General features: G+C 46.7%; 3 protein-coding genes and 1 long non-coding RNA gene across 4 annotated transcripts; 3 read left to right on the forward strand and 1 right to left on the reverse strand.

The window, feature by feature from the left end:
- Window positions 1–5472: 5472 nt before the first annotated feature.
- LOC141041751 (uncharacterized) lies at window positions 5473–9197 on the reverse strand. The gene is made up of 2 exons (XR_012203209.1): window positions 8855–9197; window positions 5473–5772 (listed from the first exon to the last, which is right to left on the reverse strand). It is a non-coding gene; the product is annotated as an uncharacterized lncRNA (long non-coding RNA).
- Window positions 9198–33239: 24042 nt separating this feature from the next.
- LOC141042076 (expansin-B18-like) lies at window positions 33240–37111 on the forward strand. The gene is made up of 4 exons (XM_073509603.1): window positions 33240–33451; window positions 33648–33760; window positions 33867–34057; window positions 34315–37111. Exons 1-4 carry the CDS (start codon window positions 33292–33294, stop codon window positions 34637–34639), a joined length of 789 nt encoding a protein of 262 aa, XP_073365704.1. The 5' UTR covers window positions 33240–33291; the 3' UTR covers window positions 34640–37111.
- Window positions 37112–37622: 511 nt separating this feature from the next.
- LOC109750064 (expansin-B5) lies at window positions 37623–39662 on the forward strand. The gene is made up of 4 exons (XM_020309018.4): window positions 37623–37882; window positions 38312–38424; window positions 38511–38701; window positions 38822–39662. The coding sequence occupies exons 1-4, from the start codon at window positions 37702–37704 to the stop codon at window positions 39180–39182; spliced, it is 846 nt and encodes a 281-aa protein (XP_020164607.3). The 5' UTR covers window positions 37623–37701; the 3' UTR covers window positions 39183–39662.
- A 6195-nt stretch (window positions 39663–45857) lies between these two features.
- LOC109750047 (expansin-B5-like) lies at window positions 45858–47281 on the forward strand. Its single transcript, XM_073509604.1, has 4 exons — window positions 45858–46073; window positions 46159–46271; window positions 46355–46545; window positions 46672–47281. The coding sequence occupies exons 1-4, from the start codon at window positions 45938–45940 to the stop codon at window positions 47015–47017; spliced, it is 786 nt and encodes a 261-aa protein (XP_073365705.1). The 5' UTR covers window positions 45858–45937; the 3' UTR covers window positions 47018–47281.
- Window positions 47282–71937: the final 24656 nt, after the last annotated feature.

Genomic DNA, 71937 nt, shown 5'->3' on the forward strand with positions numbered 1-71937 from the left:
ATTTTTGTGTTAAAATATTATATATACAGACAATCTTTATCTTTACATAATAATAAAGAGAATTGGGCTTTTGTCGTCCGTCATTAAAACTGCCCCTGAGGTTGTAAAGAATTACCCACCATGCCATTGGTAAGTGAAAAAAACGGTTCGGTTTGCCCCCTTCTAAAATCCGCGATAGGCTCGTTATTAAAATTAAGCCCCTGTAGTAAATAACTTGTGTGTGGCTGGCGTAGTGGTGTGAGCTTCACCTCTCGACCTGGGAGACCCAGGTTCGATTCCCGTTTCTCTCTTTTATTCTTTTTCTCTCCTATTAATGTTGGTAGGCGTAGGATATTACTACTCGCCCCAGCGTCACTTAGCAGATGGGCTGCGCAATGTACCAGTTACTCTATTTTCATTCTTTCTATTTTTGGACATATTCAAATATTTCAAAAAAACTCATAACTTTCAAACCCTAACTCCAAATCTAACATGTTATATATAGAAATCCCTTAAAAAGATGTGTAGATTTCAAATATGGTATTATATATTAATCACTTTCAATGTCAAAAAAACTCATAACTTTCAAACCCTAACTTCAAATCTAACATGTTATATATAGAAATCCCTTAAAAAGATGTGTAGATTTCAAATATGGTATTATATTAATCACTTTCAAATCCTAACTCCAAATCTAACATGTTATATATGGAAATCCCTTTAAAAAAGATGTGTAGATTTGAAATATGCTATTATATTAATCATCATTCCTAAAATTCCATTTATGATGCAACCTTTATTAATATCTTCTTTATATGGGGTATTTTGAAAATCCCGTCTTAACGTTGATATTTCTGTTGTCTAATAAATTGGAAACATGTTGAGTACATTTCACAAATAATACAACCTTATGAACTTTGCGCGACACCACTTATCATGTTGTTTCTCGTGTGGCATTGTGAAAGATTTGAAGGGATTCGCCGATGCTGTCAGGTGTGTGTATGAGGGATGATTTTTTTCCGTTTCAACGCATGGGGAATAATGCCTTTTCGTGGAATTTGAAGCATGCATGGTTAAAAAAGAAATTCTGAATCATACACCTGATTTCATGAAAATTATTGTGACCTCTTCAAATAAAAAATTCATTTTAGTGTGGTATGTGCAAATCCGTTTATTACGTTTCCTTCTATATGAAAGATAATTGAGTTGTACTTTAAACTTTATAGGTCTCCGTGCATGTATGTTTAGAAGAAATTTGGTAACGAAAATCAGTAATGGGCATCTGGTAACTTACCAATTAAATCTTAATTTCTTATATATGTACATACATGTACGATCCTCATGATTTAGGCTCTCAATGATAAATCAAATAATGAAGGTAATGACTCCTTATACTGCAAATTAACTAGGAAGGTATTTAGATATTTAAATTAATCAATTCTTTCATGATTGAAGAGTAGCATCTCATACATGCATTTTAAGACCATTGGTAAAATATATATTACATGGCTGATGCAACAGAATGTTGTCTTGGGTCATTGGGCCAGGGAAGTGTGTTCTAATTCTCCCGGTGCAACGCACGGGCATATTTGCTAGTGATTAGTAAATAATAAAAATAAAAATAAAACATGTGTATTATACATAAAATATTTAGTACAACGTAAGTAATATAAACATGTGTCTTGTATATAAAATTTTTAGTAAAAAATAAGTAATAAAATTATGTATGAATATTTGTGCGTGAAAAATACTATACATACAAACGATGATTAGTAAACAAAAACATTTAAATATAAACCTGTGTATTATATAAAAAATATTTTGTTAATACGGACACTGAAAATATTTATTAGATAAATATGTTTATTGAATCAAAAAATACACTTGTGGTTTATATTAAATTATATAGAATGATGAATACAAACATGTACTAAATATATATGAATATTCAGTTGTGTATAACTCATGACTTATATCCAAAATAATTATGTAATATAAATATTAGCAATTATTCACATTAAGAGTTTAAATTTTAAATTATACAAACATTGTACTACAAATGTGTGTACAATTATTGAAACGTTTGTATAATTAAAATAATAGTTTTGAATTTTTGGAAAACAAATATGTAGTACGCACATTTATAAAACACATATATTTATATAATACTCAGGTTTATAAAATATTTTACCAAATATTTTTATGTAATACACATGTTTATAATTAAAAGTTTTTATTTACTAACCTTCGTCTGCATGTATAATATTTTTAACACACAAATATTTGACCATAATATTATATACTCCCTCGGTCTCAAAATAAGTATCTTAGCCTTGGTATAACTTTGCACTAAAGTTAGTACAAAGTTGAGACACTTATTTCAGGATGGAGGGAGTATATAATACACAGGTTTATATTGAAATGTTTTTATTACTAATCATCATTTGTATGTATAATACTCCCTCTATAAACTAATATAAGAGCGTTTAGATCATTATTTTAGTGATCTAAACACTCTTATATTAGTTTACGGAGGGAGTATATTTTTGGAGAGAGTATGCATAATTTTTTAACACACAAATATATGGACATAACTTTATTACTTATGTTTTACATTTCTTTTAATCTACTTATGTTTTACAAAGATCTTAAAAACAAATAGAGCCTGCCAAATGAGCTGCAGTATCGACATCCATCTAAGTTCCACATGGGTCCTCGTTTAATATGTATAGGTAAGTTGTTCGTATTAAGCATCCTACCCTGAATGGTTGAGGTGGCTGGAGCGTCTGAGGTTAAAGTGGGTGGTATTGGGTTTGAGGATTTTTTTGCATATATAAGCAGTACTGCTGTATGGTTTTTCTGTAAATAAAAATGCGAGGTAGCTTTGTGCAAAAATTCATAGCGGTGGTTGACTGTTTCCGCAAATAAAAATTTATGAGGGTGTTTTGTGTAAAATGCATCACACCAGTGCCTTCGCTCACTGATAAGTGGGGCCACGCTGTCTGGTTTTTCTGTGAATAAAAATGCGAGGTAGCTTTGTGCAAAAAATCGTAGTGGTGGTTGACTGTTTCCGCAAATAAAAAGTTTGTGAGGATGTTTTGTGTAAAAATACATCACACCAATGCCTTCACTCTCTGATAAGTGGGGCCATACACATGGATACACCCGCATATGTATAGTGTGACCGTATCTGCACGCTTAAGCAAGTAAGATGACCATAAAATTGTATTTTCAAAGTTCTGGCACCAAACTGAACATGCAGCGCAAGTTCTATGACTCCCGGTGATATAATATCACTAGGAGTCTCCCGGTGATATAATATCACTAGGAGTCATAGAACTTGCGCTCGATATTCGTTTGATTCTAAAACTTGTAAAATACGGAATTATGATCAATTAACTTGTCTCAGCGTGCAAATATGGTGCTTTATACGTATCTTGGCGTATGGCCTGCTCACGTGGGTGTCAGTGTGGCATAGGCCCACCTGTTAGTGGCTGCAAGCAAAAAAAAATTGGCAAATAACTCCACGACCTTTAATTTGTCTACGTACAGAATTCCTCAAATAAAATGGAAAAAGTGCAGCAAGGGGAATTCGGTCCTACGATCAACTGCTAAGAGCATTTACAGCCGTGATGGCCAAATCCGGCCTCTCAAACGCCCGTGGACGCGCCCGAGCTTGTCCACAAGCATTGACCGGGTACGCCTCATATTTGCCACTCTGCGTCCGCGTAGCTCATATCCGGCGCCTTATATCTATACTACACATGCAACGTTGATCTACTCTATGTGATCAAACGACGGACAACTAAAATCGGCTGCAAAGGAACACAAGATTGGCTGCAAACGGACATTAAAAACTTCGCCACATCCAAAAGATCATAGTTTGTCTCCGGACAAGTTCTTAAACTTCTACAACTAGAAACGATATAAACATTGAGGACGGGGAGGGGGGCGCAATCGCCACTTCCTCGCCGGGTCTTTGCCCTTCCCGTCGCCGGCGCAGTTGTAGGTGTATGTTGTGGGAATTGCACAATGTATTGCTCTTGGTGCATAGGCACGTATATATGATGTATAAAGGTGGGCCACGGACCTCGACTATACAAGGAACTAGGAGGCGGGCCCAATACCAATATGCACATAACACATATACTCAACACCCCCCCCCCCCCCCCCCCGCAGTCAAAGCGGCACCGCGGCTGACGCAAAGACTGGACCGGAACTCCTCAAATGACGCCGTAGGCAAGCCCTTGGTCATGATATCTGCAAATTGTTGGGAAGCAGGGACGTGTAAAACACGAATATGGCCAAGGGCCACCTGTTCCCGAACAAAGTGAATATCCAACTCAATATGCTTGGTCCGTCGATGATGCACCGGGTTAGCGGAGAGGTAGACCGCCGAGACGTTATCGCAGTAGACCACCGTGGCACGGTCAACAGGGCAAGAAAGCTCCTGAAGCAGCTGGCGAAGCCACGAACACTCGGCGACGGCGTTGGCCACCGCGCGATACTCAGCCTCACCACTTGAACGAGAGACCGTAGGCTGCCGCTTGGAGGACCACGAGATAAGTGAGGGTTCAAGGTAGACACAATAGCCCAAGGTGGAGCGACGAGTGTCAGGGCAGCCTGCCCAGTCTGCATCGGAGTAGGCGGTGAGGGCGGTGTCGGCGGAGGCATGAAGCGTGACGCCAAGATCCATAGTGCCACAGACATAGCGGACAATCCGCTTGACCACAGCCCAATGAGCGTCTCGAGGAGCATGCATATGAAGACACACCTGCTGCACGGCATAGTGGATCTCCGGCCGAGTCAAAGTGAGGTACTGAAGAGCACCAACGATAGACCGGTAGAAAGCAGCATCCGAAGCAGGAGAACCATCCATAGCAGAAAGCTTGGCCTTCGTATCAACAGGCGTAGCGACGGGCTTGTAGTTAAGCATGCCGGCGTGCTCCAGGAGCTCAGTAGCGTACTTCCGCTGATGAAGGAAGAAGCCATCGGGACGGCGCACCACCTCGACACCGAGGAAGTAGTGCAAAGGACTCAAGTCCTTGATGGCGAACTCAGTGCGAAGACGAGCCGTGAGCTGACTGAGGAGACCAGCCGTACATGCCGTCAGGATGATTTCGTCGACATAGAGCAGCAAGTAGGCCGTGTCGGAGCCCTGATGATAGACGAAGAGCGAGGCGTCCTAGCGGGTAGAGCGGAACCCAAGCTGGTGGAGAAACGCCGTGATGCGCTGGTACCAAGCGCGCGGAGCCTACTTGACTCCATACAAGGACCGCGAAAGCAGGCACACGTGGTCGGGAAGCGCCGGTCAACAAACCCGGTGGGCTGCTGGCAGAAGACCTGCTCCTCGAGGTGACCATGGAGGAAGGCGTTAGAGACGTCCAGCTGGTGCACCGGTGTGACGCCCTCGATTCAATCGTACACTAATCATACACGCAAATGTGTACGATCAAGATCAAGGACTCACGGAAAGATATCACAACACGACTCTAGACACAAATAAAATAATACAAGCCTTATATTACAAGCCAGGGGCCTCGAGGGCTCGAATACATCAGCTCGAAAACACAAGAGTCAGCGGAAGCAACAATATCTGAGTATAGACATAAGTTAGACAAGTTTGCCTTAAGAAGGCTAGCACAAAAGCAACATCGATCGAAAAGGCAAGGCCTCCTGCCTGGGAGCCTCCTAACTACTCCTGGTCGTCAGCGGCCTCCACGTAGTAGTAGGCACCCACAGTGTAGTAGCAGTCGTCGTCGAAGGTGGCGTCTGGATCCTGGGCTCCACCATCTGGTTGCGACATCCGAGAAGAATGGAAAAGGGAAAAAAGGGGAAGCAAAGCAACCGTGAGTACTCATCCAAAGTACTCGCAAGCAAGGTTCTACACTACATATGCATCGGTGTCAATGAAATGGGTTGTATATGTGGATTGAACTGCAGAATGCTAGAAGAGGAGGGAAAAGCCTAGCCTATCGAAGACTAGCATCTTCAAGCAGCTCCAAGCATCTTACAGCATCAGAAGAGATAAGAGTAGCATAAAGTACGGTAGTAGTAGTGTTATCAACCTCGGCCAGAGATCCTTTCTCGACTCCCTGCGAGAAAGCAATCCCAGAGCCATACTATCCAGTTATCACCTCAAGTATCCAGTTCTAGTTGTATCGATCGGGATACAACTCCAAGTGTCCGTTACCGTAGGACAGGCTATCGATAGATGTTTTCTTCCCTGCAGGGGTGCACCAACTTACCCACCACGCTCGATTAACTCCGGCCGGACACACTTTCCTGGGTCATGCCCGGCCTCGCCAAACAATACGCCGCAACCCGACCTAGGCTTAATAGAGAGGTCAGCACGCCGGACTAAACCTATGCCCCCAGGGGTCATGGGCCATCGCCCCGGGAATTCCTGCATGTTGTGAATGCGGCCGGTGAGCAGACCTAGCTACCTCCTTCAAAAAGGCAAGTGCTTACCAGTCCAACCCGGCGCGTGCCGCTCAGTCGTTGACGTCTATTAAGCTTCGGCTGATGCATACGACGCAGAACGCCCATATTATGCCCACGTGATGGTTAGTGCTATCAGGCCAGAGGCCCCTCGGATCAAATATCCAAATCGTAGTGGATTAGGAATGCGCGGTAACAAGCAGAGACTCACAAAACATGTGACCCCGTCACCCCGTCTCGAGGACTTGCGGCAAGGGCTAAGAATGCCCGGCCACGCCTCGTAATTATCTCGCAGGCACCCTCCAGGTCAACCCGACTCCTCTTCACTCGCAAATATGCTCGCGCGGGTACCCCTCAGGGCTGACCCGTCTTTAGTAACAGGGTTCAGTGTAAAGTCATAGTAACCATAGTAACCGTGTGTCTAACCCCAAGGGGAAAACCTGAGGAATCACCCTTGACGGATTCCACTCAATGTAATCATCAAGGTGAACGTAAGAGGATCCACCCTCGAGGTTCACACTTGAGGGGTTGCAAGACAGAGTCGAATCAGAAGTGGTTAAGGCGGAATCACCCTCGATGACCACGACCGAATAGCTACACTACAGGGTTAACATCAGAAGTGCTGATGAGGTCTCACCCTCGGCACTCGATAGTAACCCAGTAGTGTCGAGCAACTAAGGGGAAAGTGATGTGCGGTGCCTGGTCTTCGATCCCGTTGATCGGTTCTTCGATGATGAAGCAGGGGCAACAAGGACAAGGTGGGGGTCACTGATGGATCACTAACCAACCTATACTAAGCAGTTTAGGATAACCAGGTAGGTAACAATAAGCAGGTTACAAAAGCAGGCTATGCATCAGAATGGGAGCAAATAATTACAGTAGCAAAATCTAATGCAAGCATGAGAGAAAGGAAATGGGCGATATCGGGATGATCAAAGGGGGGGGGGGCTAGCCTAGAAGCTCTGCTGAAAAGGAAGAAGTGTCGTTGTCAACGTAGTCGATCACAGGGGCGACATCGGTCTCGGGGTCTACCGAAGAGAAGAGGGGGAAGAAACAATAAATATAAAGCAAACATAGCATCACAAAGCATAACATGGCAATATGCTGTGTCAGGTGTGACCTAACGTATGGCTACACGATAAAGGTGAAGGGGGAATTCAACCGGGAATGTATTCCCGGTTCCGGACCTGTGTCAGACAGATGACCGGAGGGGGAATGTTCCATGATCATATAGTTAGAGGCAGCTGACAGGTAAACGGACCGAGAATTCGGATTCGTCTCGTCGTTCTGAGCAACTTTCATGTAGAAAACATTTTCATCCGAGTTACGGTTTATTATCTACGAATTTTCAAAGATTAAAGCATTTCTAGAAATTATTTAAATTAACAGAAATGGAAAAAGACGTCAGCATGACATCAGCAGGCCAACAGACCCGCTGACTGGTCAAACTGACCAGTGGGTCCCACCTGTCATAGACAGAGGGGCTAGTAGAGTTTTATTTTAACTAAACAGAGTTAATTAACTACTGGACCCCACCTGTCAGTGACTCATTTAACTAAATAATTAATTTTAATTATAAAAACGTTTTAGTTAAACTAATTATGCGGTGGGGACTGCACATCAGTGGCACTGGCTGCCCAGTCAGCATGTTGACTGGGTCAACCCAGTCAACGGGGCCCCCAGGGCCCACGAGGCAGAGACCAGGGGAGTGGCCCTGACCAGCCACATCGGCAGGGCGCTGGAGAAGGCTCCGGCGACCTCTCCCACGGCGGCACGACGCCGGAGACGGCCGGGATTCGCCTACAGGGGGCCAACACGGGCGCGGGCGGCCGCGTTCGAACGAAGAGAGCCCGCCGCGTCGCGTTGTGAGGCCGGCCGGAGCTGGATCTGCCGGAAACGGCACCGGCGACGAGTGGAGGTGGTGGTGGCGTTCGGGACCTCGTCGGGATCGCGCGACGGGGCACGGGGAGGGGCGCGGCAAGGTCCATCCGAACGGTCGTTCGATGCTGCGCCGTTAGGTGGCGATGGTAGCTCTGGGGGCGCGCTGTAGCGGCGGGGGCAGCGGCGGTCGGCACCGCGGGCGAGCAGCAGCAGGCAACGCGGCGGCGCTAGCAGCGGCGGCGAGTTGCCGCGCAGAAGCAGGCAGCAGAGCAGCGGCACCCGGGAACAGCAGGGGACGGCTGTGGCGGGAGCGCGGGACCAGGCGGCTGCGGGAAGGCGGTGCATGCGGGCGGCGCAGCGGCAGGAGGAGGCGCGCGGGGGCTCGCTGGACTCCTTGGAGCTCCACGAGCTCGGTAGCGAGCCGGACTCGAGCTGCGATAGCAGTGGCTATGGCGGCGAGCATGACTACGGCGGCGGGTATGGTTTTGACGAAAACGACGGCTACGAGCAAGGAGAGGAGCAGGGAAAAGAGGGGATCGACGCGGGTTCTCACCGAGGAGCTCCAGAAAGGTTCGGTGAGGGCTTAGTAGCAGCAGAATGGCGACGCTCGTTGCAGAAGCGCCGGCGATCGAAGCAAAGGGGGCGGCTCGATTCTCCCTTTGCAGCGGCTCCCAGCTCGCGTTCGTGGACGGAGACGAAGTGGACGACGACGACGCAGAAGATGGGCACGATGGCGAGGCGAACGGGGCTCGGTGGCCGCGAGGCACGGCGGCGACCGCGTCGGCCTCCTCTCCAGAACGAAGGAGAGGGAGAGGGAGAGGCGGATCTGGGGGAGGAGAGGCGCAAGTGGGGGTGGGGAGAGAGGATCGAGGCGACGGGGAGGGAGGGGATCCTTATCCCCTCGTCGGCGACCACTCGCGCGGGTCGGTCGAACAGAAGAAAGGGGAAGACGACACGGGAGGGCGAGTGGGCCGGCTAGGGTGGGCCGATGGCCAGCTGGGCCGTTTGGCCCAGTGGGGCAGGGGCTTTATCTCTCTTCTCCTTTTTCTCCTTCTTTGCTTTCTGTTTTTTATTTAATAACAGAGATGGGTAGGCAAATATTGGGCATGCTATTTACTTAGGAAAAATATGGGAATTGCCCCTTTTATTCCCTAGTGATCTTAGACAGTGCCACAAATATTTTGGAGACCAGAAGAATTCATTTGGTATTTTTCATAAATAGGATAGCATTTAAAAATGTTGAGTTGGTGCTGTTAAAATTGCTAATGCTCATCTTTGCACAAAAGTGATGTTGTGTTCCTTAACAAATAATTGTTATGAAATTTTTGACAAATGATGAACATTTTTCCAGGAACTTTTGAGCAACTTCAAACTTCACTTGAATTTGATGGAATTTCAAATGGGATATTTGAACAAAGGTGATTAAGCACTGTTTGGAAAAATGATTAGCTTAATCACAGAGGGTTACTGCAGCATGACACTGGGGGTGTTACAACCGCCCAAGCACGGGAGACCGCAAGGTGGAGAACCGTGTGTATCGTGTCGGGCTTGACGACCGGAGCGAAGGTGTCGGTGAAGTCAATGCCAGCACGCTGTCGGAAGCCACTAACGACCCAGCGCGCTTTGTAGCGATCAAGGGTACCATCAGGATGGAGCTTGTGTTTAAAGACCCACTTCCCGGTAATCACGTTGGCGCGCCGGGGACGGGGAACAAGCTGCCACGTGTGGTTGCGCAACAGGGCGTCAAACTCCTCTTGCATTGCAGCCATCCAGAGCGGGTCACGAAGAGCGGCTCGAACGGAGGACGGCAACGGCAATGGCTCAGAGGTGGACGTCGCATGGACGTAGCCATCCGAGGCATAGCGCGAGCTCGGGCGAAAAACACCCGCACAGGCGCAGGTGACCGGACCGGACACAGGCGCCAAGGGGGTCGTGGGCGCCAACGTCGGGGGGCGCTGGGGGAGCCACAGTGGCCGCGGGCGCCGAGGGGGCCGCTGGTGCCAACGTCGGGGGCGCCAGCGCCGCGGCTGTAGGAGGCGCCGCATGCGGGGGCACGCCTCAAAGCCAGGGGCGGGGCAAGAGAGGCGCGCGAGCGCCCTGGGAGAGGCGTCGAGGAGCCCGCATCACCGGTGGCGGGAGGAGCAGCCGGGGTTACCTGGTGAAACAGAAACACATGCTCATCAAAGTAAATGTGCCGAGAAGTGAACACACGGTGGGAGACGGGATCATAGCACCGATATCCCTTGGGGTTAGAGGGGTAGCAAGCGACATATCGAGGTGCAAGCTTGTGAGAAGCAGTGTCGGCAGTGCTAGGATAGCAAAGGCACCCAAAAATACGCAAGTCGTCATAAGACGGGGGCGTACCAAAGAGAAGATGGTGAGGTGCGTAGTTCCACCGTGGGTGGCAGGGTCTAATGTTAAGAAGAAGTCATGCAGTGGTGAGTGCATCTGGCCAGAAACGAGGCGGCACGTTGGCATGAAATAGGAGCGTGCGAACGTAGTCATTTAGAGTGCGAAGGATGCGTTAGGCATGACCGTTCTGCTGCGAAGTGTACGGGCATGTGAGGCGGAAAACTGTAACGTGATGCGACAAAAAGGTGCGGAAAGCAAGGTTGTCAAACTCTTTTCCATTGTACGTCTGAAGTGCAAGAATGGGACGCCCAAACTGCGTGCAGACATAGGAGTAAAAAGCCGTCAAGGTAGAGAGTGCATCCGACTTTCTGCGCAAAGGAAAAGTCCACACATAATGAGAATAATCATCAAGAATGACCAGATAATATAAATAGCCCGAGTTACTGGGAACCGGAGAAGTCCACACATCGCTATGAATCAACTGAAAAGGAAAAGAAGCAATGGTGGTGGAATTATTAAATGGCAGACGAACATGTTTGCCGACTCGGCAGGCATGACAAGTGTGATCCTCAAACTTATTTCAACTAAAACTGAAACTCCTAAGAATATGACGAGGTGTGACGGGGTTGAGATGACCCAAGCGAGCGTGCCAGAGATCGACTCCAGCGGAGAGAGCAACCGGTGCGGTGGTGGTGGATGAAGGCAAGTGCACCGGATAGAGCTGGTCGGGTTGTCACATCGGTGAAGTACCATCCTGGCTCGAGTGTCTTTGACACAAAAACCAAGCTCGTCAAATTCAACGGTAACAGGATCTTCACGAGTGAAACAACGAACAGAAATGAGATTCTTAATAAGATGAGGTGACACAAGTATGTTAGACAAAGATAATGGAGTAGAACTAGAAGGAAAAGAAGTGTGCCCAATGTGTGTGATAGGAAGTGTGGAACCGCCGCCGACAATGATGCGGCGGTCGGTGGAGACAGGAGTGAAGGAGGCAAGGTTACCATGATGACCAAACATGTGAGCCGTAGCACCGGTGTCCATGTACCAATCACCACCTCCAGTGTAGTTATTCGGCGTAGGAGCGGCATGCAATGCGGGGAGGAGCACCGGGTCCCAGGGCGCCGGCAGCAGGGCCGGCGAGGGGGACGGAGACGCCATGGGGAGGCCGTAGCCGCCGCTCGGTTGCGGCGGTGGGTACTCTCCATACGGTATGGGTAGTAGCCCCGACTGCGATTGCGGTGCCGGGTAGGCCGGGTGGCCCGCCGGAGAAACCTGCTGGCCCGCTGACAGATGTTGCAAGTGCAGGGCGCCGTCAGGCTGCTGCGAGTGCTGGCCTGCTGACGACCCCCACCAGTACCCGGTAGACCCGTACACGGGCGGAGCACCGTATGTAGGATTCCCGTACATGGGAGCGGGCGCATCAAACGCCCTGCGCAATAGCAAGGGGTCGACAGGCAGAGGCGGCGTCGGCGGCGGGGCGACGGCGGACTGGCCGGAGAGCGCTGGCGGTGACGGGGTCGCGCCATAGGACGCCGGCGGCGGCAGAGCCGCGCAGGCGGGCCTGTAGCGGGACTGGCCGGAGAGCGCCAGCGGCGGCGGCGGAGCAGCGCCAAAGGACGCCGTCAGCGGGACAGCAGAGGCGGCGGCGGATGGGCCGGTGGACGCCATCGGGTGGCTCGGACGATCTGGCGAGCGGGCGCGGGTGATGCGGCTGTGAGTGATACGTCCATTTTGCATCATGCTTTTATATCGATATTTATTGCATTATGGGCTGTTACTACACGTTATGTCACAATACTTATGCCTATTCTATCTTATTTTACAAGGTTTACATAAGGAGGGAGAATGCCGGCAGCTGGAATTCTGGGCTGGAAAAGGAGCAAATATTAGAGACCTATTCTGCACAACTCCAAAATTCCTGAAACTCCACGAAAGTTATTTTTGGAAATAATAAAAAATATTGAGCGGAAGAAGTACACCAGAGGGGGACCCACCTGGCCACGAGGGTGGGGGCACGCCCTACCCCCCAGGGGGCGCCCCCTGCCTCGTGGGCCCCCTGTTGGCTCTCCGGTGGCCATCTTCTGCTATATGAAGTCTTTCATCAAGGAAAAAATCATAAGCAACCTTTCGGGACGAGACTCCGCCGCCACGAGGCGGAGCCTTGGCGGAACCAATCTAGGGCTCCGGCAGAGCTGTTCTGCCGGGGACACTTCCCCTCCGGGAGGGGGAAATCATCGCCATCGTCATCACCAACGCTCCTCTCATCGGGAGAGGGCAATCTCCATCAACATCTTCACCAACACCATCTCCTCTCAAAACCCTAGTTCATCTCTTGTATCCAATTCTTGTCTCCAAGTCCGGGATTGGTACTAGTAGGTTGCTAGTAGTGTTGATTACTCCTTGTAGTTGATGCTAGTTGGTTTGTTTGGTGGAAGATCATATGTTCAAATCCTATATGCATATTAATACCCCTCTGATTATGAACATGAATATGCTTTGTGAGTAGTTACGTTTGTTCCTGAGGACATGGGAGAAGTCTCGCTATTAGTAGTCATGTGAATTTGGTATTCGTTCGATATTTTGATGAGATGTATGTTGTCTAACCTCTAGTGGTGTTATGTGAACATCGACTACATAACACTTCACCATTATTTGGGCCTAGAGGAAGGCACTGGGAAGTAATAAGTAGATGATGGGTTGCTAGAGTGACAGAAGCTTAAACCCTAGTTTATGCGTTGCTTCGTAAGGGGCTGATTTGGATCCATATGTTTCATGCTATGGTTAGGTTTACCTTAATAATTTTGTTGTAGTTGCGGGTTCTTGCAATAGAGGTTAATCATAAGTGGGATGCTTATTCAAGTAAGAACAGCACCCAAGCACCGGTCCACCAACATATCAAATTATCAAAGTACCGAACGTGAATCATATGAACGTGATGAAAACTAGCTTGACGATAATTCCCATGTGTCCTCGGGAGCGCTTTTCTCCATATAAGAGTTTGTCCAGGCTTGTCCTTTGCTATAAAAAGGATTGGGCCACCTTGCTGCACTTTATTTACTTCTGTTACTTGTTGCTCGTTACAAATTATCCTATCACAAAACTATCTGTTACCACTTATTTCAGTACTTGCAGAGAATACCTTGCTGAAAACCGCTTATCATTTCCTTCTGCTCCTCGTTGGGTTCGACACTCTTACCTATCGAAAGGACTACGATAGATCCCCTATACTTGTGGGTCATCAGCGAGCGGCTCGGCGATGCGGCTGGTATGTGCGGGCGAGCGATGCAGCGGAGAACGAAGCGGCAGGCGGGCGGCGTGGTCAACAACTAGTGGTGGATAACAGTAGCACTAGCAGCCGCTCAAATCTTGAAGCGCGGCTACGGCGACCACCAAAGCAACCAGGTTTGGCGGGCTCTAAAGCGTGGCCACTACCAAAGGCCGCTCAAAGCTTGCAGTAGCGTCAAGGGCAGGATGGATGGAGCAGGTCCTCATGGCCTCTTCAAGCGGCGTGCTGGCGAGCAGCGGCTCGGATCGGGATGCACGGATCGGGCGGGAGGCAGCAGCAGCTCGGCTTGGGACGGGGCGGCTGCAGTTGGCGGCTGGCGCGATGGGATCGCGGGCGGCAGCGTGTGGAGAAGTGAAGCAGCGGCGGCGGATCGCGATAGGAGGGCGCGGGCGGCGGCGGCGCGGATAGACGCACGGTGGCGGCGGCGGAGCGGAAGCGAGGAACGAAACCTAAAAAACTGATACCATGTAGAAGTGCATGCTCTAGCCAATGCAACCAAAAGACCGATCTGATGGAAGAGACTAGGCAGCACATTATATGTCAACACTCCCCCTCACCTGTGGCTCCCTCAGGCCTAAACGTGGACCGAAAGTGGGCTGCAATTTAATTGCGCCAGCCGGGTCGTGAACTCAAGACCTCTTGGCTCTGATACCATGTATGTTGTGGGAATTGCACAATGTATTGCTCTTCGTGCATAGGCACGTATATATGATGTACAAAGGTGGGCCACGGACCTCAACTATACAAGGAACTAGGAGGCAGGCCCAATACACAATATGCACATAACACATACTCAACAGTAGGCATCCGCGGCTAGTGGAGGGTCTTGGTCATGTGACGAGGTGGTGCACGTGTCGCCGTCGTTGGAGTTGGAGTCGAAGATGACGATGAGCCCCTTCATCCGATGGGCTGCCCTGTCCTGCTCCCGCTTCAACCTGGCGACCCGAGCCTTCTGCACCACTTTGCAAGCATGTGTGCCTCTTTGTTACAATCACGCTTCTCATGGATCACTTCTAAAGAGGAGAACATAGTCAACTTCGTCTTGATCTCGTCAATCATGATTTTTCTCAGACCTAAATAAGTCTCCTGATGTGCTTCACAGTGGTTGGACAATCCGTAGATACTTGTATCTGTTGAACATTGAGGTTGAGTGCTAGAGACAATGCTTCATTGCATGCAACCACTTCAAGCGTCTCTGGTTCATTTAAATCGTCCACCACGATAGCAATGACTGATCTTCTCTCACCACTCCTAGCTGGAGCCACATCTACATTGATCTTGACCCATTTTGCTGTGATGGATCCCATTTGTGTCAATGTGCACTACGAGCTCCATGATGAACTTTCTCCCTCTTCTTGGGAATTAGAGCCAATTCTGCAAGGTAATTGTTGATGAAACACAATGTAGATAGTGGAGATTGGAACTCCTGCTCATGTATAGCTCTCTTCCTCACCCACCAGACCGCCCATAATGCAACAAGAGCTTTCAAAAAATCTTCTTTCCTTGTCGTAGTTTGTAGCTTCGACAGCCATAAGTGTTCATCATCAACATTGATAGCAATCATATGTTCAACAAGTTCCTCGTCAAGCAGAGCCCGCACGTACTTTTCCATCCGACAATTTATAAGAGCATGATTTTAGTGTTCCTCGGCCCGGTTACAGGTCGTGCAAATATTGAAATATTTGAGACCGTGATATGCCGCTGAAAACGGACCTCTTCTGCGGGAATTGAATTCTGTGCTAGTCTCCATGCAAAAAATTTAAGTCCAGCAGGTATCTTTGCCCCCCATAGTCCGCGTCATTTATTTGTGTTCGCCTTCCCATCAAAACAACAACCTCTCCCATCTAGCTGGTCCTCTCGTCTTCGTTTTGTCTCCACTAACATCCAATAGGTCGACCGAAACGTGAAAGATCCAAACCTTTCATACTACCAAGCCTAGCAATCCTCCGAGGAGATTGGCGCTGAAGGGATATTCATTATTGCACACGCGTCAATATGCTGAAGGTGCTGGAAACAAACTCACTGTTCCGTCTTCTCTCTACCCCTTTAATAAGGTCCGCCACCATCTTAGGCGGCTTTGTATATTGAGGATGAACAACACGTAGAATGAAATCTTTCGAGATCCAATTGTGGTTTCAAATACTTGTGGTGTTTATGTTCCCAATTCTTCTAACAAGGCCTTGTTTGAGGACCGCTCTACCTTCTGTAATCGCACGCCAAATCTTAGACGGGTGGGCGCCTAGCTCCGAATCCAGAAAATCACAAGCGGGATAGTACAGAACTTTTAATAACCGAGCACTTAGCGAGTCAATTTCCTGCACCAATCCCCATGCTTGTTTTGCAAGCATTGCCAAGTTGAAAATCTGTGTGTCTCAAAAAACCATGACCCCATATATTTTGGCATCGTCAAAACATCCCATGATACCCAAGCTACTTTGTTCTCACCACTTCTGCTCCCCCACAAGAACTTCCTAAGCATAGTGTTGGTACTGTAGCAAAGTCCTCTAGGGAGTAGGAAACAAGACATAAAAAAAGTTGGAATCGCCTGAGCTACTGCTTTGATCAATACCTCCGTCCCAGCTGCTGCTAAACATTTGTCTATCCACCCTTCCAACTTCCCCCAAATGAGATCTTTTATACTCCAAAAAAGTTGGAGTATATTTGAAGTCACCATTAGTTGATCTACCCACCTCTATGTGCAACCCAAGATATTTCTCTGAGAACAATTATTTGTGACCTCTAGGATTTCCTTAACCATTGCCCTAGTTTCTCCGGACAACCCTTCCCCCAAAAATATGTTTTATTTTATGTGTTATCTAGAATAGCATCTACCAGTATTCTCATCTCCGGTTGGTTGAGTAACCGTTGGGCCTAGGAATAAAAGGCCCATTGGCCTGTTCCGGGTTGGCCATCCCATATGACTCCACATCATGAGAAAATCACTAGTTAAGAGGTATCCCTTGCAAAAGTTACTCTCAAACTCCACTCACGACAACAAGTTTGTCAAAACTTATCAACATGGTGTTGATAGGTTTTGATGAACTTTATTTTTTGATGAAACTTTATTCTTTTGCACATGAAACTTGTGTTCCTTATTGAAGTAAACGTGTGCTCTCCTCCGTAATAAACGTGCACTCCTAATGATAGTGTAGTTGTACTTTCCACGTCTAGCGCATTTGTATTCCACATGTAATGTACTTTTTACTCCCCTATGTAGTGCCCTGTGTGCTTCATGGCAGAGCATAGCTGTTCTCCCCTACTTAGAACATTTAGTGCCTTTGTTGTCCTTGCATAATGCATATGTGCTTCCTGATGGGAACACAATGATGCTTCACCGTGGGGCTACAACGCACGCTACAAACACGTACCATTTAAAAAAACAGAAAAAATCGGGAAAACAAAACAAACGGGGAAACCCAAAAAAACTAAGAGAGTGAAAAACCCAGGCAAAATTGAAATAAAGAGGTTTAAACGAAACACCTGATAAGCTGAAGCTCTGCCAGTAAAGAGTCGATCATTCCTCAAAAGAAAAAAAAAGATATCCCTAAATAATTAAAAGGAAAAAGAAGAATGAAAAGAAACGAAACACAACCGTGTACCGGGCAGCCAGGAGGAAGATATACAAAGCAGAGTCGGTGATACAACTTCACATTACGTGCCGTTCCGTGTAACCGGGATAAATCTCCTAGTTTTTTTACCTGATCACAATACTCAGCGCACTTATTACGACCACCACGACCCGTGCAAGCTAGTAACTCCACATGACCCACGAAACGTCGCGCGCGAGCCAGAATACGTACTCAATTAAACGGAAAAAGAAGAATGAAAAGAAACAAAACACAACCGTGTACCGGGCCGCCAGGAGGAAAGCCGGTGATACAACATCACGTTACGTGCCGTTCCGTCTCACCGGGATAAATCTCCTAGTTTTTTTACCTGATCACAGTACTCAAGAGCCTGCGCACTTATTACGACCACCACGACCCGTGCAAGCTAGTAACTCCATAGGACCCACGAAGCGTCGTGCGCGAGGTACAGTAGAATGAAAAGAAACGAAAGACAACCGTGTACCGGGCCGCCAGGAGGAAGATATACAAAGCAGAGCCGGTGATAGAACATCACATTACGTGCCGTTCCGTGTTACCGGGATAAATCTCCTAGTTTTTTGACCTGATCACAGTACTCAACAGCCCGCACACTTATTATGACCACCACGACTCGTGCAAGCTAGTAACTCCATACGACCTACGAAACGTCGCGCGTGAGCAACAATACGTACTCAATTAAAAGGAAAAAAGAAGAATGAAAAAAAACGAAACACAACCGTGCACCGGGCCGCCAGAAGGAAGATATACAAAGTAGAGCCGGTGATACAACATCAAGTTACGTGCCGTTCCGTGTCACCGGGATAAATCTCCTAGTTTTTTTTTTTACCTGATCACAGTACTCTACTCAACGGCCTGCGCACTTATTATGACCACCACGACCCGTGGAAGCTAACTCCACACGATCCACGAAACGTCGCGCGCGAGCCACAGTACGTGCTAGTAGCGCAGCGCGCATGTGGCCGGCCTAACGTGAGACTCTGGGGCGCGCGGAGACGGAATGGCGTCTACGGGGAGGGGATCGGGGCGGCAGAGCTGCCCGGAATCACGCCTTCTGCCGCTCGCCGCATGCAGGGGGACTGCCGGACTGCGGGGGCGGCGGCGGCTGGGAGCGGGTCCGCAGGAGGCTTCCGTCCGATCGGGACAACGGACGGAGGAGCGATGATCGTGGGGAGTTGACGGGAACAGGATTCGGCGGCGGCTGATGGATACGCGCGCGTGGATTTTGGGTAAGGCGGCAGGTTTGTTTGTTGACCTGGGAGGCACGAGGGTGAGCCGTCCCGGGATTACCAAGAGCTAGCTTGCCACGTACCTTACGTGCCCAACCGAAATAACGGTCTCGCTCATGTGTAGTACTCATGAGTATATTTTGCCTTGTGCTCACGAAACGTCACGCACAAGGGCTTCACTTTAGGTGGGCCACCTTGAAGGTCACAAAGCTGCATATCATTAATAAAGCCGCGTCGAGTTCGGGTGAAGAGGTGATCCGTCATTCTTTTCTTCAATGGCTGTTGTGATGGTGCCGGAGGCAGGTGATGGGCGTTGGTGTCAAGCTTAAAGATGTTCTGTTATCTTTTCAGTTTTGTCATGTCGGTCTTTATGTGACTTGTACGTTGATCTTTATGATATGAATGAGGCACGTACTACCATGAAAAAAAAGAGTATTGGAAGAACTTTGAACCACGTCGGAGTACATGCTAAAAAAAACTGGCTCCATCTGATGATTATTTCACTGGTTGTATGTACATCTAATACATAATGCAGAAATAAAAAGTCTGATTAAGTTTAGTAAGGCTTGCAAGTGCCAATGTGACATGGTCCCGATCGATCGACCTAAGGTTGAAGGGTTGGGCTAGAAATCAGTCGACTGATTTTTTTGAATTGGGTCAGTCGATCATTTCGAATGCCAGATCCACATCCAACGGCTCCCAACCTTTCTTCTACCTATGTCTTTTCCTCTTCTCCAGTCCGCCGCCCGGGCCGCCGGCCGAACCGCCTGCGACCACCACCCGCGGCCGGCAGCGCTCCCGTGCAGCCTCGCCGCCCTGCCCTCCCCGTAACCGCCCCCCACAGCAGGTCTAGCCGCCGCCCCCGGCCATCCCTCTATGGTCGCCGGTGTTTAGTTTTTTTCTCCGGTGAAGTGCACCACCGCCCCCACCCTGAACCCTAAGATAGATACTGGGATAGCCCTTCCTTCTCCTTCCTTACCTCCTGATGAGGACATAGACCTGGGGTAGCGCAATAGGCCTGACCTATACCTCCTACCTAAGGTCCTTGTCCTAGAAGCAAAGAGGTTCAAGAGTAAATAGAGGGGACCCAACAAAGGTGTCGAGTGTAATCCACTCGACCTACCATTCACTCGGAGACCCCCCTTTGTTTCTGTCACTCGACCATTAAACCACTCGACGTGCAGAAGACCTAAAGCCACTCCGCACAGCAACGGTCGGGCATTTACTCTTAGACTTAATAGTCATTTATATTACTTTACTACAGACGTTACCTGTAACGCTCCTGCTTTATGAACATTGAATTCCTTGTAACATGGGCTGGTCGGGGTCCTGGCGCACTCTATATAAGCCACCCCCCTCCACTGGCACAAGGGTTCGCACCCCTTGTAACACACACGCATATAATCCAGTCGACCGCCTCCGGGCTCCGAGACGTAGGGCTGTTACTTCCTCCGAGAAGGGCCTGAACTCGTAAAACTCGTGCGTACAGCTTCTCCATAGCTAGGACCTTGCCTTTACATCCCTACCCCCCATTCTACTGTCAGACTTAGAACCACGACAGTTGGCGCCCACCGTGGGGCCGGTGTTTTAGCGACTTGTTGGAGAAGTTGCAATTTTTCCGATCCCCATCAGCATGGTTTCAGGCGGAGGATTGACCGAGGGCCGCGAGATCCGTCTCGACGCGCTCGTGTTCGTCGCAGACGACTCCGCTTGGCTCCAAGAGGCTCCACTCGACGTCGAGGCGCTCCCCGTCCGCGGGGCAACGCAATTTCGCGCGTGCGTCCGCGGCGTCCTCCTGCGGCAGTCGTCGACCCAGTATCGGTCGGCTCCTGTGGCGTCTTCACTTCCTGCAGCCCGCCGGCACAAGCGTTCCGGTCGGTCGAGGCTCCAGCGGCGGGTGAGGCACGCGGTGGCTCGCCAGTCGGCCACCCCTCAAGTCGCGGCAATCGAGCCCGACGAAACTCTCTACGGCCAGTTCGACTGGCTCCGTTGAGACCGCATCCGAGTGCGACAGCAGTGACCCTGCGGCGGAAGTCCTGATGGTCAACGGACCACGCGGTCCTCTTGGCTTCCCCTGCGTCGACGGTGGTGATGGCGGAGGCGATCCGTCGCGTGCCCACGAGGAGTACCGCCCCGAGCCCCTCTCTTCGCAGCAGAGGGAAGAGCTTCGCCACCGTAACATGGATGCACTTCACACTCCTATCGTTGGAGAAACCCCCGAGGCCCGGGCCTTGGAGGAGGTGCGCCTGACCAACTTGGCTGAGTGCACTCGACTGGAGAATCTCCAGCACACACTCGACGAGCGTGCTCGGCAGCGAGTTCCTGAATCCAGTCGACGTCAACTCTTTCCGCCTCCAACCCTAGTATATCGAACTCCGATCCAGAATCTCACAGCTGCTGCCCGAATAGCAGAGTCGATTCAGCCTTCCTAGTCGGAGGCTGGTAGGGGTTTGATGCAGATCCGGGCTTTGCTCCGGGCGGCGGGGGAGCAGAACACAGCTGTGTCACAGTCTCAGAATAGGATTCATAGTAGGTCTGTGATGGCAGATACAGTTCAGTCAGCTCACAGCCCGAGATCGCCTCCAAGGCGTGAGGGACGTGGAGATCGACAGGATCAGTACAGGAACCGTGAGCAGTACGATCGTCGTCGAGTACCCACGCCTCCCCCAAGGAGTGGGTCATACGCGCCTCGGCAACACGATGACAGACGCCCTCACAGTGGTGGGCGAAGGATTCCAGTTGACCCCCGGGAGCCGGGCTTTGACGCGAGATCCATTCTCGTTCAAGGTCTGGTTGACAGGAACAGAGCACACAGAGATGGCCACGATAGAGATTACCCGACCGGCAGCAGGGTGCATGTTTCAGGTCCCGAGTGTTTCAGCAGAGCCATCAGAGCAGCTGTGATTCCTCCCAACTTCAGGTTAGCGACTGGAGTCAGCAAGTTCACTAGTGAATCCAAGCCTGACACTTGGCTTGAGGACTACCGAGTGGCTGTGCAGATTGGTGGTGGTAATGATGAAGTGGCCATGAAGCACCTTCCTCTGATGTTAGAGGGCTCTGCCAGAGCGTTGTTGAATCAGCTAGCACCTGGCAGTATTTATAGCTAGGAAGAGCTTGCCCGAGTATTTGTCAGAACATTTGAAGGTACATGCAAACGGCCAGCAGGGCTGACAGAGCTACAGTCTTGTGTGCAGAAGTCGAATGAAACTTTGAGAGATTATATACAGAGATGGATCACGTTGCACCACACGGTGGAAAATGTGTCTGATCACCAAGCAATTTGTGCCTTCAAGAAAGGCGTCAAGTATCGGGAATTGAATCTGAAGTTCGGTCGGACCGGAGATATGTCTCTGAGTCGGATGATTGAAATTGCCACCAAGTATGCTAATGGTGAAGAGGTGGATCGGCTCCGGAGTGGCAAGCACAAAACAGTCGCCCACGAAACCGGGGGAGGGAACTCCAGTCGGAAGCAGAAGCGCAAAGCCGAGCCAGCTGCTCCCGGAGAAGCCTTAGCCGTGACTCAAGGAAAGTTCAAGGGGAAGCCCAAAGGGCCATGGAACCCCAAGAAGGTAAAAGATCAAGATGGAAATGATGTGTTAGATTTACCGTGCCACATTCACATCAAAAAAGATGAGGAGGGTAATCTCATTTACCCGAAGCATACCACTCGACAATGTCGTCTCCTAATCCAGCAATTCCGAGAGAAACAACCCAAAGAGAAAGAGAAAGAATCAGACAAGGTTGAGGATAAGGAAGAGGACGATGATGGTTACCCCCACGTCAATTCAACTCTGATGATTTTTGCTGATGTTGAGAGCAAAAGTCGACTGAAAGTCATCAACAGAGAAGTGAACATGGTCGCCCCAGCGACGCCCAGTTATTTGAAGTGGTCTCAGACTGCCATTACATTCGACCAGTCTGATCACCCAACACACATAGCCACCCCTGGGAGGCAAGCGTTGGTGGTCGACCCAGTCGTCGAAGGCACTCGGTTGACTAAGATTCTGATGGATGGTGGCAGCGGCCTGAATATACTGTATGCAGAGACCTTGAAAGGAATGGGCATTCCGATGTCCAGACTCAGTGAAAGCCATATGAGTTTCCATGGAGTTATTCCTGGCAAGAAGGCTGAATCACTCGGCCATATCGCCCTTGATGTGGTTTTCGGTGATTCCAAGAATTACCGCAAAGAAAAGTTGACGTTTGAAGTCGTCGATTTCCAGAGTGCTTATCATGCTATCCTGGGCAGGCCGGCTTATGCACGTTTTATGGCTCGACCATGCTACGTGTACCTCAAATTGAAGATGCCTGGTCCCAAAGGAGTGATCACTATCACTGGCAATCGGAAGAAGGCAGAAGAGTGCTTCCAGAAGGGCTCAAAGATCGCCGATGCACAAATGGCAGTAGTGGAATTGCAAGAGTATCAAAAGAACGCAGATCCGAGTGATTTGTTGCGAGCAAAGAAGCCTGCCACGGATTCAGCATTTCAGTCGGCTGGTGAAATGAAGCCGATTCATATTCACCCGACCGATCCCAATGCTGCTCCGACTCACATTTCAACAATGCTCAACTCCAAATAGGAAGAAGCGCTCATCCAGTTCCTCCATGAGAATTGGGACATCTTTGCATGGAAACCTTCCGACATGCCGGGTGTTCCCAGGGGGCTGGCTGAGCACCGTTTGCAAGTCGACCCAAAAGTGAAACCAGTCAAAGAACATCGTCGACGGTCCACCGTACAGAAGAGAAAAGCGATCGGTGAAGAAGTAGCTCGGCTCCTAGCAGCTGAGTTTATCCGAGAGATTTACCACTCCGAGTGGCTAGCCAATGTTGTCATGGTCCCCAAGAAGGAAGACTCACTTCGCATGTGCATTGACTTCAAGCATATCAATCGGGCCTGCCCGAAAGATCACTTTCCTCTACCCCGCATCGATCAAATAGTCGACTCGACTGCAGGGTGTGAGCGCTTGTCCTTTTTGGACGCTTATTCCGGGTGTCATCAGATCCGACTGTATGGACCCGATGAGATAAAAACAGCTTTCATCACTCCATTTGTGCTTCTATTATGTCACCATGCCATTCGGCCTGAAGAATGCTGGAGCTACATTCATGAGGATGATTCAGAAGTGTTTACTCACTCAAATCAGTCGGAATGTGGAAGCATACATGGATGACATTGTGGTCAAGTCACGTAAAGGTTCCGACCTGCTGGTTGACCTTGCTGAAACTTTTGCCAACCTCGGAAGGTATGATATCAAGCTTAATCCATCAAAGTGCACATTCGGAGTTCCGGGCGGAAAATTACTCGGTTTTCTCGTTTCCGAATGAGGGATCGACGCTAACCCAGAGAAAGTTGGTGCCATTCTCCGAATGAAACGCCCTGTGCGTGTGCACGATGTTCAGAAGCTTACAGGTTGTTTGGCCACCTTAAGTCGATTCATTTCTCGCCTCGGTGAAAAGGCATTGCCTCTTTACCGACTGATGAAGAAGTCTGATAAGTTCGAGTGGACTCCTGAAGCTGATGCAGCATTTGCAGAGCTCAAAGCCCTACTTTCCACCCAGCCGGTGCTTGCTTCCCCAATCAGCAAAGAGCCTTTACTGCTTTACATTGCAGCCACTGGACAAGTCGTCAGTACAGTACTTACAGTCGAGCGGGAAGAAGAAGGAAAAGCCTATAAAGTTCAGCGCCTAGTATATTATGTTTCTGAAGTTTTGACTCCATCAAAGCAAAGATATCCACATTATCAGAAGCTTGTTTATGGGATTTATATGACCACGAAGAAGGTTGCACATTATTTCTCTGACCACTCCATTACAGTCGTCAGCGACGCTCCATTATCAGAGATTCTGAACAACAGAGATGCAACTGGTCGAGTGGCAAAGTGGGTGATTGAACTTCTTCCCTTGGATATCAAGTTTGAGGCAAAGAAAGCTATCAAGTCCCAAGCAATAGCAGATTTCCTCGCCGAGTGGATCGAACAGCAACTGCCGACTCAAGTCCACTCGGAGCACTGGACCATGTTCTTTGATGTTTCCAAGATGCTGAATGGTTCCGGTGCTGGGGTGGTACTGGTATCCCCCCGAGGAGACAAGCTCAGATATGTTCTCCAGGTTCACTTTAATTCCTCCAATAACGAAGCGGAATATGAACCACTCTTATATGGGTTACGTATGGCCATCTCACTCGGCGTCCGTCGCCTCATGGCCTACGGCGACTCAGATTTGGTAGTCAATCAAGTGATGAAGGAGTGGGACGTCAGAAGCCTAGCTATGACTGGTTACTGTAATGCGGTGAGGAAGTTGGAAAAGAAGTTTGAGGGGTTAGAGCTCCATCATATACCCCGACTGAAAAATCAAGCAGCCGATGATTTGGCAAAGATAGGTTCCAAGAGGGAAGCCATTCCCAGCAACGTGTTTTTGGAACACATTCATACACCTTCAGTTCAAGAAGATCCTTTCACTGAAGAGCCCCCGCAGCCTAAGAGCGCCACAGATCCGACTGAAGTCGAAGTCCCAGCCGTGGTCGACCTGATCATGGAGGTTTTGGTCATCACTCCCGACTGGACAGTGCCATACATTGCGTATATCCTTAGGAAAGAACTCCCAGAGGATGAAGAAGAGGCTCGACAGATCGTCCGTCGATCCAAAGCCTTTACTGTGATAAAAGGACAAATGTTTAGGGAAAGTGTAACTGGAGTCAGCCAGAAATGCATCACACCAGAAGAAGGTCGAGTGTTCCTCAACGACATCCACTCGGGGACCTGTGGTCATCATGCATCCTCTCGGACCATTGTGGCCAAAGCATACCGAGCCGGATTTTATTGGCCACGAGCAAATGAAATGGCGAAATATATAGTCGACAAATGTGAAGGCTGCCAGTTTTACTCCAATATGTCCCATAAGCCTGCGTCAGCCCTGAAGACTATTCCACTCGTCTGGCCCTTTGCCGTTTGGCGGTTGGATATGGTTGGACCCCTGAGGACTGGTAGGAGCGGCTTCACTCATGTGCTTGTAGCAGTCGACAAGTTTACCAAGTGGATTGAAGCCAAGCCTATCAAGAATCTTGAAGCCAGTACTGCCGTCAGCTTCATCAGAGAATTGACATTCAGATATGGAGTTCCGCACAGCATCATCACTGACAACGGGTCGAACTTCGATTCTGATGAGTTCAGAGCCTTCTGTGCTTCCCAAGGCACGCGAGTCGACTATGCTTCAGTCGCCCACCCCCAGTCGAATGGACAAGCATAAAGAGCAAATGGCTTGATTCTCAAAGGACTGAAACCCCGACTGATGCGTGATCTCAAACATGCAGCAGGCGCCTGGGTCGATGAACTTCCATCAGTTCTTTGGGGATTGAGGACAACTCCCAATCGGTCGACTGGCCGAACTCCATTCTTCTTGGTTTATGGAGCTGAAGCTGTTCTACCGAGTGACTTGCTTCACAATGCACCCCGAGTCGAGCTCTTCTCTGAAGATGAAGCAGAATAGGCCCGGCAGGATGCAGTCGATCTCCTAGAGGAGGAAAGAGAGATGGCCTTAATCCGGTCGACCATTTATCAGCAAGACTTGCGTCGATTCCACGCCAGAAACGTGAGGGGGCGAGCCTTTCAAGAGGGAGACTTGGTTCTTTGAGTGGATCAACAGAAACCACACAAGCTCGCCCCTGCTTGGGAAGGTCCCTTCATTGTCACCAGAGTTCTCCACAATGGAGCATACCATGTTTACAATGTCGAGCATCAGAAAGACGAGCCACGGGCTTGGAACGCGGAGCTGCTCCGCCCCTTTTATACTTAAGTACTCATTCGGATGAGATGTAATAAGAAGTACCTTTGTAGTTTGTTTATCAAAGACAAGAGCTTTACAGTCTTCCTAAATGGTTGTTGTTACTTTTGTTTACTCTGAAATCCCCCAGTGGGTGACTTTGCCACGAATCCGTTTCGCCTAAGTTTGAAAAATCCTACCGAGTGGTGAGCAAGCCTCTCACTCGGGGACTTAGCCACGAATCCGTTTCGCCTAAGTTTGTAAAATCCTACCGAGTGGAGAGCAACCCTCCCACTCGGGGGCTTAGCTGCAGTCCAGTACTCGCCTAAGTTTGAAAAATCCCACCGAGTGATGAGCAAGCCTCTCACTCGGGGGGCTTAGCTGCAGTCCAGTACTCGCCTAAGTTTGAAAAATCCCACCGAGTGATGAGCAAGCCTCTCACTCGGGGGCTTAGCTGCAGTCCAGTACTCGCCTAAGTTTGAAAAATCCCACCGAGTCATGAGCAAGCCTCTCACTCGGGGGCTTAGCTGCAGTCCAGTACTCGCCTAAGTTTGAAAAATCCCACCGAGTGATGAGCAAGCCTCTCACTCGGGGGCTTAGCTGCAGTCCAGAACTCGCCTAAGTTTGAAAAATCCTACCGAGTGGTGAGCAACCCTCCCACTCGGGGGCTTAGCTGAAGTCCAGTACTCGCCTAAGTTTGAAAAATCCCACCGAGTGATGAGCAAGCTTCTCACTCGGGGGCTTAGCTGCAGTCCAGTACTCGCCTAAGTTTGAAAAATCCCACCGGTGATGAGCAAGCCTCTCACTCAGGGGGCTTAGCTGCAGTCCAGAACTCACCTAAGTTTGAAAAATCCTACCGAGTGGTGAGCAACCCTCCCACTCGGGGGCTTAGCTGCAGTCCAGTACTCGCCTAAGTTTGAAAAATCCTACCGAGTAGTGAGCAACCCTCCCACTCGGGGGCTTGGTTGCAGTCTAGTACTCGCCTAAGTTCGAAGTCCATCCCTATCCGCATGGACGACGAGGTGCAGGTCGACTGCAACCTTCTCCTTCGGAGCTGCGCCACAAGTACAATGTGCGCTCCATCCCTATCTGCAAGGACGACGAGGTGCAGGTCGACTGCAACCTTCTCCTTCGGAGCTGCGCCACAAGTACAACGTGTGCTCCTACCCTATCCGCAAGGACGACGAGGTACAGGTCGACTGTAACCTTCTCCTTTGGAGCTGCGCCACAAGTACAACGTACGCTCCATCCTCGTCCGCAAGGACGATGAGGTACAGGTCGACTGGGATCTCCTCCTCAGAGTTGCATCTCAAGTACAAAGATTATTCCGAGTAAAGAGCCAAATCCACTCGAAGGCAAACACAAGCATATTCAGAGATAAACCAAGTTCAGATAAGTCCTAAAGTTCCGGACGACGGATCAAAAGTATTCGAGCACCAAGCCCGAAGAAGTTTAACGATTACACAATCACTCGGCATTCCGAGGCAAATAAAAGTGGAGCATAATGTTTTTCGGTCACGCGTCAGGAGAAGGACTGGCTGGGCCGCAGAAACTATCAAGGTCTATGCTGTCTGCAATGCGAGTGGCAGCGTCAAGAAAAGTGTCCATGAAGGATTGGAAGGTGTGCCTCTTTGTGTTAGCAACCTTGAGCTCCGCCAGCATGTCTTCTTTGACGTCTTTGCAGTGCACTCGGACCAAGGACAACGCGACATCAGCGCCACAGCGAGCAGATGACTTCTTCCACTCTTGCACTCGGTCAGGTATTTGATTCAGTCGAGCCATCAGAGACTCGAGATCTTGAGACAGTTCCGCCTAAGGCCAGAGTTCAGCATCAACCCGAGTCATCGCTGCCTTCAGGCGAGCAAGATAAGCAACCGCGCTGTCCATGCGAGATTCCAACCGCAGCACATTCATCGCAACATCATCCTTGACTGGACAATTTATGGGATCGAGACCCGTCTCGACCCGCCCAGTTTCCGCTTCAAAGTCTTGGCAAAGCTCTGCATAGTCGAGTAAACGATGAGTCGACGATATAATCAAGCTGGACAGTCGACCGTAATAAGTCAGTCAATCATCAGTACCTTCAAGTTTTAGGACCAGCTTTGCAGCAAGCTGGCGCAGATAAGACTCCAACTCACCCTTCTTGGCCTTGGGACTCCCAAGCTCGTCAGTCAGCTTGTCCTTGTCTTTCTTCAGTCGCTCGACCTCCCGATTGGCGTCAGAGACAGCAGCCTTCAGTTTGGAGTTCTCCTCTTCTAACTTACCGACTGAAGCAAGCTTCTTGTCAACAAGCGCCGTTTTCTCTCGCGCTTCCTTCTGTGCAGCAGCAAGATCCAGATCCTTCTTCTCCAAAGCCTGCTTCATTTTCTCTAAAGAAATAACATTCTTCAGACGGGCTTGGAGTTGACGGTTTTCACTACATACATCTGCTCGAGTGGAGTCACTCGGTTCAAAAAATGGAAAGGAGAAGGGCCGGCAGTGAGAAAGACAGTTGTCGATTGGTTACCTCCCATGGCAGCTACTTCATCACGAGTAGTATTGAGATTCTTCTGGGCCAATTCCATATCAAGGTTGAGGCTGATTTGCTGCTTGTTCATTGCAGAAAGCTGAGCCCCAAGATCACAAGATTTCTGCAGTTTAAGCCATATCAATTGACCAGGATAAAAAGACATCACAGAGATAGCTACTCTAAGACTACCACCGAATCAAACATTCAACGGCAGTCTCGGGGACTACACCCAGTGGGTGCACTTGGCGTGCCCCACTGGTTTGAATAAACACTCGACATGGTCTGCCCAGTGCGAGAGTAAAAAACAGTTATCAGACCATAGTCGACTGCCCGCAGTCAACCACGGTCTCGGGGACTACACCCAGTGGGTGCACTTCGCGTGCCCCCACTAGTTCTGGTGTCATTCGACTTGGCCAGTCCAGACCGAGTGACAAAATTCAGATTCTCATACCACAGTCGACTGCCCGCAGTCAACTATGGTCTCGGGGACTACACCCAGTGGGTGCACTAAGAGTGCCCCCACTAGTTCAAAAATTCAATCCAAGATGACTCAAATTGACTCGTGCAACTTCAAAATAGTCACACCCCAGTGGGTGATCGGACGAGAAATATGATCAATCGGAAATCAACTAACCTGGACATTGGTCTGTAGAGCAGCTCCGGCGTTGAAGGCCACCTGACTGGCCTCATGCACCACTTTCATCTGCCCCATCACAAGGTTCAACTGAAGGAGAGCTTCCTTGGCGGCAGACGGTGGGTCGTCCGGGGTTTGATACGCAGTAAAAAGCGATGATGGCAGAGCAGTTGGAGCAACGTCTAGGTCTGATGTGTGGGGTTGTATTGGTACACCAGAAGTCTGAGCAGCTGATCCTGATGGGCAATCAGTCGACAGCGGGATAGCGAAAGTGACGTTGGTACGTGCCAGATCTGACGATCGCTCGACGGCCGTCCCAGGCATATTAGTCGACTGAGGAACCTGGCCCTCAGGCGCTTTCCCGCTCAGTTCCTTGTCCCTCCTCCTCCTTCCCCTCAGCGGCACTTCTTCTTCATCGCCCGGGAGCACAACAACGTCCCGTGGCGCTGCAACAAACAGAGAAAGTCAACGAGATAGCTGACAAACAATCCAGTCGTCCAAATAAACTCGAGTCGGGCAAACTTACTGGCTTTGGAGGTAGTTGCGTCGTTGGTTTCCTCGTTGTCTGGGGTCTTGTCGATATCCATATCAGTCGCAGCCGAGGCCGGGCTGCAAAGGTTCGTCATCCACTCGGTCAGTACAAGAGAATCGGTCAGAACAAGAAAATACGGAGAGAACATTTACCCAGAAGCAACAGGAACATCCATCTTGATCCTAGGCAAGGTCTTCCGAGCCTTCGAAGGATTGATCTTGGGCTGCTTGGTGACCTTCTCAGCCAATTCTGGAGTCGAAGACCGAGCGCGCTTTTGAGATGGAGCGCTCGTGGCCACAGCCTTGCCGCGCCTGCCCGCGGGATCATGGCGCTGCTTGGATCGACGTTCAGAACGAGGTGGTGAGTCGGCTACCACCTCGTCGTCCGACTCATCGCTCTCATCTTCATCATCGTCGGCTGGTGACTCCCACTCGCCGCTCTCCTCCGCGCTGTCCTCGCCTTCATGGTACTGCTCCAGAGCTTGTTCGCCATTGGGCATTGAGTACATCTCTGTATAAATCTACAAAACAAGTAGCCGAGTGGAAATCAGTCGGATCAACAAACAGTCAGAAAACACATCCAAATTCAATCAGTTGTAATGGCCAAACCTTGTCTGGCTGGTTGCTGTCGCTGAAAGGTTTGACTCTCCTGGCGCCACTGGGGTTGTCCTTGTTCCCGGTGATGCCGCTCAGCCACTCGGCCACCGTTTTGGCCGTCACCTCCTCCGGATGAACCCGAGCGGTATCACCAGCCCCGGAGTACATCCACATGGAGTGGTCACGAGCTTGGAGTGGTTGAATGCGCCGACTAAGAAACACCTTGATTGATCAGTCGAACTACCCTCTCGACCAACATGCCCGTCTCCGCCTTCTCCGCGGCGGTCACTTTCAACGAAGATGGAGTCTGAACACGATCAAAAGAGAAAGGGGGAAGTCCAGTCGAGTGGCCTCGGGTAGCGATATCCTGGCAATAGAACCAGGTCGACTGCCAGCCCCTGACCGACTCAGGGAGAGTCATCGGAGGGAAGGAACTCCTCTTCCTCTTCTGAATACCCAGACCCCCACACATCTGGATAACATGGGTTTTCTCGTCGTTCGAGTTTGCTTTCTTCACTGATTGGGAGCGGATAGTGAAAATGTGCTTGAAAAGACCCCAGTGCGGTCGACACCCCAGGAAATTCTCGCACATGGACACGAATGCGGCAAGATATGTGATGGTGTTGGGAGTAAAATGATGGAGTTGAGCCCCGAAGAAATTCAAGAAACCTCGAAAGAAGGGGTGTGGAGGAAGCGAGAAGCCGCGGTCGACATGGGTGGCGAGCAGAACACACTCACCCGGTCGCGGCTGTGGCTCCGTTTCCCCCTCCGGCAGCCGCGCAGACTCGTGGATGATCAGCCCTAGCTCGGGCATATCGTCCAGGTCTTCCTGCTGAAGTGAGGATCGGATCCAATCTCCCTGGATCCAACCCGACGGCAGCCCCCAGCGCGATGAAGATCCCCGATTCGTCTTCTTGCTTTTCGCCGCCCCCGTCGCCTTCTTCGCGCGTTCCAGCGCCGCCGTTCTCTCCTTCCCCATGGCGGCGGAGCGGCGGCGTCGAGGGTGGAGAAGCCGAACGAGGTAAAGGAGCAAGAGGAAGAAGAGGGAGAATGGGCACGCACAGTGCAGACGCCTCGGCCTCGCCGCTTTTAAGGGCCTACTTCCGAGTGGCTGACGCGTGGGTCCGGGCGATCCTGTCAAATCCCTTAACAGTCGCACACGGGATACGTGGCGAAAAAGATGGCGCGGAAATCGAAACGCCCTGCTTATCCACTCCGCTTACCACGGCGCGCTCCGCCTCGCGCGCTTCCACCAAAATTTCGAATCCCGCAAAATCCAGGATTCTCTACAACCGATCACGCCAAAGATTCCATGTCAAACATAACACTCGACGGATGACGTTATAAAACCAGTCGGTCATTTCTGAATCGATCAAGGCGACTGAAGCGAAGCCAAAGTTCCAACAATTGGCATCCATTTGGAGATGAAAGCAAGAGCCAGAGCAAAGTCAACTTCAACCTTCTTTTCACTCGGACCTCAATCCATTCGGGGGCTAATGATGAGGACATAGACCTGGGGTAGGGCAATAGGCTTGACCTATACCTCCTACCTAAGGTCCTTGTCCTAGAAGCAAAGAGGTTCAAGAGTAAATAGAGGGGACCCAACAAAGGTGTCGAGTGTAATCCACTCGACCTACCATTCACTCGGAGACCCCCCTTTGTTTCTGTCACTCGACCACTAAACCACTCGACGTGCAGAAGACCTAAAGCCACTCCGCGCAGCAACGGTCGGGCATTTACTCTTAGACTTAATAGTCATTTATATTACTTTACTACAGACATTACCTGTAACGCTCCTGCTTTATGAACATTGAACTCCTTGTAACGTGGGCTGGCCGGGGTCCTGGCGCACTCTATATAAGCCACCCCCCTCCACTGGCACAAGGGTTCGCACCCCTTGTAACACACACGCATATAATCCAGTCGACCGCCTCCGGGCTCCGTGACGTAGGGCTGTTACTTCCTCCGAGAAGGGCCTGAACTCGTAAAACTCGTGCGTACAGCTTCTCCATAGTTAGGACCTTGCCTTTACATCCCTACCCCCCATTCTACTGTCAGACTTAGAACCACGACACCTCCGGCTCACACCGGCCAACTCTCTGAAAATTGATTGACCCTATTTCAAAATCATTCGACTGGCATTTAGCTAAACTGAAGGTTGAACAAGTGAACTACACACAAAGGACCCGCTCTATCTACTAAGTACTATTGCTAGCTAGGTTGCTAGGTACGTGCCAGTTAAGTAAACATGTAGCTAATCACATTTCAAATGGACATAACATGTTGACTTTAGCCATGTGCCACAATCCGACGGAGCCACCGAGATCCGTTTGCATGCATGCATGTGGATGCTCACGGAGCCGCAGGCCACCGCTTTGCTGCCTATAAATAGAGCGCATCCATACACCTAACATAACACACACCATTCCTCATCTACTTGCCTCCTCCAATCCTTGCAAAGCCCACGACTCGTAGCAACTTTAGCCATGGCTTCCAAGCTCCAGCTCCTGCCCTCCTTCATTGCCATTGTGGTTCTCGCAGCGGTTATCCACCCTTGCGCGTCCGTTGAGTTTCACCGCAAGCTCGCCAGTTGGTCTAATGCCGGCGCGACATGGTATGGCGCCGCTAATGGGGCTGGGAGTGATGGTACGTATGTATACTTTGCAACCCGACGGGGGTTGTAATTCACTTTATTGATCACCATATATACTTTTAAAACTGATGTAGCAATGAGTTCAGCTAGAATCTTTGATGAAAGAAAAGGAAAGTCAAGCTAGAATCGATCATAGCTCATGTTTTAGCACCATATATATGTTTCATGCTAATTTGCATGCCTATACAGGTGGTGCGTGCGGGTACAAGGGTGCCGTCGACCAGTCACCGTTTTCATCCATGATCGCCGCCGGCGGCCCTTCCCTCTACGCCTCTGGCTTGGGCTGTGGATCTTGCTACCAGGTGCATGATCAGTGTCCCCTATGAATGAAACAGACTAAAAACTGTATAAGGTCTCGCATGCATGTGTGGTTTGTGACCTTTTGTCGTACGTAACGTATTAATCTAGGTGAAATGCACTGGTAACGCCGCGTGCTCCAGCAGCCCGGTGACGGTCGTCATCACGGACCAGTGCCCCGGCGGCCCTTGCTTGGAAGAGCCGCACTTCGACCTGAGCGGGACGGCGTTCGGTGCCATGGCGAAGCCCGGCCAGGCCGACCAGCTGCGCGCTGCGGGCGTCCTCCAAATCCAGTTCACCCGGTACGCCCGCATCAGTGCACACTTTAACACTGCCCCGCTTGAAACGGCCAGGGTGCTACACGCCACATGCACCTCACGCACCGTTGGAACACACCTAATGATTGTTACCTTTGTCGCCATGGATAGACCACGGGCCGGCACATGTACTGTTTTCCATAGACGCGATCGATGCAACGATCGAGATGTCTCATGTCTACGTTCTTGATTCACCGTGTTACTAACTGGTTTTTTCCCCTACTCCCGCATGTGATATACAGCGTGCAGTGCAACTGGGCCGGAGTGAAGCTAACCTTCGTCGTGGACGCCGGCTCGAACCCGAACTACTTCGCCGTGCTCATCCAGTACCAAAACGGCGACGGCGACCTCTCGGCTGTCGACCTCATGCAGAGCGGTGCTGCGGCGGCATGGGCGCCGATGCAGCACTCGTGGGGTGCTGTCTGGAAGCTCGACGCCGGGTCGGCCCTGCAGGCGCCGCTCTCCCTCCGCCTCACGTCCAGCTCCGGCAAGAAGCTCGTCGCCAGCAACGTCATCCCCCTTGGGTGGAAGGCCGGCTCTGCGTACCAGTCGACAGTCAATTACTAATTCTCGTACGAGTTTTCTATGTACTATTGTATGTCAGTATTTGCGTGTCGGTTGCACTGCATGCACGGGATGGTGCAACATGCATGGAACCTATGTAGTATGTGTGTGTGCGTGTGGTAGTTCGATGTGTAGCGCGCAGCGCTACTACCAAGAACTGAAATAATGGCGAGACGGGCGTTGAGGAGGAGGCGCTGCATGGGTATAGATCTCCCCTGTTGGCCGTTTTATGTGGACGTGTAAAACATGTATGACAGCTCGGTGCACTCCATCAGTGCCTAATACGACGTGCAATATATATGTTAATGCATGCGATGTGCTGCGTACCAGTGTATGTTTAATCTTGTTTATCCATGAATGTTCCTAATCAATATACAGCTCTAGAGTTCGGAATTTTTTATTTTATTTTCTAGAACTATTTATTTTTCTTAACTAGACATGGAAACTATTGAAAATGCCTGCAATGGTACAAGGCGACAAAAGGGTGCAACAATCAAGTCACATCAGTTTGTATGATCAGTTGGATCAGGATGGGCCGTTTTCTCAGGCTCAAATTAAAAAAATATTGATTAAAACATGTTTTTTAAGTTAATAATGTATTTAAAAAATTCAATGTGTATAAATAAATGTTTCACATGTATATAAAAATTTACAACGCGTGTTGAGAAAATTAGACAAGTACTGGAAAAAGGAAAGAAGAAGAAATAATAAAAGAAAAAGAAAATCCGAAGAAGACAATGAAAACCATAACTAAAACACACAAAATGGAAGGAAAAGAAAAAACAATGAAAAATAAAGAAACCCGATGAAAGTCGTAATGAAAAACACAGAAAAAGAAATAACAACAAGAATATTGAAAACCGGACCAGTCTAGCTAGTTTTTTTAGGGGTCAAACCAAGCTTTATTCATCATAGTCCAGATGGTGTGGGATACAAAATGGACCGTGGGGCTCGACAAACCATTCATGTCGACACTAATCTAAAGAGTGTGAAAACTTGGCTAACCTATTGGCATCACCATTAGTGGCTCTGCCTTCAAACTTAAGCTAGTAGATAGCAAAGAAGAAAAAGAAACCAACTTACAACTCGCTCGCTACTCACGAAGTGAAGAAACAGGGAAGCCCAGCAATGGCGCGATGGAAAAAACCCTTGAGGCCGAACTACCGCAAGACTCGCAAAAGGCGAGAAGTAGCTCCGGCGACGAGAAGGTACTCCATCTCGTAGTAGGCAAGTCGCTTTCTATTGTTTTTGGTTTTCTTTTCTATTCAATACATGTCTATTTTTTTCTTACATGTTGGACATTTTTGTATACATATGGAAAAATTAGTTGATAGACCTTGGACATTTTTGAAATACATGATAAACATTATGCCAAATACATAGTATGAACTGTTTTTTAAAGGGCCGAAACATTTTTTTTAAACTACTCGTACATTTTTTGCATTGTATAAACATTTTCCAAATATTTTATGAACATAGTTCTGAAAATGTGAATATTTTTGAAAGTGTGAACATTTTGTTTAAACAACGCGAGCCTATATTTGAATGGTACGAAACATTTTTTTGAATTGTGAGAACATTTTTTTACATTTAATAAGTGATTTAAATAGAAAAATCTTTTTATTTAAAATCTGTAAACATTGGTTAAATGCCGTGAACATTTTTTAATGCTTACAATTTTTTTCTAAAAGTTGCGCAAACATTTAACACAACATGAACGTATGCGACATGAATGTTTTTCTAATTTAGACATATATTTTTCTTCATTTCAGAAATGTAAATAAAAGTAATTAAACAATCAAAAAAGAAAAAAAGAAACTAGAGGGGGGCTTCCGTATCGCACGAAGTGAGACAAAGCGTTGCCCGCAAGAACCCTATTTTGTCGCTTACTGCATCAAAATGGTGACGGAACGCCTATAGCGATAACTGTTGGAGCGGCATATACAGCACGCGTGGAGCACTATTCTGATTGTCGATTTTCTTCTGTTTTTTATCCTCAGGTTTTCCAATCGTTTTTCCTCTGAAAAAACCAGGTGTTGAACCTAAAAGAATGTTCAGGAATTTTAGAAAATGTTCTAAAATTGAAAAGGTGCGAATTTCCAACCCCCTTTTTTATTTTCTTTTATTTTCGTTTAATTTTGAATTTGTACTCATTTTAAGTTTTGTAATTTTTGGTGCAATTGCACTTTTCTTATACAATTGCATACTTTAATACACTTTTACTTTATTGATGGGACATAAAAATGACTCCAACTTCATAAAACTCGAGGGCCTCTTTGATTCGCATGATTCTAAATATGCGGGAATAGAAAAAAACATAGGATTTGAATGTCATGCTCATGTCAATCCTACAGGATTTTGGTTTGTTTGATTGCATCATAGGAAAAATGAAGAATTCTTCAAAGAGGTTTGAGCGATGCTGGAAATCCTATGGGAAGTAGTGAAAAGAAATCTTTTGGAAAAAATCCTATAGGATTCAATTATATGAATCAAACAACCAACATAGAAAAAAAATCTTAGGATTCTAATCCTTCAAAATTCCCATGAAAATCCTTTGAATCAAAGGAACCCTGAGGGTTTGCCCTCCACACGCATGGAAAGTGTTGGAAGTGCCTGGCATGGGCCGAATGGTGCGACAATTAGGTTACCTATTGACTCAAGACGGGCCATTTGAGTGTTTGACCCACGTGCACATATATGGACGCAATCACGCAACTAACCCGGCCGGATGAGTCCTCTTTACCCAAAATCTCCGGAGTTGACAGAGCCTTCAGCGCCATGGCTCCGTCATCACAGGATCGGCCGCTCCGTCTCAGTTGACCGCCGTGCAAGTATGTGTGCGCACCTCTCCCTAAACCTCAGTAGTCGCCGCCACGTTCGCCTCCATAATTCGTGTGTGCACGACTAAACGTATTCGCTCCCACGTTTATAACACCTAAACCTCCTATATATACCACCCCGAATCGCACTAGCCCTGCAAGCAACACCGAGTTCTTCGTAGTACTACTCAACAAACCTAGCTAGCCCATTGCCTTTCTGTCTCCTGACTGATAGCTAGATCATCAATGGCTAGTCCTGGCACATTGCTGTTGGCGACGGTGCTCGTCATCCTATCAATTTTCGTAAGCCCCATCTCCGGCTACTGGAAGCCGAGCCGCACCCGCACCAGGCGCCCTAGCAGCCGCCGGTCCTGGTCCTCGGGCGGCGCGACGTGGTACGGGAGTCCTTACGGCGCCGGCAGCGACGGTAAGTCTCACGTACATGTTCAGAGGGTGATTGAATACGTTTTAGTGTCATGACTAAAGTAGTGGGGCTAAAACTTGCTAGCCTTCCCCATGCTTGGATCCAAATACTAAAAAGACTAAAACAAGTTAATGAGCATTTATTATCCTCCAAACCCTCCAATCCAGAACTCGCCTGTGTTAAAGGAGAAGAATTAAATGAGGAGAGAGGACTAATCCACATTTTAGTAGGGGTACCTCTGACTAAAAAAAATTAGTCTCAAGACTAGTTTTAGCCCCTCTTTAGTCAGGGGTGCTTGAAACTTTAGCCTCTTAAAGACACTATTTTTAATCAGACTAAAATAAGTCCCTTGGATTCAAGCACCCTCTCAGACTGCAGAGTATACACACTTGTCAGAGTGAGACTTACTCTTTTTCCGTGGGCGAATTGCAGGTGGCGCGTGCGGTTACCAAAGCGCCGTCGGCCAGCACCCGTTCTCGTCGATGATCGCCGCCGGCGGACCGTCCTTCTTCAAGAGCGGCAAAGGCTGCGGTGCATGTTATCAGGTACGTAGATCGGTCGGCATATATGATCACATTTAGGATTTAGCACTTTCATGTGAATCAGCGTGCAAAGTGGATGTACGTTACAGGTCAAGTGCACCGGTAACAAGGCCTGCTCCGGTCGCCCGGTGACCGTCGTCATCGCCGACAACTGCCCCGACGGCATATGCGCCTCGGAGGATCATTTCGACATGAGCGGCACCGCCTTCGGCGCCATGGCCAACCGAGGGATGGCCGACCGCCTCCGCTCCGCCGGGCAGCTCAAGATCCATTACGCGAGGTGAAAAATGCATTCGATCTCGATCTGATAATCGCAGTCAGCTTCACGTCGACCCACATGTGTGTTAATACTGCTTACTGAAGGCGTACGTGCGTAACACTGGTTAACTAATTTCCTCAGGGTGCCCTGCAAGTACAACGGCATGAACATTGTCTTCAAGGTGGACGCGGGCTCCAACCCGTTCTACCTCTCCGTGCTGATCATGTACCAGGCCGGCGACGGAGACCTCTCTGCCGTCGACATCATGCAGGGCGGCTGCGCGCCCGGCCACCACAACGACCACGGCGCGCCGTGGATGGCGATGCAGCAGTCCTGGGGCGCGCTGTGGCTCCTCCAGTCGAACAACGGGAAGCCTCTCCAAGCCCCGTTCTCGTTCCGGCTCACCTCGGGTTCCGGCAAGGTGCTCGAGGTCACCAACGCCATCCCTTCCGGCTGGACGGCCGGCACGTCCTACAGCTCCTCGGTGAACTACGCCAGCTAGGGTGGCTGGCGCGGAGTGTATGCTTTAGATCTGGTTCTGCAATTTGTGAGCTTTTACCTTGTCAAGGCCGGTATCCGGTAATCGGCATGCATGCGCGTCCGGGAATTGTGAGCGGCCGCGTCAGAAGAGGAAGAAAGTCAAGTGTTTCTGTGTTGTGTTCTTTGCTCTTCCCTCTCCGAGGCCCTGCCTTGCAGTTGTTTCCCTAGTGATGTCTTTTTCTTGAGCTGTAGTGATGCAGCAATAGATGCGATGTTTCTTGGGTCCATTTATCGCTCAGGCTTTGGCTTGGGGGTGCTGAAACTTGGTATAAGAAAGTGGCCACGAAATCAGAAAAAAAGAACTTGTTAACTAAAAGCTAAAAATATGCAAAAGCTGGTTGGACAAACGGGATCATGAACGTTCGCCATAATGCCAAATACATCAAAAATAGACATTTTAGTAGATTTTACTTGGATTCTGAACTAGAGGAAAATAAATAGACAAAAGGAGGAAAGATAATACAAATAATGACAAAAAAAATCCACTTGTGCAGAAGTAAATATTAACGCATTCGCAAATCACAGAGCATGACTAGGCACATAACCTCTCTTTACTAAATATTTACATTGTCAACCTAAGTTACATCTTGGTAATGTGCAAACTAGAAAATATTTGACTACATGCAAATAAATTTTAAACCTATTTGTAAGTTGTCCAAGAATTGTTTCAAATCCTCAACCACCTGAGGCTTCGAATCATATCCAGCCACTCTTATGTCCATTTGGGATGCGTTTGGTAGGTTGTATCCTTTTTTGGCTATTTTCATCTATGGCTAAGTTGGTTATGGTTGAGTGAATACAAACACACACAAAATCATGTTTCACACATAGTTTGGCTATCTGCGTTGCACCAGTGAACAATTTTATGACAAGTGTTTTGTTGGCAGGAGTTTTGGATTATGGTTGTCAACATGCAAAACATGATGTTTTGTTGTGCATGACCTATGTTGTGGTCACCCTTCTCACTAGTGGTGGCATTACCATACATTACACTACATATGCAATATGAAATAAGCATTGTTTTAGTCATAACTAGTAAAGAAATAGCAGTTCATCCTAACTACTAACAAATTGCAGTACAAATTAATAGTCATATGGCTCAATAGGGGAAAGTTTATTGATGCTACAGCTGCTGCAGCTTCAGATCCTTGTGTTACCTATGTTTGCCCACATTGTCGCAACCCGCTTCAACCTTTTACTCTTTCAAGCTTTATTGGCATGTGTATCCACATCATGGCTGGAGTCATCAAATTGATCAATCGTGACATCTTCCTGCTCCAGCACAACCTCATTCTAGGATCAAATTAAAGAGAATGCAACATGCAATAGCAAGCCTAACTTGGATGGGAAAATAGTGGAGTGACTTTTGATCCAGGATCTTAAATCTATTCTTCAGAGATCTAAATGCTCTCTCAGCCCTAACTCTAAGGCTATAATGTTTGAGATTGAACAATTTTGCAGCAGTCCTAGGATGGTTACTGGAAGAGAATGGTACATGCTTTTCTTGAAGGGTTGAAGGACACCAAGCCGACATGCATATCTTGCATCTCCTAGGTAGAACTTACCATTGGGTATATTGATCCATTCAGGTCTAGACATGCCATCAACAGGAACAAAGTCAAGAGCAACATGCATACTCTGGCTTGTGTAATGTTTTTTACCCCTCTATGTTGTAACCAGTGACCTTGACACTCTATTAGTCACATGAGTACCTTCTATTGCGCCAATACAATCCTGTGTTCGCATGAAAACACATTTTTATGGCTCTATCACAACAATACAAGTATGTCATGGCATGAACTATGAGTAGTGCTCACCTTGAAATATGAATACCATCCAGGATTCATGCGAATCCTGGTAGGAATTTGCCCAGTTGGTGGCTTGATCATCTCTCCTCCGAGCTCCCCAATAGCATACAAGACTTTTTCTTGAAATACGTGGAAATGGCCTCACTGGATCTCCTGAATGTGTTGTGAATAACTCAGAACCTCTGATTATGACCTACAACATCAAGGAACATGAAAACTTGATCTTCCATAGAGGTGTGGATTGTTTCTTCTAGTAGCCGTTTGGTCCAAAATGTATCCACAAGCTTGGAAAAAGGTGCTCGTCGCATTCGAAGCATGTTCATAGCTGTTGTTGTTAACGCACAAGGGCCACAATCTAGAAGATGAAATCAATCAGTTGTGACATAACAATGCCACAACTATATAAGCCTTAGGGCATCTCCAACGTCGATCCTCAAAACGCCAGCAACCGTCCGGACCGCGCGGTTTCGGACGTGCTTTGCCTTCCAACACGGTCCTGCATCGGTCTATTCACACTTTTTCCCGTAAATTGGAGACAAACTAGGGGGCTTTGCGGGCGTCTAGAACGCTGCCATGCCTGTGACTGACTAACCTGGCCCACCAAAAACCCCTCTCCCGCACTCCCGCGCTTTCTTGCTCTACTTTGGTCAGCGCCGTTTCAGAGCATCACTACTGCATTCATGCTGGCCTAGAGTAGACGTGACCTATCACTAGAGTCGGCATTGAAGCGGCGTGTCGGCTGAGAGTGCCGTCGCGCCGCTTCCCGGTGCAAGCCTCGTTTCTCTGCTTTAAAACGACATAACCAGTCCATCCGCCTCCCTCCATTAAACATACGTGGTTGCTGAGGAACCTAATCTGGTGCCACCCGTTTGTCCATGTGCCGCCCACCATTACCGAAAAAGGCTTTCGCCCCGCTTTATAAATAAAGCAAACCGCCAAGAGCACATACAAGGACTAGTTCAGAACACACACACCCAAGTCTCACAATAATAAATCCAGAGGTACTGCTGAGGGCACAGCTCAACAAGCCCAAAACAAACACGAAATAAGAGACAAGGCTCAGGCGGGGCCAAGGCCGGAGAGCAACAGACGACTAATCAGGCTCTGGTGGAGGCGGCGGTGGGGGCGGCGACAGGCGGATGACCATCGAGCGGAGGTCGGCGATGAAGGCGGAGATGGCGTCCCGGTCCCGAGGGCGGCTAAGCGGCCGCTAGAGCTGCAAGTAACCATACAATTTGAAGAGGGTGTCAGTAGATCGTCGAAGAGGGGAGCGCTGAATCACAAGCTTATTGCGAATCGTCCAGAGCGTCCACACGAGGACCCCAATCTCAAGCCACCTAATGTGGCGAGAGGACAGCGGGGAGGCCTGTAGTTCGGCGAAGAGGTCAGGGAAGTTGGAGTGTCACCAATCCCCACCAACCGCCTCTCTAAAGCAGCTCCACACGAACTGAGCAGACACGCAGGAGAAGAATATGAGGTTCGAGTCTTCGGGGGTATCACAAAGGGGGCAGAGGCCAGAGCCCGGGCCATTGCGCTTGCGGACCTCAACTCCAGACGGGAGCCGACCGCGGATCCATTGCCACATGAAGATCCAGATTTTAAGGGGCAGGCGAATGGACCAAACCGTCTGGAGGGGCGGCGGGGCGGAGGAAGGGGTGATAGCCGCGTACAGGGACTTGGTGGAGAATTGACCTGAAGGCTCAAGGCGCCACCGAACCTCATCCGGGCCAGCATCGACAGTCGGCTCATGGAGAGCAATACAATCAAGAAGCTCATGCCAGGCGGCCACTTCCGGAGGCCCAAATGGCCTCCGGAACGCGAGGCGCCCTAAGTCAATAAGGGCCTGTTGAACTGAGATTGTAGGGACGATAGCGATGGAGAAGAGGTCGGGAAAGTGGGCCGCGAAGGGGGCATCACCCGCCCATCGGTCAAACCAGAACAAGGTCACTCCTCCTGATCCGACCGAGATGGAAGTCCCAATGTGGAGGACGGGGAGCAGTTGGATGACCGACTGCCAGAACTGGGACCCACCCGACCGTTGGCAGAAGGCCAGAGGTTGGCCACGCAAGTATTTATTCTGGATGATGTCTAACCACAGACCGCCTCTCCCGCTGGCTCTGGCGCATCTCAAAAGGGCATGCCGCCCACCATTAAGGACCTCGCCACCTGGCCTACCCTCCACCCGTTATTTAACCCCCACAAGCTGGCAGTAGAGACGCATCCATCCACCCTCCTTCGCTCTCTATCTCCTCTGCGCACATACCTGCCATGGCCTACTAGAGCTCCAAAGCCTTGTGGTCGGATGATCACCGCCATTGTGGTCGGATGACAGGGCGCCAGATAGACGAGCTCAACGAGGCTAGCATTGCGGATGCACCAATGGCAGAGGCGGCCGACAATGAGCCGACGCCACCATACGTGCCGGCCACTGCCAGCATCACCATGGGCGAGGCCCGTGCTCACAACATGGACATGGTGTTTGAGGAGCGAGAGGCCGTGTTCCAGTAGGCGTAGGCCGACCAAGCCTACAATCTCCACCTCCTCGACAAGCACCGACATGCAGGTGAGCTACTCGTCGCCGGCACGACCATCGAACCGAACATGGATGTTCCCGAGCAGGAGGCGCTGCTCAAGTCCTACCGCTCCGACCGAGACATCCGCCGCGAGCACTAGCGCTACCGCCAGTATCAGGCGGATATAGAGGCCTCCTAGAAGGGGATGGACGAGGCGACAGGTGAGGTGTTCAGCAAGAGCGAGGACTAAGACGAGCTCGCCAGCTCGGTCGCACCCCACCGCCACAAGCACGAAGTCGGCTCATCCACGAGCACTACCGACAACGAGGAAGAGTAGCGCATGGGAGATCGTCGACGCTTGTATCCCATGAAGGCCAGCGCTCCTCCCCTCCCATTGAAGCCAAGCTTGGTGGCCTCAACAATGTCAGCCGATTAGTCACTTGCGACACAAGGAGGCGGATAGCTTCACTTCCCAGCGCTCATGGACGCGGAGGAGGCGGGGCTTCATTTTTCAGGGCTCATGGCCGGCCGAAGATGAAGAACGGGCAACGACAGTCATTTTAGGCTAGGTCTAGAGTCCGTTCTAGTTGAAGTATGTCTAAATGCAATGAATTTGCTTCAGTTTTGATGAAAAGCATCCGGTTTTATGTAAAAATTATCCAAGTATGAATGAATATTGTTTGATGTGTTCAAATATGCACCAAATTTGTTCTTTTTCATTGAAATTCTTCCAAATGTAACGGGACACATGCGGGCAGCTTTGGATGGTCGCCGCATCCGTTTCCGCAGACTGGTCCTCTCCTGTCCTTGGCAAAGAGTTATTTACCCAAAACCACCACAATTGGGGCTAGGGTGACAACTTGATACCAAATTCTAGCCAGGGCACGTAAAACCAATGGAACTACGCCTACGTAACGGAGAGCATGATTGTCTGATAAGCTCACGCAAACAGCAAAACTGACAATTTGGGCCCACCTGTCAGGTTGATGTGGAATGCTTGTGTGGACAATGCGCTGAGTTGGACGAGGGTCCCACTTGTAAATGACTCAAGAGTTTTTCTTTAATCCTTTTTCTCTCCTAGGAATTTCAACAAACATGTAATGGGCGCTCATTGACATCTGCGCACTTCACGCCGCCAACGCCGCTCGCTGCCCTTACTAGCCGTGAGTCATCCGAGACTTGGTCGCGCCCGTGCTTGCGGCGCCACCGAGAGGCCCTAGCCGCACTCGTGCTTGCGGCGCCCGCTGGGAGGCCGTGCCCGTGCACTGTGCTGGCCACGCCGTGCTCGCGGCGACCGCCAGGAGGCCCTGGTCACGCCCATACTGATGGGGGTGTGGTTCGCCCCCATGCTGGCGGCGCCCACCTGGAGGCCCTGGCCACGCGCGCCTTTGTGGAGCGCCATGGCCAAGACCATGCTCGCGGCGCCCGTTGGGAGGCCCTGGTTGCGCCCTGCTTGCGGCGGTGCCCGCCTTGGCTGCACCTGTGCTCGAGGCGGTGCACCTGGACGCGTGCCTCGCCGCGGTCACTACCCACGGATCCTCTGGGGATGGCAACGATGACGCGATATGCTTGTTGCGGGTGGTCCTCCCCTGTACGCGCCGGCGCTCCATGCGTGCCTTTGGTCAGCGCCCTGCCACCGGCCACCGTCATGCGCCCGCACCACCGAGCTCCTGGAGATGGCATCGGGGGAGAGGAAGAGATGGAAGGAGGTAGCCGGCACCCAGAGCGAGCTCCAGACGGAGGAAAAGGGAGAGAAGGATCTGGACGTCAAGCTAGGCTGCAGGGTCTCGGCTGCCATGGTCATGGACCTCTTAGTTCGAACGGGCTCGGCCGCTCACAACCTGCTCGACGCAATGCTCCATAAAAATAGAGATGCGATGAAGATGACCGTCTAGTCAATGACAGGTGGGACCCGCATCTCATCTACCACCTCAGCTGTTCAAAGTTTTTTGGTGCCTGGCCTTTGCCACATCAGCCTGTCAGGCGGGCCCCACCTGTCGGTTTTGTTGTTTTCGCAACCAAATTCGAGTATCAATGCTCCATGTTACACATTAGGCATAGTTCCCGTGGCTTTTTGTGCCCTGGCTAGAATGTGGTACCAAGTTTTTACCCTAACTTCAAGTGTGATGGTTTTGGGTAAATAACTCTGGGACAAACGGGGTGTCCAGTTTAGTGGTCGGCGTTGGAGGTGCACTTAGACACAACCAAAAACTAACTGTAGTTGCGCCACGTTCTCATGTCTGTAGTCATCCTATAATTAAAACTGTCCTATATGTACCACCCAAATAATCCCCATATATAGATTTGCAAGTTAACCAGCCGTTACTATAAAACGGTACCTATATATACATGCCATCAAGTAGTATCTTCTCTTCATTCCGCAACCAAGAGAAACAATGGCTTGCAGTCGAGACATATTCCTATCTGCCACCTTCGCCGTCCTGTCAATCCTATCACTCCCAAGGGCGACGCACGGCTGGGCGAACGGCGGCGCAACGTGGTACGGCGGCCCTAACGGCGACGGCAGCGAAGGTACATTCATGGATATGACTTTGACGCACGATGACCGGCGAGAACGCAAGGAAAACTCACTGTACTACGCCAATGCAATACGCAGGTGGCGCGTGTGGTTATAAAAGCGATGTCGGCCAGGACCCGTTCTCGTCGTTGATCGCCGCCGGCGGAGTGGGCATCTTCAAGAACGGCAAAGGCTGCGGTTCATGCTATCAGGTGGACGACACAGTCGTTTGTTCCATGTGCCACGTTTGACGTTTAGATTATTTTGGTGTGCTAATTAATCAAATGCCCTACAGGTCAGGTGCAAAGAGAACCCGGAATGCTCCGGCAAGCACGTGACCGTCGTCATCACCGACCAGTGCCCCGACGCGCAGTGTCAGAAGAGGCCGCACTTCGACATGAGCGGCACCGCCTTCGGCGCCATGGCCAAGCCCGGGATGGCCGATAAACTGCGTAACGCCGGAGTCCTCAATATCGAATTCGAGAGGTCAAAAACGCATTCGAGTTTTGTTTTACAGATCGATCTCGTCCGATTAACGTTCTGCACATGCACGTATGTGCTGTGATAGGGCGAGTAACAGATGTTGGTTTCTTATTACTTTTCTTTCATCAGGGTGCCGTGCAAGTACCATGGCAAGAAGATTAGCTTCAAGATGGACTCGGGCGCCAACCCATTCTACCTCGCCATGCTGGTCGAATACGAGGCCGGCGACGGAGACCTTAACTCCGTGGAAGTCATGGAGGCCGGCGGCAAAAAAGGCTACGCCAAGTGGGAAAAGATGCGGCAGTCGTGGGGCGCCCTGTGGTGCATGGAGTCCAAGACCGGGAAGCCTCTGGAAGCCCCATTCTCCTTCCGGCTCACCTCGAGTTCCGGCAAGGTGCTCGTCGCCAATAATGTCGTCCCCGCCGGGTGGAATGCTGGGAAGTGCTACGAGTCCAAGGTGAACTACCCCGCCTGAAGGCCTGCTTGGTGGCGGAACCAGGACTCTTTGGAGCGTGGACAAGCCACAGGTCAAATAAATGGTGAACAACCGATATGAGTACCTAACAAATGGTCAACAATTCGTGATGCGCAATCGGATAGATATATTTCATCATGTAACTATGAGTACAAAATTTGAAACTCTGAGATCTGTTGGAAATTAGCACTCACTTAACGTAAAATCTGCATGTATAGTTTTATCACCATTTTGTATAGTATTAATTCAAAGATCGTTGGATAACGTGGAAGAAAATGTATGCATCAACATAGAGAGGAAATGGCCCTAGAGACACCTGTAAGATAACAGCTCATATATTGTCCACTCAAATTGGTATCCTACTATTATGTAACATGAGATACAATAGATTATTCTCTAGATATCACTAGCGAATCTATAAATCAATATTCAATATTTCGATAACAACAGGAAGCTTCTGGACTGAACGAGTTAGGGACTGAATCAATCTCTCCAAAGATTATGAAGCCGCAGCTTGAATGCGACATGGGAGTGGGTCTGAACTTCACAACCGGGTAGTAACTCCCTTTGCTTACTATCATGTTTCCCCCCTCAAATCCTTCATGTCTCATTTGGTTTTCTTTTTTTCACAACGGACGCTAACCTAAAATTTGAGTCATGCCTCTCGGTGGCTAAACATCTCTTTCATTCATGTGCAAAGTCCAAAATGCCCCAAGGCCACAACTCTAACTGGTGATGGGCTCTTGCATATGATTGAGCTGTCTAAAAGGCTTGAAATTCATATCTTTGATACCCACATGAGGAGAATATCCCAACAACGTCCAAAATATAATTTATGGTTAGAACAACCAATGTTTGATAAATGGAGATTAAAATCTCACACAACGGTTGTCCATGCTCTCTTCGGGCCTAGCGCTACAATTGTGAACCTCAATTCATATACTTTTCTGGTGTTCCCTATTATATGTTTTATATTTCAGGCTTCATATTACCTGGAAGATATATAAATATTGCTTTAGTCGGGAAAATAGCATAGAGAGTTATTGTCAGTTCCGCCAATGTTTAGCTCCAACTCCTCCAATAAAGGCACATGCTTCCTTTAAGTGGGTAAAAGTGAGATTCGATCCCAAATCATGAATCTAACCAAGAGAATGTTCGACGACGAGTTATTCATCAACCATAGATGGGAGGACTCCTAAATGCCTGAGGTTGTTCGTGAGCATCCAAGCTCATGAACTTTCCATGGGAAGTTTATTGAAGGGAGAAGATTGCCTCGTGATCATACTATTAGAGCCACTTTGATTTGGAATAAAAATAGAGGATTAGAACTCATATACATTTTCTCACTTTAGCATCATTTGATTCATTGGAATGAAGCAAAGGAAAATCACAAGGATTTTCATTGCATGATATTTCGAAGGAAAAAGTAAGACATTTAGCATCAATTTCTTTTATTCTTATGCATAGAATCGAGGTAAAGGCACGGACCAAAGCCACTCAAGTTGTTATCCTACTATTATCAAACATGTGATACAATAGATTATTCTCTAGATATCACTAGAGAATCTATAAATCAATAATTCAATATTTTTGATAACAACGGGAAGCTTCTGGACTGAATGCGTTAGGGACTGAAACAATCTCTCCAAAGATTATGAGGCCATAGCTTGAACGCGACATGGCAGTGGGTCTGAACTTCACAACCTGGTAGTAACTCCCTTTGCTTACGATCATGTTTCCCCCCTCAATCCTTCATTTCTCATTTGGTTTTCTTTCTTTCACAACGGACGCTAACCTAAAATTTGTGTCACGCCTCTCGGTGGCTGCTGGATGGGAGGCTAAACATCTATTTCATTCATGTGCAAAGTCCAAAATGCCCCAAGGCCACACATCTAATGGGTGATGGGCTCTTGCATATGATTGAGCTGTCTAAAAGGCTCCAAATTCATATCTTTGATACCCAAATGAGGAGAATATCCCAACAACTTCCAAATATAAATTAGGTTAGACCAACAGATGTCAAACATATATAAATATTGATAAATGGAGATTAAAATCTCATACAACGGTTGTCCATGCTCTCTTGGGGCCTAGCGCTACAATTGTGAACCTCAATTCATATACTTTTCTGGTGTTCCCTATTATATGTTTTATATTTCATGCTTCCTATTACCTAGAAGATATAGAATTTTTTTTGCTTTAGTCGGGAAAATAGCATAGAGAGTAGTTGTCGCTTCCGCCAATTTTTAGCTCCAACTCCTCCAATAAAGGCATGCCCTTCCTTTAAGTGGGAAAAAGTGTGATTCGATCCAAATCACGAATCTAACCAAGACAATGTTTGACGACAAGTTCTTAATCAACCATAGATGGGAGGACTCCTAAATGCATGAAGTTGTTCGTGAGCTCGTGATCATACTATCAGAGCCTCTTTGATTTGGAATAAAAACTGAGGATTAGAACTCATATGCATTTTCTCACTGTAGCATCGTTTTTTATTCATTGGAATGAAGCAAAGGAAAATCACAAGGATTTTCATTGCTTGATATTTCAAAGGAAAAAGGAAGACATTTAGCATCAATTTCTTTTATTCTTACGCATAGAATCGATGTAAAGGCACAGACCGAAGCCACTCAAATTATTATCCTACTATTATCAAACATGCGATACAATATATTATTCTCTAGATAGCACTAGCGAATCTATAAGTCGATGTTTGAATATTTTCGATAACAACGGACTGAACGAGTTAGGGACTGAAACAATCTCTCCAAAGATTATGAGGTCGCAGCTTGAATGCGACATGGCAGTGGTTCTGAACTTCACAACCTGGTAGTAACTCCCTTTGCTTACTATCATGTTTTCCCCCTCAATCCTTCATTTCTCATTTGGTTTTCTTTCTTTCACAACGGACGCTAACCTAAAATTTGTGTCACGCCTCACAGTGGTTGCTGGATGGGAGGCTAAACATATCTTTCTTTCATGTGCAAAGTCCAAAATGCCCCAAGGCTACACCTCCAATGGGTGATGGGCTCTTGCATACTATTGAGCTGTCTAAAAGGCTTCAAATTCATATCTATGATACCCACATGAGGAGAATATCCCAACAACGTCCAGAATATAAATTAGGTTAGAACAACCAATGTCAAACATATAAATATTGATAAATAGAGATTAAAATCTCATACAACGGTTGTCCATGCTCTCTTGGGGCCTAGCGCTACAATTGTGAACCTCAATTCATATACTTTTCTGGTATTCCCTATTGTATGTTTTATATTACAGGCTTCCTATTACCTGGAAGATATAGAAATTATTGCTTTAGACGTGAAAATAGCATAGAGAGTTGTTGTCGGTTCCGCCAATTTCTACCTCCAACTCCTCCAATAAAGGCACAAGCTTCCTTTAAGTGGGTAAAAGTGAGGTTCGATCCCAAACCACGAATCTAACCGAGACAATGTTCGACGACGAGTTCTTCATCAACCATAGATGGGAGGACTCCTAAATGCCTGAAGTTGTTCGTGAGGATCCAAGCTCATGAACTTTCCAAGGGAAGTTTGTTGAAGGGAGAAGATTGCCTCGTGATCATACTATTAGAGCCTCTTTGATTTGGAATAAAAAACAGAGGCTTAGAACTCATATGAATTTTCTCACTGTAGCATCCTTTTATTCATTGGAATGAAGCAAAGGAAAATCACAAGGATTTTCATTGCAAGATATTTCAAAGGAAAAAGTAAGTCATTTAGCATAAATTTCTTTTATTCTTACACATAGAATCGAGGTAAAGGCACGGACCGAAGACACTCAAATTGTTATCCTGCTATTATCAAACATGCGATGGAATTGATTATTCTCTAGATATCAAAAGCAAATCTATAAATAAATATTTCAATATTTTCGATAACAACTGGAAGCTTCTAGACTGAACGAGTTAGGGACTGAAACAATCTCTCCAAAGATTATGAGGCCGCAGCTTGATTGCGACATGGCAGTGGGTTTGAACTTCACAACCTCGTTGTAACTCCCATTGCTTACTATCATGTTTCCCCCCTCAATCCTTCATTTCTCATTTGGTTTTCTTTCTTTCACAAGGGACGCTAACCTAAAATTTTCATCACGCCTCTCGATGGCTGCTGGATGGCAGGCTAAACATCTCTTGTTGTCATGTGCAAAGTCCAAAATGCCCCAAGGCCACAACTCTAAAAGGTCATGGGCTCTTGCATATGATTGAGCTGTCTAAATGGCTTCAAATACATATCTTTGATACACACATGAGGAGAATATCTCAACAAGGTCCAAAATATAAATTTTGGTTAGAACAACCAATGTTAAAGATATATAAATCTTGACAAATGGAGAATGAAATCTCATACAACGGTTGTCCACGCTCTCTTGGGGCCTAGCGCTACAATTGTGAACCTCGATTTATAAACTTTTCTAGTGTTCCCTATTATATGTTTTATATTTCAGGCTTCCTATTACCTGGAAGACTTAGAAACTATTGCTTTAGTCGGGAAAATAGCATAGAGGGTTGTTGTCGGTTCCGCCAATTTTGAGCTCAAACTCCCCAAATAAAGGCACAAGCTTCCTTTAAGTGGGTAAAAGTGAGATTCGATCCCAAACCACAAATCTAACCAAGACAATGTTCGACGACGAGTTCTTCAACAACCATAGATGGGAGGACTCCTAAATGCCTGAAGTTGTTTCTGAGCATCCAAGCTCATGAACTTTCCATGGGAAGTTTGTTGAAGGGAGAAGATTGCCTTGTGATCATACTATTAGAGCCTCTTTGATTTGGAATGACAAACAGAGGCTTAGAACTCATATGCATTTTCTCACTGTAGCATCATTTGGTTCATTGGAATGAAGCAAAGGAAAATCACAAGGATTTTCATTGCATGATATCTCAAAGGAAAAAGTAAGACATTTAGCATCAATTTCTTTTATTCTTACGCATAGAATGGTGGTAAAGGCACAGACCAAAGCCACTCAAAATGTTATCCTACTATTATCAAACATGTGATACAATAGATTATTCTCTAGATATCACTAGCAAATATATAAATCAATATTTCAATATTTTCGATAACAACGGGAAGCTTCTGGACTGAAGGTGTTAGGGACTACAACAATCTCTCCAAAGATTATGAGGCCGCGGCTTGAATGCGACATGGCAGTGGGTCTGAACTTCACAACCTGGTAGTAACTCTCTTTGCTTTCTATCATGTTTCCCCCCTTAATCCTTCATTTCTCATTTGGTTTTCTTTCTTTCACAACAGACGCTAACCTAAAATTTGCATCACGCCTCTCGGTGGCTGTTGGATGGGAGGCTAAACATCTCTTACTTTCATGTGCAAAGTCCAAAATGCCCCAAGGCCACAGCTCTAATGGGTGATGGGCTCTTGCATATGATTGAGCTGTCTAAAATGTTTCAAATACACATCTTTGATACCCACATGAGGAGAATATCCCAACAAGGTCCAAAATATAAATTATGGTTAGAACAACCAATGTCAAACATATATAAATAATTATAAATGGAGGTTGAAATCTCATACAACGGTTGTACGTGCTCTCTTGGGGCCTAGCGCTACATTGTGAACCTCAATTCATATACTTTTCTGGTGTTCCCTATTTTATGTTTTATATTTCAGGCTTCCTATTACCTGGAAGGTATATTAATTTTTTGCTTTAGTCGGGAAAATAGAAAAGAGAGTTATTGTCGGTTCCGCCAATTTTTAGCTCAAACTCCTCCAAAAAAGGCACAAGCTTCCTTTAAGTGGGTAAAAGTGAGATTCGATCCCAAACCATGAATCTAACTAATATGTTTCCAACGTATCCATAATTTTTTATTGTTCCATGCTATTATATTATCTATCTTGGATGTTTTATATGCATTTATATGCTATTTTATATGATTTTTGGGACTAACCTATTAACCTAGAGCCTAGTGCCAGTTTATATTTTTCCTTGTTTTTGAGTTTCGCTGAAAATGAATATCAAACGGAGTCCTGTTGACCTGAAAATTTACGGAGATTATTTTTGGAAAATATAAAAAATACTGGAACGAAAAGGTACACAAGAAGAGTCCTGAGGCCACCACAAGGGTGGAGGGTGCACCCTGTACCTTGTGTCTGCCTCGTGGCTGCCTCGTGGGTCCCCCTGACTTGTTCCCGACGCCAACACCTCTTATATATCCCCAAACCTCTAGAACAGAACCTAGATCGGGAGTTCCGCCGCCGCAAGCCTCTGTAGCCACGAAAAACCAATCAAGAGCCCGTTCCGACACCCTGCCGGAGGGGGAAACCATCACCGGTGGCCATCTTCATCACCCCAGCGCTCTCCATGACGAGGAGGGAGTAGTTCACCCTCGGGGCTGAGGGTATGTACTAGTAGCTATGTGTTTGATCTCTCTCTCTCTCTCGTGTTCTTGATTTGGCACGATCTTATGATGTTTCTCCCCCTCTACCTTCTTGTAATGGATTGTGTTTTCCCTTTGAAGTTATCTTATCGGATTGAGACTTTAAGGATTTGAGAACACTTGATGTATGTCTTGCATGTGCTTATCTGTGGTGACAATGGGATGTTCACGTGATCTACTTGATGTATGTTTTGGTAATCAACTTGCGGGTTATGTGACCTTGTGAACTTGTGCATAGGGGTTGGCACACATATTTTCGTCTTGACTCTCCGGTAGAAACTTTGGGGCACTCTTTGAAGTTCTTTTGTGTTGGTTTGAATAGCTGAATCTGAGATTGTGTGATACATATCATAGAATCAAACCCGCGGATACTTGTGGTGACATTGGAATATCTAGGTGACATTAGGGTCTTAGTTGATATGTGTCTTAAAGTTTTATTTTAGTACGAACTCTAGGGTTGTTTGTGACACTTATAGGAATAGCCCAATAGATCGATCAGAAATAATAACTTTCAGGTGGTTTCGTACCCTACAATTATCTCTTCGTTTGTTCTCCGCTATTAGTGACTTTGGAGTGACTCTTTGTTGCACGTTGAGGGGTTGTTATATGATCTAATTATGTTATCATTGTTGAGAGAACTTGCACTAGTGAAAGTATGAACCATAGGCCTTGTTTGTAAGCATTGCAATACCGTTTTTGCTCACTTTTGTTACTAGTTACCTTGCTGTTTTTATATTTTTAAATTACAAAAACCTATATCTACTATCCATATTGCACTTGTATCACCATCTCTTTGCCGAACTAGTGCACCTATACAATTTACCATTGTATTGGGTGTGTTGGGGACACAAAAGACTCTTTGTTATTTGTTTGCAAGGCTGTTTGAGAGAGACCATCTTCATCCTACGCCTCCCACGGATTGATAAACCTTAGGTCATCCACTTGAGGGAAATTTGCTACCGTCCTACAAAAATCTGCGCTTGGAGGCCCAACATGAGTCTACAAGAAGAAGGTTGCGTAGTAGACATCACTAACCAAGACAATGTTCAACGACGAGTTCTTCATCAACCAAAGATGGGAGGACTCCTAAATTCCTGAAGTTGTTTGTGAGCATCCAAGCTCATGAACTTTCCATGGGAAGTTTGTTGAAGGGAGAAGATTGCCTCGTGATCATACTATTAGAGCCTCTTTGACTTGGAATTAAAAACAAAGGCTTAGAACTGATATGCATTTTCTCGCTGTAGCATCATTTGATTCATTGGAATGAAGCAAAGGAAAATCACAAGGATTTTCATTGCATGATATCTCAAAGGAAAAATAAAGACATTTAGCATCAATTTCTTTTATTCTAACGCATAGAATCGAGGTAAAGGCACGGACCAAAGCGACTCAAATTGTTATCCTACTATTATCAAACATGCGATACAATAGATTATTCTCTAGATATCACTAGCGAATCTATAAATCAATATTTCAATATTTTTGATAACAATGGGAAGCTTCTGGACTGAACAAGTTAGGGACTAAAACAATCTCTCCAAAGATTATGAGGTCGCGGCTTGAATGCGACATGGCACTAGGTGTGAGCTTCACAACCTGGTAATAACTCCCTTTGCTTACTATCATGTTCCCCCCTTAATCCTTTATTTCTCATTTGGTTTTGTTTCTTTCACAACGGACGCTAACCTAAAATTTGTGTCACGCCTCTTGGTGGCTGTTGGATGGGAGGCTAAACATCTCTTACTTTCAAGTGCAAAGTCCAAAATTCCCCAAGGCCACAACTCTAATGGGTGATGGGCTCTTGCATATGATTGAGCTGTCTAAAAGGCTTCAAATTCATATCTTTGCTACCCACATGAGGAGAATATCCAAACAAGGTCCAAAATATAAATTATGGTTAGAACAACCAATGTCAAACATATGTAAATATTGATAAATGGAGGTTAAAATCTCATACAACGGTTGTCCATGCTATGTTGGGGCCTAGCGCTACAATTGTGAACCTCAATTCATATACTTTTCTGGTGTTCCCTATTGTATGTTTTATATTTCCGGCTTCCTATTACCTGGAACATATAGAAATTATTGCTTTAGTCGGTAAAATAGTATAGAGAGTTATTGACAGTTCCGCCAATTTTTAGCTCCAACTCCTCCAATAAAGGCACAAGCTTCCTTTAAGTGGGTAAAACTAAGATTCGATCCCAAATTACGAATCTAACGAAGACAATGTTCGACGACGAGTTCTTCATCAACCATAGATGAGAGGACTCGTAAATGCCTGAAGTTGTTCGTGAGCATCTAAGCTCATGAACTTTGCATGGGAAGTTTGTTGAAGGGAGAAGATTGCCACGTGATCATACTATTAGAGCCTCTTTGATTTGGAATTAAAAATAGAGGATTAGAACTCATATGCATTTTTCTCATTGTATCATCATTTGATTCATTGGAATGAAGCAAAGGAAAATCACGAGGATTTTCATTGCATGATATTTCAAAGGAAAAAGTAAGACATTTAGCATCAATTTCTTTTATTCTTACGCATAGAATCGAGGCAAAGTATAATGCACGTGTCAGTAACTCTAGCTGGTGATGGATCACTGTTACTTAAATTCATGTGTTTTTGGTGATTCTATGATTCAAATAATTCATTTGAAATTTTCATGTGGTTTTTGAATCCTTCGTTTTACATGTGGATTCCTATACAATTCATATATTTTTCTATTTTATGTTTAAAATTACATGACTCAAAGAGGCCAGAGCTCAGACTTTGAATTGTGTCCCAAACTCAAGTAAAATAAGGCTAGATCTTAGTGAAATGCACCCAACTATGAAATAGAATCCCCTAAGGATTTGGATTACAGATATATCTTTGTTTGAGTGCTCTATAGTTGACCATATTGCTTATCCATAGTAGGCCTATCTTTTGTTGTGCTTATAGAATCGTTAGATTATTGCATCAATGCAAGGTTATCCAGTTATACGACTTATATTTAGTGAACCCTTTAATTACATGAATTCATCTATTCACCTCTCCTCTTTAGTTGATATTCTTGGTCCATCACTAGCTATCAGTTCCATATCACTCCCTCCGACCGGGTTTATTAGGCCCCCTTTTATTGTGGGCTGAAGTTTGATAGATTTATCTAACATAATGGAAACTATATGTCAGAAAAATGTACTATTGGAAACATCTCTCAAATATAAATTGAATAATATACTTTTGTAGCATGTGATTTATATTTTGTTAATCAAATAGATGGTGAAAGTTTGACCCAAAATACGAGGAGGTCTAATAAACCCGAATAGAGGGAGTAAGTACCAAAATTCGAGATCATATACTCAGGAATAAGGATTTAATATGTACCAAATTACAAGTAGATACTTCATTTTCAATTATATTCCTTTTATGTCCATGTATTTTTTTCTTTAAATAGATTTCACATGGCACATTAAACAATTTAGACCTTAGAAAGAGATCCAATCAACTCCAACTACTTGGATGAATATACAATTTTGGGGGGAAAGAAGGAAGAGAAGATAGCACTCCCCCAAAGCAATTAACAAATAATATGATCGTTGGCCTGTCATCACAATTTTCCTTTTACTATATGTCTCATGTGACAGAGTCCTCTCCTAACATCCATGACCTCCCTATTTCTTGATTTGACTATGCTTTATTTTTATTTCTATTGCTTTTCACATTAGTTGGTTACTAGAAGGGCCTAGATGTTGCCTACAAGTGGGGGAATAATAGGTGTTTAAAAAATCTTAGGAATGTGTCTTATTCTAAACAGAAAATAAATTAGGTGGATACTTTTCATGCATAAATCATGAATATGCTAGGCATACGAAGTTTACCAGCTACTTACGTTAAACAAGATAACCACCTAAAGGAAACTAGCAAGCACAAGTTTTATCACTGATACACCCTCTGTTAAACTGCCAAAATATCGTACATTTGTGAACGAAGGGAGTATCAAGTATAAATATGGAAATTAAATGTGGGGATACAATATTTTTTACTAGACTTCAAGTATTCACTGATATTGTACTCTCCATTGGAGAGGCATAGGATCACCAAAGAACCTCTATGTCACCTTATTCTCTGAGAGTCTCAGCAAACCAAGTACGGGCTCCCTTCACTATGACTAGATTCTTACTTCAGTCCAGAGATGACAAGCTCCACAACCACTTCACAATATCCATAAAGGAGCAACTCGGGCCACTCAAAACACTCCACCAAGAGATCACCGAACCATGCACCAGGTGGTGGCCTCCAAGAGTAAAAAAAACTCTCGGAATCCCACTTGAACAAATCGATGCAGAGAGCCAAAAATATTCAAATAGAAACAAAGATATGTTCAAATCTCTCTCTCTCTCTCTCAAACCTCAGCCAAAGCAACTTTTGCAATGGAGGGATGCCAGAAAAGGGGAACAATGAAGGAGGTCAATGCATGACTCCTAGATCCATGGGATAATTAAGAAGGCCCCTGTGACGCCCCTGATTCAATCGTACACTAATCATGCACGCAAACGTGTATGATCAAGATCAGGGACTCATGGGAAGATATCACAACACAACTCTAAAAGCATAAATAAGTCATACAAGCATCATAATACAAGCCAGGGGCCTCGAGGGCTTGAATACAAGTGCTCGATCATAGATGAGTCAGCGGAAGCAACAATATCTGAGTACAGACATAATTTAAACAAGTTTGCCTTAAGAAGGCTAGCACAAACTGGGATACAGATCGAAAGAGGCGCAGGCCTCCTGCCTGGGATCCTCCTAAACTACTCCTGGTCGTCGCCAGTGCCCTGCACGTAGTAGTAGGAACCTCCGGTGCAGTAGGAGTCATCGTCGACGGTGGCTTCTGACTCCTGGGCTCCAGCATCTGGTTGTGACAACCAGGTAGAAGGGAAAGGGGGAAAGATGGAGAAAGGCAATCGTGAGTACTCATCCAAAGTACTCGCAAGCAAGGATCTATACTACATATGCATGGGTATATGTGTAAAGAGGCAATATCGATGGACTGAACTGCAGAATGCCAGAATAAGAGGGAGCTAGCTAGTCCTGTCGAAGACTACGCTTCTGGCTGCCTCCATCTTGCAGCATATAGAAGATAGTAGAAGGTAAGTTCACCAAGCATCATCGCATAGCATAATCCTACCCGACGATCCTCCCCTCGTCGACCTGTGAGAGAGCGATCACCGGGTTGTACCTGGCACTTGAAAGGGTGTGTTTTATTTAGTATCTGGTTCTAGTTGTCATAAGGTCAAGGTACAACTCCAAGTCGTCCTGTTACCGAAGATCATAGCTATTCAAATAGATTAACTTCCCTGCAGGGGTGCACCACATTACCCGACACGCTCGGTCCCTCTGGCCGGGCACACTTTCCTGGGTCAAGTCCGGCCTCGGGAGATCAACACGCCGCAGCCCCACCTAGACTCAACAGAGAGGTCAGCATGCAGGTCTAAATCCTATGCGTGCAGGGGTCTGGGCCCATCGCCCATTGCACACCTGCACGTTGCGTACGCAGCCGGAAGCAGACCTAGCCCCCTTAATACAAGCGCGAGCTTACGGTCCAATGCAGCGCGCGGCGCTCAGTCGCTGACGTCAAAAAGAGCTTCAGCTGATACCACGACGCCGGTTGCCCATATCTTGTCCCACGTGGCGGTTAGTGCGTATAAGGTCAACGACCCAACTCAGATCAAATACCAAGATCTCGTTAAGCGTGTTATTATGAAGTAACCGCGGACGCCGACCAAGGCCAGGCCCACCTCTCACCTAGGTGGTCTCAACCTGCCCTGTCGCTCCGCCACAAAGTAACAGTCGGGGGCCATCGGGAACCCAGGCCCACCTCTACCGGGATGGAGCCACCTGCCCCTTCAGCCCCCATCTCCGAACAACATCATAAGTAATGTAACAGTATAAAGTATATAGCATATGCCCGTGATCATCTCCCGAAGTGATCACGTCCCAGTAGTATAGCATGGCAGATGGACAAGAGTGTAGGGCCACTGATGGAATACTAGCATCCTATACTAAGCATTTAGGATTGCAGGTAAGGGTAACAACTGTAGCAACAATGACAGGCTATGAAGCGGAATAGGATTAACGGAAAGCAGTAACATGCTACACTACTCTAATGCAAGCAGTATAGAGAAGGAATAGAAGATATCTGGTGATCAGGGGGGGGCTTGCCTGGAAGCTCAGCCGAGAAGGAGGGGTCGTCAACACCGTAGTCGTACTGGGTAGCAGCAGTGTCGGTCTCGGGGTCTACCGGAGAAGAAGAGGGGGAAGATACAGTAAATACGGAGCAAACAAAGCATCACACAAAATATAACAAGGCAATACACGGTGCCAGGGGTGATCTAACGCGGGGATAGGTGATACCGGCGAAGGGGGAAACATCCGGGAAAGTATCCCCGGTGTTTCGCGTTTTCGGACAGATGAACTGGAGAGGGAAAGTTGCGTGTTTGCTATGCTAGGGATGTGTGGCGGATGAACGGGCTGCGTATCCGGATTCGTCTTGTCGTTCTGAGAAACTTTCATGTACAAAGTATTTTCATCCGAGTTATGGTTTATTTCCTATGATTTATCAAAGTTTGATGTCTACTACGCAACCTTCTTCTTGTAGACGTTGTTGGGCCTCCAAGTGCAGAGGTTTTTAGGACAGTAGCAAATTTCCCTCAAGTGGATGACCTAAGGTTTATCAATCCGTGGGAGGCGTAGGTTGAAGATGGTCTCTCTCAAACAACCCTGCAACCAAATAACAAAGAGTCTCTTGTGTCCCCAACACACCCAATACAATGGTAAATTGTATAGGTGCACTAGTTCGGCGAAAAGATGGTGATACAAGTGCAATATGGATGTAGATAAAGGTTTTTGTAATATGAAAATATAAAAACAGCAAGGTAACAAGTGGTGAAAGTGAGCGTAAACGGTATTGCAATGCTAGGAAACAAGGCCTAGGGTTCATACTTTCACTAGTGCAAGTTCTCTCAACAATAATAACATAATTGGATCATATAAATATCCCTCAACATGCAACAAAGAGTCACTCCAAAGTCACTAATTGCGGAGAACAAACGAAGAGATTATGGTAGGGTACGAAACCACCTCAAAGTTATTCTTTCCGATCAATCCATTGGGCTATTCCTATAAGTGTCACAAACAGCCCTAGAGCTCGTAGTAAAATAACACCTTAAGACACACATCAACCAAAACCCTAATGTCACCTAGATACTCCAATGTCACCTCAAGTATCCGTGGGTATGATTATACGATATGCATCACACAATCTCAGATTCATCTATTCAACCAACACATAGAACCTCAAAGAGTGCCCCAAAGTTTCTACCGGAGAGTCAAGACGAAAACGTGTGCCAACCCCTATGCACAGGTTCATGGGCGGAACCCGCAAGCTGATCACCAAAACATACATCAAGTGAATCAATAGAATAACCCATTGTCACCACGGTTATCCCACGCAAGACATACATCAAGTGTTCTCAAATCATTAAAGACTCAATCCGATAAGACAACTTCAAAGGGAAAACTCAATCCATTACAAGAGAGTAGAGGGGGAGAAGCATCATAAGATCCAACTACAATAGCAAAGCTCGCGATACATCAAGATCGTATCACCTCAAGAACACGAGAGAGAGAGAGATCAAACACATAACTACTGGTACATACCCTCAGCCCCGAGGGTGAACTACTCCCTCCTCGTCATGGAGAGCGCCGGGATGTGAAGATGGCCACCGGTGAAGGTTCCCCCCTCCGGCAGGGTGCCGGAACAGGGTCCCGATTGGTTTTTGGTGGCTACAGAGGCTTGCGGCGGCGGAACTCCCGATCTATTCTGTTCCCCGATGGTTTTAGGGTATATTGGTATATATAGGAGGAAGAAATACGTCAGGGGAGCCACGAGGGGCCCACGAGGGTGGAGGGCGCGCCCCCTGCCTCGTGCCTTCCTTGTTGATTCCCTAACGTGCACTCCAAGTCCCCTGGATTGCTTCCGTTCCAAAAATAACTTTCCCGAAGGTTTCATTCCGTTTGGACTCCGTTTGATATTCCTTTTCTGCGAAACACTGAAACAAGGGAAAAAACAGAAACTGGCACTAGGCTCTGGGTCAATAGGTTAGTCCCAAAAGTAATATAAAAGTGCATAGTAAAGCCCATAAAACATCCAAGATGGATAATATAATAGCATGGAACAATAAAAAATTATAGATATGTTGGAGACGTATCAGCATCCCCAAGCTTAATTCCTGCTCGTCCTCGAGTAGGTAAATGATAAAAACAGAATTTTTTATGTGGAATGCTACTTGGCATAATTTCAATGTAATTCTTCTTAATTGTGCTATGAATATTCAGATCCGAAAGATTCAAGATAAAAGTGTATACTGACATAAAAGTAATAATACTTCAAGCATACTAACTAAGCAATTATGTCCTCTCAAAATAACATGGCCAAAGAAAGTTCATCCCTACAAAATCATATAGTTTAGTCATGCTCCATTTTCGTCACACAAGAATGCTCTCATCATGCACAACCCCGATGACAAGCCAAGCAATTGTTTCATACTTTAGTAATCTCAAACTTTTTCAACCTTCACGCAATACATGAGCGTGAGCTATGGATATAGCACTATGGGTGGAATAGAATATAATGATGGGGGTTATGTGGAGAAGACAAAAAAGGAGAAAATCTCACATCAACGAGGCTAATCAATGAGCTATGGAGATGCCCATCGATTGATGTTAATGCAAGGAGTAGGGATTGCCATGCAACGGATGCACTAGAGCTATAAATATATGAAAGCTCAACAAAAGAAACTAAGTGGGTGTGCATCCAACTTTCTTGCTCACGAAGACCTAGGGCACTTGAGGAGGCCCATTGTTGGAATATACAAGCCAAGTTCTATAATGAAAAATTCCCACTAGTATATGAAAGTGACAAAACAAGAGACTCTCTATCATGAAGATTATGGTGCTACTTTGAAGCACAATTGCGGTATAAAGGATAGTAACATTGTCCCTTCTCTCTTTTTCTCTCATTTTTTGGGCCTTCTTCTTTTTTTATGGCCTTTCTCTTTTTTTTTATATTCCTCACCTGGGACAATGCTCTAGAAAATGATGATCATCACACTTCTATTTATTTACAGCTCAATGATTACAACTCGATACTAGATCAAAGTATGACTCTATATGAATGCCTCCGGCGGTGTACCGGGATATGCAATGAACCAAGAGTGACATGTATGAAAGAATTATGAATGGTGGCTTTGCCACAAATACCATGTCAACTACATGATCATGCAAAGCAATATGACAATGATGAACGTGTCATAATAAACGGAACGTGGGAAAGTTGCATGGCAATATATCTCGGAATGGCTATGGAAATGCCATAATAGGTAGGTATGGTGGCTTTTTTGAGGAAGATATAAGGAGGTTTATGTGTGAAAGAGCGTATCATATCACGGGGTTTGGATGCACCGGCGAAGTTTGCACCAACTCTCAATGTGAGAAAGGGCAATGCACGGTACCGAAGAGGCTAGCAATGATGGAAGGGTAAGAGTGCGTATAATCCATGGACTCAACATTAGTCATAAAGAACTCACATACTTATTGCAAAAATCTACATGTCATAAAAAACCAAGCACTACGCGCATGCTCCTAGGGGGATAGATTGGTAGGAAAAGACCATCGCTCGTCCCCGACCGCCACTCATAAGGAGGACAATCAAAGAACACCTCATGTTTCAAATTTGTTACATAACGTTTACCATACGTGCATGCTACGGGACTTGCAAACTTCAACACAAGTATTTCTCAAATTCACAACTACTCAACTAGCACAACTTTAATATCACTACCTCCATATCTCAAAACAATCATCAAGCATCAAACTTCTCTTAGAATTCAACACACTCATAAGAAAGTTTTTACTAGTCTTGAATACCTAGCATATTAGGATTAAGCACATTACCATCCTGTTTAAGACTCTCAAAATAATATAAGTGAAGCATGAGAGAATAATAGTTTTTATAAAACAAAACCACCACCGTGCTCTAAAAGATATAAGTGAAGCACTAGAGCAAAAACTATATAACTCAAAAGATATAAGTGAAGATCAATGAGTAGTCGGATAATTATGCAACTATGTGAAGATTCTCCCATTTAATAATTTCAGATCTTGGTACTTTGTTCAAACATCAAGCAAAGCTAAAGAAAATAAAATGACGCTCCAAGCAAAACACATATCATGTGGTGAATAAAAATATAGCTCCAAGTAAAGTTACCGATGAACGAAGACGAAAGAGGGGATGCCTTCCGGGGCATCCCCAAGCTTAGGCTCTTGGTTGTCCTTGAATATTACCTTGGGGTGACTTGGGCATCCCCAAGCTTATGTTCTTGCCACTCCTTATTCCATAGTCCATCAAATCTTTACCCAAAACTTGAAAACTTCACAACACAAAACTTAATAGAAATCTCATGGGCTCCGTTAGCGAAAGAAAACAAAACACCACTTCAAGGTACTGTATTAAACTCATTCTTTATTTATATTGGTGTTAAACCTACTGTATTCCAACTTCTCTATGGTTTATAAACAATTTTACTAGCCATAGATTCATCAAAATAAGCAAACAACACACGAAAAACAGAATCTGTCAAAAACAGAACAGTCTGTAGTAATCTGTAACTAACGCAAACTTCTGGAACTCCAAAAATTCTAAAATAAATTGGTGGACCTGAGTAATTTGTATAGTAATCATATGCAAAAATAATCAACTAAATAGAACTCTCCAGTAAAAAGTTTTAACTAATCTCGAGAGCGCTAAAGTTTCTGTTTTTTACAGCATGATCATAAAGACTTCACCCAAGTCTTCCCAAAGGTTCTACTTGGCACAAACACTAATTAAAACACAAAACCACATCTAAACAGAATCTAGATGGATTATTTATTCCTAAACAGAACCAAAAAGTAATAAACTAAAAAAAATTGGGTTGCCTCCCAACAAGCGCTATCGTTTAACGCCCCTAGCTAGGCATGATGATTTCGATGATGCTCACATAAAAGATAAGAATTGAAACATAAATAGAGCATCATGAATCATATGGCAAGCACATTTAAGTCTAACCCACTTCCTATGCATAGGGATTTTGTGATCAAACAATTTATTGGAGCAAGAATCAACTAGCATAGGAAGGCAAAACAAGCATAACTTCAAGATTTTAAGCACATAGAGAGGAAACTTGATATTATTGCAATTCCTACAAGCATACATTCCTCCCTCATAATAATTTTCAGTAGCATCATGAATGAATTGAACAATATAACCAGTACCTAAAACATTCTTTTCATGATCTACAAGCATAGAATTTTTATTACTCTCCACATAAGCAAAAAATTTCTCATTCGGAATAGTGGGAGCAAATTCAAGAAAATAACTATCATGGGATTGCAGATTGAAATCAAGATGACAAGTTTCATGGTTATCATTATTCTTTATAGCATACGTGTCATCACAATAAGCATCATAGATAGGAGGCATGCTTTTATCATAATAAATTTGCTCATCAAAACTTGGGGGACAAAAAATATCATCTTCATCAAACATAGATTCCCCAAGCTTGTGGCTTTGCATATCATTAGCACCATGGGTATTCAAAGAATTCATACTAACAACATTGCAATCATGCTCATCATTCACATATTTTATGCCAAGCATTCTATGTAATTCTTCTTCTAGTACTTGAGCACAATTTTCCTTCCCATCATTTCCATGAAAGACATTAAAAAGATGAAGCATATGAGGCATCCTTAATTCCATTTTTTTGTAGTTTTCTTTTATAAACTAACTAGTGATAAAACAAGAAACTAAAAAATTCGATTGCAAGGTCTAAAGATATACCTTCAAGCACTCACCTCCCCGGCAACGGCGCCAGAAACTACTTGATGTCTACTACGCAACCTTCTTCTTGTAGACGTTGTCGGGCCTCCAAGTGCAGAGGTTTGTAGGACAGTAGCAAATTTCCCTCAAGTGGATGACCTAAGGTTTATCAATCCGTGGGAGGCGTAGGTTGAAGATGGTCTCTCTCAAACAACCCTGCAACCAAATAACAAAGAGTCTCTTGTGTCCCCAACACACCCAATACAATGGTAAATTGTATAGGTGCACTAGTTCAGCGAAGAGATGGTGATACAAGTGCAATATGGATGGTAGATAAAGGTTTTTGTAATATGAAAATATAAAAACAGCAAGGTAACAAGTGGTGAAAGTGAGCGTAAACGGTATTGCAATGCTAGGAAACAAGGCCTAGGGTTCATACTTTCACTAGTGCAAGTTCTCTCAACAATAATAACATAATTGGATCATATAAATATCCCTCAACATGCAACAAAGAGTCACTCCAAAGTCACTAATAGCGAAGAACAAACGAAGAGATTATGGTAGGGTACGAAACCACCTCAAAGTTATTCTTTCCGATCAATCCATTGGGCTATTCCTATAAGTGTCACAAACAGGCCTAGAGTTCGTAGTAAAATAACACCTTAAGACACACATCAACCAAAACCCTAATGTCACCTAGATACTCCAATGTCACCTCAAGTATCCATGGGTATGATTATACGATATGCATCACACAATCTCAGATCCATCTATTCAACGAACACATAGAACCTCAAAGAGTGCCCCAAAGTTTCTACCGGAGAGTCAAGACGAAAACGTGTGCCAACCCCTATGCATAGGTTCATGGGCGGAACCCGCAAGTTGATCACCAAAACATACATCAAGTGAATCAATATAATAACCCATTGTCACCACGGTTATCCCACGCAAGACATACATCAAGTGTTCTCAAATCATTAAAGACTCAATCCGATAAGACAACTTCAAAGGGAAAACTCAATCCATTACAAGAGAGTAGAGGGGGAGAAGCATCATAAGATCCAACTACAATAGCAAAGCTCGCGATACATCAAGATCGTATCACCTCAAGAACACGAGAGAGAGAGAGATCAAACACATAGCTACTGGTACATACCCTCAGCCCCGAGGGTGAACTACTCCCTCCTCGTCATGGAGAGCGCCGGGATGATGAAGATGGCCACTGGTGAAGGTTCCCCCCTCCGGCAGGGTGCCGGAACAGGGTCCCGATTGGTTTTTGGTGGCTACAGAGGCATGCGGCGGCGGAACTCCCTATCTATTCTGTTCCCCCATGGTTTTAGGGTATATTGGTATATATAGGAGGAAGAAATACGTCAGGGGAGCCACAAGGGGCCCACGAGGGTGGAGGGCGCGCCCAGGGGGGTGGGCGCGCCCCCTGCCTCGTGCCATTCCTCGTTGATTCCCTGACGTGCACTCCCAGTCCCCTGGATTGCTTCCGTTCCAAAAATAACTTTCCCGAAGGTTTCATTCCGTTTGGACTCCGTTTGATATTCCTTTTCTGCGAAACACTAAAATAAGGGAAAAAACAGAAACTGGCACTAGGCTCTGGGTCAATAGGTTAGTCCCAAAAGTAATATAAAAGTGCATAGTAAAGCCCATAAAACATCCAAGATGGATAATATAATAGCATGGAACAATCAAAAATTATAGATACGTTGGAGACATATCAAAGTTTTATGCATTTTTGTAATTTATTTAATTATTTAAATCGAACATTATCCAGAACAGTGAAAGGTGATGTCAGCATGACATCACCATGACGTCAGCAGGTCAAACCCAGCTGACCAGAGTCAAACCTAGCATGGGGGTCCAGTGTGACCCACCTGTCATAGACTAAGGCTAACTAAACATGTTTAATTAGTTTAGTTAATTGATTAGGTTAATTAAACACAATTAATTAAGTTTAATTAATTTAATTAGTTAGTTAATTAATTGATTAATATTTGTATTTATTTATTAATTCTTTTTTATATCTATTTTTTTAAACGTTCCAGGGGTGGGGCCCCTTTGTCATAGGACCCTGGGGGCCTTAGCGGGCACCAGGCGGTGGATGCGGCGCGTAGGCGCCTGCCACGGCGCTTGCCCAGGGGCGCGCGGGGCGCGGCGCATCTGGCTGCGTCCAGCGGGCGCGGTGAGCCGGCCGGCCGGAGTTGCGCCCAGCGGTGGGCGGTGGGAGAGCGGGGCGTGCAGGTGCTGCAGGGCAAGGGGACGGCGCAAGGGTCAGCGCGACAAGGCGATCAGGGGGGCGGAGCGAAGGCAGCAGGATGGTGCGAGGCGGCAGCCGCGAGCGGGCGCCGGAGCGCGTGCGGCGAGGGGCGCAGGTCGCGGCCACGACGACGCGGTGCGCGGGTGCGGGACGGCGCGGTTGGCGGCAAGGCGACGGGCGAGCCGGCGCGGTGATGCTCGCGCGGGGACAGAGGGGAGAGGAAGCCGGCGCGGGACGAGGAGACACGACACGACGGGCGTGCAGCGCGTGTAGTGAGCACGATGAGAGCGAGGCTCAGACGGGCACGGCGGCGTGTCTGCCAGGGAGGAAGAGGGGAAGGGAAGGGGGCTCACATAGCCCTGTAGTTGAGCGAGGCGTGCTCGAGGAGGAGGACGAGGAAGGGGCGGCGTCCGGGTTGCCGGCGACGAGTGCGGCGGGGCGACGGGGTCGAGGACACGGCGCAGGAACGGCGGCCTCGGCACGGGGTGAGGAGGAGGCCAAGGCACGCGGGGCGATGGCGGCGTCGGCGGAGACCTCATGCAGCAGGCACGCCGGCGAGGTGGAGCTCGATCGCGGCAAGGGGGTCGGGCGCGGGGTGCATTGGTGACGCTGGAGAACGGGAGAGGGTGGGGGTCTCGGTCAGGAGGAGTGGGGGTTCGTGCGGGGCGACGGGGATGATCCCGATCTGGATCGATGGGGGAAGTGGGGGGTGGTTGCCCTAGGGTTCGATCGGGGTGGGGGATAAGGGAGGGCAGCCTAGGTCAGGTGGACTGGCCTGATAGGGAGTGGCTAGCTGGGCCAAGGCCCAGTAAATTATGTCTTTTGTTTTTATTTTATCTTTTCCTTTTAATTTAATTTCTTTTCTGTTTTCTCTTTGTTTCCTATTGTTTTAGTTTTTTGTAAAACATATACTTGGCATCTAATTTAGTATTTCAATTTCGGCCACTGTCCCAAAAAGTCTAGTTCCCAAATAATTTAGTTTGATAGTTTATTAATTAGTAAAGGCATATAAATAATTAGGTTTTATACTACTTAAATCATTTTAGTGCATCTTAGCATTTTCTAACATGTGTTTTCTTCACTATAATTACCTATGTAATATTTGGCACAGTCCGAACATTTTAGTTTTAATATTTGAAAACTTTTATTGTTAGCTTGATTTTGAATTTGAATTTGAATCGGTTTCGAACTAACGCGAGATTAGCAACAATAACCAAGGTGACGTGGCATCATTAGCAGAGGTTCATTGTAGCTTAATTACCCGGGCGTCACAATTCTCTCAACTACAAGAAATCTCGTCCCGAGATTTAAGAGGTAGAGAAGGGGGGAGGTCTAGTTACGAAATTCTAACGATTCTACTCGGTCTTGGTTGCTTTTCTCGTAGAGGTCGATCCATAGCGTTGATGTCTCCATCTCTCTGCTTCTGTTCATCATGATGAAGTAGGCATCCTTTCTTCGGGATCTCCGTTGTACTTACGAAAGAATATGGGGGTATACGGAAAGAATGGAACTCTGCATGGTTGCTTATCCGGTAGATAATCATTAGGGAATGTGGCAAAAAGTAACTCTCGAATTGAAACTTAAGAAATTATCGAGAGCAAAGTAAGAAGGTGCAAAGTAGAAGTTTCAAGCGCATAGGAAATCGTTTGATGCCTGAAACAGGGCGTGAAGGGGTTCAGAGTAATGGAAATAAGTGTTGTGTCTAATACCAGAATTGATGATCTCATCGGAAGGTGGCTCGTGAATTCCATACGAGGCCACGCGGGGGGAATAACTTTGGGAACAGGGGTGTACAGGAGAGTCAGGTTTCGATCCTGTGGAACTGTGGGTTATGGGCCCACCATGTGGGTTAGTTATGTTGGCAACAACATTGGTACCAAGGGCGAGGGACGAAGAGAACCATTTTCCTGCTCGTTGAAACGAGGCGGACCAATAGGCAAAGTTCTCGTCCATCGGTGGTTACCGGAATGTCATCAACAATAGTAACAGGGTCTTACTGACAGAGTTGTACACCGATGTGTTTGCACAAGCAGGGAATTATTACTGCTTATATCATATAGATCATAGAAAGGGTTTAAACAAACCAATGGAAAGAAAGATGTGATCATCAGACTAAACAGAACAATGGAAAGGAAAATGTGTTTAAACACATATTTCAGGGGTATATCCTTTCCAAGGACAAGCAGAGCATGATTTCCATGACAGGATATAACATAGAAAGCCCTTTAGGTAAGAGGAGAGAAATTTCATGATATTACCCATACAAAGGTGTTTGGATAATTGATAAGGAAATTTTAGCATTGTGCTACAAATGTTCTTATCGATGATCAGAGTACCACAGACATGCTTCGAGATAGCATTGACATGGTCATCAAGTAAGGTTCTGAATTTGGATGCACAAAGGATCCATCAGGAACAACTTATAGAATAAGTCTTACGATTTCCTCATGGAAGAATCGCTAACCTTGCTAAAAAGGGAACTATAACAATAGGTCCTACGGCCAGGTGTGGTAGGCATGACATCATCTTACCGGGTCATATAAAGGCAAATGTTATAACTCTTGGAATATGTTCCAACCATCATATCTGACCGAGATTCAAATTTGATTGGTGTCAGGATACCTCAGACTCAGGATCCTGAGATAAAAAGGTGCGACACGAATTGACGAGAAGTCGTCATAAGATTCTCGGGAAATGAACTATGGAAGTGAGTTCCGAAACAAGAGTTCATCAGTAAACCAAGGAGAGGATGAGGAGGTGGCTGATGGACTCAGCGACAAATCATCGAGATTTCCAAAGGATGCATTTCCACAATTATGTGAACAAGGAGATAACATTTGTCGGATCAAATGATATAATGATGTATGCTCGAGGAAAACATACACAATTTAAACATTGGTTGAAAGGTGCGCCCAAAATATGGGCTTAGGTAACATGATCAATGTTCAGAATGGTGATCCAATAACCAATACCCAAAGAATGAAACTATCGTTCATTATCTTACAAGCAATAAGGTTGCTAGTAATTTTGAATTTTACACCTCACAGTTCAATCGTCGGTATTCCGGTTGGAAACAACACGGGGACCAAGAGATGAATGTAGATGGCGGGATGTATCACTTGTACCAAGAATTCTTTAAGAGGTGGAGCGGTCCTCACAACATCCTTGACATAAAAGACAGTAATACTTCAAGGTAGAACATAATACAAGTTGGCTAGCAAGTTGCATCCATAACATGAACAAGTTTGTGACAAAAGAAGGTAAGGATGTTGTCAATGGCAACTCAGATTACCAAGGGACGAGGTTGGTACTTATCATCATGAATTCGATTGATATCCTGGAAAGAGTCCAATTGTTAAAGAAGATCACGACAATTTTGTCGAGAGGCTCCACGAAGATGTAATCGATCGGCGATGACATCAAGTCAAAGGAATGATGAAGCGAAAGGTTAATGGATCCAAGGGTACAACACAAACTCGAAATCAGGCATGCTGTTCAAGGTGAAACGATAAGACGAGGAACTCGGCGTAAGCTTAGCTCATCGTCGAAAATTGTGCTCCGGGAAGGACCAGATAGCACAGTTAAAATTAGCACGATAATGATGTAGCCGGCCAAGCTCGGAATGACGTGGAGTATTAAACTTCTCAACAACAAAGTACTGGAAGTACTGAATCACAGTGTTGATTTGATTTCACAAATCGGTGTTCTCGGTTGACGACAACCCAGAACCCGTGGAGTGACCATGACGGGAAAGTTAGTACTTCATCAGAAATTCATAAGATGTAGTGTAATGGGTTGATATCCTCGAGATACCAGGGGGTAATACTCGAAGGTAGATCAAAGTAGAGGTTGGACTGGGGTATTGCTCTGCAGAAGACAAGTGCTTAAACATGCACGAGAAATGGTATTTAAAGGAGAACATGGTCGGAACCACGATTGCAAAAGACCGGATCCCAGATATAAGATGAACTTATACCAAAGGAATAATTAATTTAAGAGAAGCTTTAATGATAAGATCTACATCTTGTCCATGGGCATGAACACAAAGTTCAAGGTCGACTCCCACTTCTCCAATGCATAAACTTTCATTCACTTCTCACTTTCGAAGAAGTTGTAGTGTTGAAATTTTATCTAGCAAAATACCAGAAGAGTATGACTCGTGAAAACTTTCGAGTTCACACATATTAAGGAAGGCATAGGTTCAACCCATCGAGGCATCTTAGGAACATATACCACAAATTTTTAGGAGTAATTAACACAAGCTCGAAAGTAGAGCATGGTTATCAAAGCAGAGGATACAATTTACCAAAGGCATTATGTATCAGGGAAAGAACTC

This window comes from Aegilops tauschii, chromosome 2 (genome assembly GCF_002575655.3).
Source record: "Aegilops tauschii subsp. strangulata cultivar AL8/78 chromosome 2, Aet v6.0, whole genome shotgun sequence".
NCBI lineage: Eukaryota > Viridiplantae > Streptophyta > Magnoliopsida > Poales > Poaceae > Aegilops > Aegilops tauschii.

Excerpts from the sequence above, each read along its gene's own strand:
- LOC109750064 (XM_020309018.4), top strand. The coding sequence starts at position 37,702 with ATGGCTAGTCCTGGCACATTGCTGTTGGCGACGGTGCTCGTCATCCTA. Across the intron at positions 37,883-38,311 it reads TTACGGCGCCGGCAGCGACG|GTGGCGCGTGCGGTTACCAA; the intron begins GTAAGTCTCACG and ends GGCGAATTGCAG. Across the intron at positions 38,702-38,821 it reads CTCAAGATCCATTACGCGAG|GGTGCCCTGCAAGTACAACG; the intron begins GTGAAAAATGCA and ends TAATTTCCTCAG.
- LOC109750047 (XM_073509604.1), top strand. The coding sequence starts at position 45,938 with ATGGCTTGCAGTCGAGACATATTCCTATCTGCCACCTTCGCCGTCCTG. Across the intron at positions 46,272-46,354 it reads GCTGCGGTTCATGCTATCAG|GTCAGGTGCAAAGAGAACCC; the intron begins GTGGACGACACA and ends AATGCCCTACAG. Across the intron at positions 46,546-46,671 it reads CTCAATATCGAATTCGAGAG|GGTGCCGTGCAAGTACCATG; the intron begins GTCAAAAACGCA and ends TTCTTTCATCAG.
- LOC141042076 (XM_073509603.1), top strand. The coding sequence starts at position 33,292 with ATGGCTTCCAAGCTCCAGCTCCTGCCCTCCTTCATTGCCATTGTGGTT. Across the intron at positions 33,761-33,866 it reads GCTGTGGATCTTGCTACCAG|GTGAAATGCACTGGTAACGC; the intron begins GTGCATGATCAG and ends GTATTAATCTAG. Across the intron at positions 34,058-34,314 it reads CTCCAAATCCAGTTCACCCG|CGTGCAGTGCAACTGGGCCG; the intron begins GTACGCCCGCAT and ends TGTGATATACAG.